Source organism: Trichoderma citrinoviride (assembly GCF_003025115.1).
Source record: "Trichoderma citrinoviride strain TUCIM 6016 unplaced genomic scaffold BBK36scaffold_2, whole genome shotgun sequence".
Taxonomy (NCBI): Eukaryota; Fungi; Ascomycota; class Sordariomycetes; order Hypocreales; family Hypocreaceae; genus Trichoderma; species Trichoderma citrinoviride.
Genome location: NW_020194710.1, coordinates 2086041 through 2151883, shown reverse-complemented (window position 1 = coordinate 2151883; position 65843 = coordinate 2086041). Strand labels below are relative to the sequence as shown.

At 54.6% G+C, this 65843-nt stretch overlaps 18 protein-coding genes and 1 non-coding gene across 19 annotated transcripts; 11 read left to right on the top strand and 8 right to left on the bottom strand.

Moving 5' to 3' along the window:
• Nucleotides 1-29: 29 nt before the first annotated feature.
• BBK36DRAFT_1138310 (Cys/Met metabolism PLP-dependent enzyme) lies at nucleotides 30-1277 on the top strand (the record flags this gene model as incomplete). Its single annotated transcript, XM_024893231.1, has 1 exon — nucleotides 30-1277. One exon carries the CDS (start codon nucleotides 30-32, stop codon nucleotides 1275-1277), a length of 1248 nt encoding a protein of 415 aa, XP_024753217.1.
• Nucleotides 1278-2650: 1373 nt separating this feature from the next.
• Nucleotides 2651-3252, bottom strand: BBK36DRAFT_43769 (hypothetical protein; the record flags this gene model as incomplete). The annotated part of the gene is made up of 3 exons (XM_024898074.1): nucleotides 2651-2842; nucleotides 2939-3015; nucleotides 3174-3252. Coding segments are annotated over 3 exons (348 nt in total), but the record flags the coding sequence as incomplete, so codon positions are not given.
• Nucleotides 3253-8187: 4935 nt separating this feature from the next.
• On the top strand, nucleotides 8188-9934 carry BBK36DRAFT_1188848 (hypothetical protein; the record flags this gene model as incomplete). The annotated part of the gene is made up of 2 exons (XM_024896599.1): nucleotides 8188-8480; nucleotides 8541-9934. Exons 1-2 carry the CDS (start codon nucleotides 8216-8218, stop codon nucleotides 9929-9931), a joined length of 1656 nt encoding a protein of 551 aa, XP_024753215.1. The 5' UTR covers nucleotides 8188-8215.
• Nucleotides 9935-11464: 1530 nt separating this feature from the next.
• BBK36DRAFT_1166113 (hypothetical protein) lies at nucleotides 11465-12107 on the top strand (the record flags this gene model as incomplete). Its single annotated transcript, XM_024894865.1, has 4 exons — nucleotides 11465-11548; nucleotides 11655-11740; nucleotides 11820-11888; nucleotides 11987-12107. The coding sequence occupies 4 exons, from the start codon at nucleotides 11465-11467 to the stop codon at nucleotides 12105-12107; spliced, it is 360 nt and encodes a 119-aa protein (XP_024753214.1).
• A 1936-nt stretch (nucleotides 12108-14043) lies between these two features.
• BBK36DRAFT_1110735 (hypothetical protein) lies at nucleotides 14044-14694 on the top strand (the record flags this gene model as incomplete). The annotated part of the gene is made up of 4 exons (XM_024889620.1): nucleotides 14044-14124; nucleotides 14210-14295; nucleotides 14401-14472; nucleotides 14568-14694. 4 exons carry the CDS (start codon nucleotides 14044-14046, stop codon nucleotides 14692-14694), a joined length of 366 nt encoding a protein of 121 aa, XP_024753213.1.
• A 313-nt stretch (nucleotides 14695-15007) lies between these two features.
• BBK36DRAFT_t27 lies at nucleotides 15008-15093 on the bottom strand. The gene has a single exon. It is a non-coding gene; the product is annotated as a tRNA-Val (tRNA).
• Nucleotides 15094-17874: 2781 nt separating this feature from the next.
• BBK36DRAFT_1188841 (hypothetical protein) lies at nucleotides 17875-18331 on the top strand (the record flags this gene model as incomplete). Its single annotated transcript, XM_024896598.1, has 2 exons — nucleotides 17875-17951; nucleotides 17974-18331. Coding segments are annotated over 2 exons (435 nt in total), but the record flags the coding sequence as incomplete, so codon positions are not given.
• A 238-nt stretch (nucleotides 18332-18569) lies between these two features.
• BBK36DRAFT_1138306 (hypothetical protein) lies at nucleotides 18570-19093 on the bottom strand (the record flags this gene model as incomplete). Its single annotated transcript, XM_024893230.1, has 3 exons — nucleotides 18570-18655; nucleotides 18830-18995; nucleotides 19028-19093. The coding sequence occupies 3 exons, from the start codon at nucleotides 19091-19093 to the stop codon at nucleotides 18570-18572; spliced, it is 318 nt and encodes a 105-aa protein (XP_024753211.1).
• Nucleotides 19094-22810: 3717 nt separating this feature from the next.
• On the top strand, nucleotides 22811-23632 carry BBK36DRAFT_1188829 (hypothetical protein; the record flags this gene model as incomplete). Its single annotated transcript, XM_024896597.1, has 1 exon — nucleotides 22811-23632. Exon 1 carries the CDS (start codon nucleotides 22850-22852, stop codon nucleotides 23630-23632), a length of 783 nt encoding a protein of 260 aa, XP_024753210.1. The 5' UTR covers nucleotides 22811-22849.
• Nucleotides 23633-25434: 1802 nt separating this feature from the next.
• On the top strand, nucleotides 25435-26770 carry BBK36DRAFT_1090330 (histone-fold-containing protein; the record flags this gene model as incomplete). The annotated part of the gene is made up of 4 exons (XM_024889015.1): nucleotides 25435-25473; nucleotides 25769-25902; nucleotides 26006-26124; nucleotides 26337-26770. Coding segments are annotated over 4 exons (726 nt in total), but the record flags the coding sequence as incomplete, so codon positions are not given.
• A 1314-nt stretch (nucleotides 26771-28084) lies between these two features.
• BBK36DRAFT_1132915 (hypothetical protein) lies at nucleotides 28085-30490 on the bottom strand (the record flags this gene model as incomplete). Its single annotated transcript, XM_024892050.1, has 3 exons — nucleotides 28085-29853; nucleotides 30074-30154; nucleotides 30427-30490. The coding sequence occupies 3 exons, from the start codon at nucleotides 30488-30490 to the stop codon at nucleotides 28085-28087; spliced, it is 1914 nt and encodes a 637-aa protein (XP_024753208.1).
• An 11607-nt stretch (nucleotides 30491-42097) lies between these two features.
• Nucleotides 42098-45136, top strand: BBK36DRAFT_1111564 (RNB-domain-containing protein; the record flags this gene model as incomplete). Its single annotated transcript, XM_024889715.1, has 2 exons — nucleotides 42098-42293; nucleotides 42372-45136. The coding sequence occupies 2 exons, from the start codon at nucleotides 42098-42100 to the stop codon at nucleotides 45134-45136; spliced, it is 2961 nt and encodes a 986-aa protein (XP_024753207.1).
• Nucleotides 45137-45533: 397 nt separating this feature from the next.
• BBK36DRAFT_1131765 (hypothetical protein) lies at nucleotides 45534-47473 on the bottom strand (the record flags this gene model as incomplete). Its single annotated transcript, XM_024892012.1, has 2 exons — nucleotides 47286-47473; nucleotides 45534-47188 (listed from the first exon to the last, which is right to left on the bottom strand). Exons 1-2 carry the CDS (start codon nucleotides 47311-47313, stop codon nucleotides 45534-45536), a joined length of 1683 nt encoding a protein of 560 aa, XP_024753206.1. The 5' UTR covers nucleotides 47314-47473.
• A 772-nt stretch (nucleotides 47474-48245) lies between these two features.
• On the top strand, nucleotides 48246-49746 carry BBK36DRAFT_1156440 (glutamate-1-semialdehyde aminotransferase; the record flags this gene model as incomplete). Its single annotated transcript, XM_024893926.1, has 3 exons — nucleotides 48246-48457; nucleotides 48565-49057; nucleotides 49135-49746. 3 exons carry the CDS (start codon nucleotides 48246-48248, stop codon nucleotides 49744-49746), a joined length of 1317 nt encoding a protein of 438 aa, XP_024753205.1.
• Nucleotides 49747-50069: 323 nt separating this feature from the next.
• On the top strand, nucleotides 50070-50764 carry BBK36DRAFT_1188808 (hypothetical protein; the record flags this gene model as incomplete). Its single annotated transcript, XM_024896596.1, has 1 exon — nucleotides 50070-50764. The coding sequence occupies one exon, from the start codon at nucleotides 50070-50072 to the stop codon at nucleotides 50760-50762; it is 693 nt and encodes a 230-aa protein (XP_024753204.1).
• Nucleotides 50765-51611: 847 nt separating this feature from the next.
• Nucleotides 51612-53738, bottom strand: BBK36DRAFT_1166105 (serine/threonine protein kinase; the record flags this gene model as incomplete). The annotated part of the gene is made up of 4 exons (XM_024894864.1): nucleotides 51612-51918; nucleotides 51984-52457; nucleotides 52513-53013; nucleotides 53140-53738. The coding sequence occupies 4 exons, from the start codon at nucleotides 53736-53738 to the stop codon at nucleotides 51612-51614; spliced, it is 1881 nt and encodes a 626-aa protein (XP_024753203.1).
• Nucleotides 53739-55858: 2120 nt separating this feature from the next.
• On the top strand, nucleotides 55859-57142 carry BBK36DRAFT_1111110 (hypothetical protein; the record flags this gene model as incomplete). The annotated part of the gene is made up of 1 exon (XM_024889669.1): nucleotides 55859-57142. The coding sequence occupies one exon, from the start codon at nucleotides 55859-55861 to the stop codon at nucleotides 57140-57142; it is 1284 nt and encodes a 427-aa protein (XP_024753202.1).
• A 314-nt stretch (nucleotides 57143-57456) lies between these two features.
• On the bottom strand, nucleotides 57457-58340 carry BBK36DRAFT_1110278 (hypothetical protein; the record flags this gene model as incomplete). The annotated part of the gene is made up of 3 exons (XM_024889566.1): nucleotides 57457-57516; nucleotides 57619-57959; nucleotides 58079-58340. 3 exons carry the CDS (start codon nucleotides 58338-58340, stop codon nucleotides 57457-57459), a joined length of 663 nt encoding a protein of 220 aa, XP_024753201.1.
• A 2214-nt stretch (nucleotides 58341-60554) lies between these two features.
• On the bottom strand, nucleotides 60555-61553 carry BBK36DRAFT_1109947 (hypothetical protein; the record flags this gene model as incomplete). The annotated part of the gene is made up of 1 exon (XM_024889530.1): nucleotides 60555-61553. One exon carries the CDS (start codon nucleotides 61551-61553, stop codon nucleotides 60555-60557), a length of 999 nt encoding a protein of 332 aa, XP_024753200.1.
• Nucleotides 61554-65843: the final 4290 nt, after the last annotated feature.

Genomic DNA, 65843 nt, shown 5'->3' with positions numbered 1-65843 from the left:
CCTTTTATACATAACAAAAACAAATCACAATGTCTCCCCCCGTGACCTCTGACCCCGTCACCACCCCCGTGCGGCCGCCGACGCCCGTCCACGCCTTCGGCACCCTCGCCGTGCACGCCGGCTCGCCCATCGATCCGGCCACGGGCGCCGTCATCGAGGCCATCTCGCTGTCGACGACGTTTGCCCAGTCCGCCGTGGGCAAGCCCGTCGGCGTCTACGAGTACTCGCGCTCGTCCAACCCCAACCGCGACAACTTCGAGACGGCCGTGGCGGCGCTGGAGCACGCGCGGTACGCCCTGGCCTTCTCCTCGGGCAGCGCCACGACGGCCAACATCCTGCAGTCGCTGGCGGCCGGCAGCCACGTCATCTCCGTGTCGGACGTCTACGGCGGCACGCACCGCTACTTCACGCAGGTGGCCAAGGCGCACGGCGTAAAGGTGACCTTCACGCCCGAGATCGAGGTGGACATTGCCGAGCACATCACGGACCAGACGCGCCTCATCTGGATCGAGACGCCCAGCAACCCGACGCTGCGCCTCGTCGACATCCGCGCCGTCGCCTCCGTCGCGCACAAGCACGGCATCCTCGTCGTCGTCGACAACACCTTCCTGTCGCCCTACGTCCAGAACCCGCTCGAGCTGGGCGCCGACATCGTCGTCCACTCCGTCACAAAGTACATCAACGGCCACTCGGACGTCGTCATGGGCGTCGCCGCCTTCAACAGCGACAACCTCAAGGCCCGCCTCAGCTTCCTCCAGAACGCCATCGGCGCCGTCCCCTCCGCCTTCGACTCCTGGCTCGCCCACCGCGGCCTCAAGACGCTGCACCTGCGCGCCCGCGAGGCCACCAAGAACGCCACCACCGTCGCCCACGCCCTCGAGGCCTCCCCGCACGTCATCGCCGTCAACTACCCCGGCCTCGACTCCCACCCCCACCGCCACATCGCCCTCAAGCAGCACCGCGACGGCATGGGCGGCGGCATGCTCTCCTTCCGCATCCAGGGCGGCCACGCCGCCGCCGAGCGCTTCTGCCAGGTCACAAAGATCTTCACCCTCGCCGAGTCCCTGGGCGGCGTCGAGTCCCTCTGCGAGGTCCCCAGCAGCATGACCCACGCCGGCATCCCCCGCGACCAGCGCGAGGCCGTCGGCGTCTTTGACGACCTCGTCCGCCTGAGCTGCGGTGTCGAGGACGCCGAGGACCTCAAGAACGACGTCCTCCAGGCTCTGGAGCTTGCCGTCGCCTTTACCAACGGCACCAACGGCGCCAACGGCCACTAAATCACTATCCTCCCCTCCCCTTTTGATTTTTTTTTTTTTTCTTCCCAATTTTCAATTCCTTATTCTTTCTTCCCTTTGTCGGTTTCTGGTCTTCGGACCAATGAGTCATGAGCGTTATCAAACCTTATAGACGGCGGAAAGCAGCATACACAAAATCAGGTTTTCACACCACAAACCTGCAAAAATTGGGTGCGCAGGGGGGTCAATGGAAAAAGCAGTCCTGAATTGACTTCTTTCATCATTGGGTTTTTACGGTTCCAGAATTTTGGTACTTGAAAGCTTAGGCATGAAACGGCGTATCAATATGATTCCCCGGAATATGCGGGTCATAGTATCTCTTATATGTGGTTTCACACACAAACTTGCATTTGTTATTGGGCGACGGAGATGTTACAGAGAACAGTGTACGTGTGGTGGTACGAGTTAAATGGATGAATGAGATTACGGCGTGAATGCCTATTATAGAAACCATTTGTTGTAACCTTGACTGATGTTTATCGATCAATGTCTGTGATATATTTCTACTTCGTCCACTCTTGGTACCGCATATTACACAAGTGGTAAACATCAGGACATCGCTCCAATGCATCTACACTTCACACAAGCTCGTTTTAGACTTTTTGCATTTGTCTATTGCTCAAGACAGTTTTCCTACTCCCCTTCGCCTCTGCCATGTGAATATGGAATACAAAAGCAAGCTCAATAAAAAACAAAGGCTCTTCCCCCCGGGTCGACACGACGACCATTGCTACGCCTTCCACAGATTAAATGCAAAGGTGACCGTAATGGCATGCATCAGAGTGCACTATCCACGGGGCGCACTCTTCGTAAAACAAGAATAAAGCGGTCGAGACAAACAAGGGGGAATGAAAAACAAAAACAAGAACGCGCAGCCATCATTAAGCCCTCGATCATATTCGTCGTCTCGGGTTTCGTTAAGGGGGGTGATATCAGGTTTCTGATGGGAAACAACCGAAAAAAAAAGTGTACTAGATAACAAATTGGGTTTACAGAGGAGCGAAGCTCCTCAACCAAGCATCGGCCCAGTGCCCTTTCTTCTTCCTCCACAGAGTGCATACCATTACCAGGGGACTGGGGTCGTCAGACCAAACAGCCAGCAGCTCGGATTCAAACACCTCTCAGCTCATCTAGAGCATGTAGGCCATGAGACCAGCAGCAGCGATGGCAAAGGCACCAGATCCGGCAGGACCCAGGGTAGCGGCAGCGAAACCGCTGGAGGTGGTCGACTGGGCGGCGCTGCTAGCGGACTGAGTCGCGGTGGTGGTGGCATGGTGAGTAGAGGCAGCCTTGGTGGTGGTGGTGGCGGCCGCGGTGCTCTGGTCTTCGGCGCTGCTAACCTCGGCGGCGGTAGGAGGGTTTTGAGTGGCGCACAGCTTCTGGATGTTATTCTTGCAAGCACTCTGGCCGTCCTGGTTGCCAGCGTTGGTTTGAATGCAGGTGGCGTAGAGCTGCTCGCAGATGAAGGTGGGCAGCGTCTGGGTGTAGTACTGGAGACCAGGAGCCGAGCTGTTGGAGGCGCACGTGCAGTCGTACTTGAGAGTAGCCTGTGACAAGACGAGCATGGATCAGCGCATGTTCCCTGTTCCGCCCATAAAAAAACCAGCAGATCGATCTGCGGCTACGATTGCGGACAAACCCACCTGGTCGCAATCGTTCTCATCGGCGTTGTTGTCGCAAAGGACCTGGCAAGTGTTGGTCTGGGCCTGGCACCAAACGGCTAGAGGCGAGAAAAAAATAAGGAAAATTAGCAAACCGCTTCTTAGGCCGAAATCGCAACAGTCAAAGCATAGACCTCTGCTCGAGAGCTTTCGCGCAATCGTGCACCAAAACACTCGGCGGCGAGAGGGAAAATCAGGAATCGAGAGTGTGTCTTACCTCGCTGCTGCTGGGCAACAGAGTTGGGATCAATAGTCATGTTAAGAGAGCTCTTGTAGGTCGGGACCTGGGCCGACACCAGAGCAGCGGCGACGGCAACGAAAACGGCGGAGGATCGCATCTTGAGAGTCGTTGTTTTGGCTGACGAAAGATTCACCAGGGGGTATCAAGTGTAGAGATAATAAAACAGAAGGGCACAGAGACCGCAGACGAGGCAAAACTCCAAGAACGGGGGGGAGGCTGGGAAACGCGAGGCGGGCGACGGGCGTCAGAGAAGACGGGCTATTATGCTGATGCTGAATGCAGATGCGGGTGATGGAGTTGTGAGAAGGAGAAGAAAAAGCGAAGCCCCGGTCGAGCAAGGTTTTTTTTGTCCTCGGTTTATTACTGGGTCAAAGGCGGGAAGGGAAGGAGGAGGAAAGAAGAGCCAAAGGCTTGCCAGCTGTCAGGACCGTCACCTAAATAAGAGAGCAGAGCGACGAGAAAGAGCAAGGGCGAGGCCGACGAACAGACCATGGGAAAGCGGCGACGCTTTTTGATTGCCCACTCCGGGACAGGCGTGTACATTACTGTAGGTACTCGGATGGGGCCAGCCCAAGTAACGTGGGTGGCAGTTCCGGCATGGCCTCTTCACTTTTGTATCTTCCAGTTTGTTTTGCTGCGCTCTTGCGCTGCCTTTCCTTGCTCTTGGGCTGGAAGTACCGCGGCCCGCATGCAGGTACCCCAAGTACCTCGAGAGACTTCAGGCACCTTGCATGTACCGCCAGGTCCAGCCCCGAGCTGTCTGATAGGCCGGGGCCCGCCAAGGCCAGACACGCCAGGGCACAGCCAATCACAGGGCCCAATGGCTGCCACCAACGCCGAGTTGTCCGTGTTGACTAACAACGGCGGCCAGGGATGGGGCTTGAGGTGCCTTTTGGGGCTGCCGGAAGAGGTGAGAGGAGGGCGGGGGGGCTTCTGTCGTGGTGGTGTGGGCGGATTCTCATGGGCAGAGGGTGAAAGGTACCTTTTGGAGGTGAGGGACGAGGACGAGACTTGGGCCGCTCTTCCGTTCGCTTAACGGATTCCTCTTGTGCATGAAACGAAAGTTACGGTCGACGAAGGATTACACTGCTACGAGGTACCTACCCTACCGTACTGAAGAGTACAACTACCCAGTGGCTTCGCGTGGCTGAAAGCCTCGCTTCGTGCCCGACAAAGACTGGCGCCAGACGCATCTTGATGTCATGGAAAAAGGCATCAACACGGGCAAACGCCCAGCTGCCTCGCCGTGCGCTGTTCCACGTGGGTTGAGTGCCGGTCTGGACTCTTTGCGCCTTGTCTGTGTCGGTGCCTGTCCTGATGCTGCGCTGCGATGCCCTTAGGTTGTGCTGCCCTTTTTATTTTCACGAGCGCGTTCTGGCGTTGCCATGGCGGCGACTCGACTCAGAGCCCGACCAGGCGAGACAGCAGCAGGAATACGGTAGGCACCTCGTAGGCACCTCGTAGCATCGTGAACCCACCACCCGCCAAAAGCACAATGTCGTAATCGAGGCGGTCGCTGTCACGGCCCTATTCCGTATCCAGGCTTGCGCGCCAAGATGCCGGGAGTCTTAGTCCGTGGTCTAGCACGTACTTGTAGGCCCTTTGTATCGTAGGTAGGTAGGTAGGTGCTGGCACTCGAGCTAGCGGGTTCATTTGTTCAGGGGGGACGATGTGATGATGGCACGATAAGGACGAAGCACTGCTTGGGAGGGGGTTGGGAATGGAAACTGACTGCCGTCCATTGACAACCCATTGCTCTCAACCCAGCCGTCCGTACTTTGGCGAGCAGAGCAGGTCACAAAAGCCATCACCTCAGCTAGGTATGTACGATAATGGCGATGCTGTGGTATGTGTGCAGTCCTGTGTGTGAGGCAACACGATGAAAAAGAAGGTTCGCTGTGGCACCCCCTCTCCGCCTCGTACAAGTGCCCGAAGAATAGTGCATGTGACCAGCGGACGGCCACAGAAGACGGTCTGCCCTTCTCTTGGTTCCGTCGGCTCCCTCCGACTCTGTTTGTTGCTCTTGGCAGAGACAGACCTGAGTCAACCATCTCCTGTAGGGTCGTCGTCATGGTCGTTGTCGCTACGGCCACTGCAAAGATCAGAAGGGGTGCATACGTTAGTACCTACAGGCACGAAGTACAATACTAGACACACGTTATCAAGGTGCTCACTCTTGCCCTCAACATCACCAGTGTGTCATCGTACACAGGGGGACGGTCATGCGGCAGCTTCATCGTGGACACCACAGAAGCGTTTCAGCACTGCTCCCTCAAACTTTCCGTCCATGCGACCCTCGCGCTCCTATACCGCGCTCTCTGCAAGAGTACAAATACCAGGACGCTCCCCCCCTCACCAGAAAAGGGCCACGCAACGTCGGCGCCGGCGCCTCCTGCGGCTCTCAATGCGGCATCATCACTTTAATTGCCATGCGCTGCTGACGCTCATTTCCTCTGCGATTCACTTCTTACCCTTCCCCAAAGATTAAGTACAAGTACTACTCTCATGGAGCCGGCTTGCCGCACAAGCGGATAGGAGGGACCAGATTGAAGAGACGGCTCCCTCCTCTCTCTCCCTCTCTTGCTGTGGCGGGAGCTTTCCACTGTGTTCCGTCCGCCAAAGGGAAGGAAAAAGAAAAAAAAAAAAAAAAGCTGGGTTGAGCTTCCGACAGAGGGGGGGGCTTCGCCAATCAGACACGCCAATTGCGCCCCGCAACTCGTGCCGATTTCCCCTGGGCCACGCTTGCAGAGACTTGGCGGTACCTGGCAGGGAGCAGAGGTACATCTGCACGGGCCCGAGGTACATGCCAGCCATCGTTTCGCACCTCCCCCGGTCACTTCTGAGTCTTCTGATGTCCCCGTCCCTTGGCTATTGTATCGTACCTTATGGACCTATCGCTGAAAAGGCCGATGAAACCTCCTCAATGCAGACAAGACACGACGCGGCCAGACACGACCAGCCGAAGAAGCACCTCGCAACAAATACCTTACCCTTTCGCATTCAGCCTGTATTCGAAAGCTGGACTCATGCTAGGAAGTACCCAGAAGGGAGGAGAGTGTGCACCATCTAGAAGGTGAGATCTCCCCCTAGCTCATCTACGAAGCACTCTTGTAGGAGGTAAGTAAGCAGCCATCTCTGCATCTGGATAGTATTGCAGTGGATTCCATCAGACGTCAATTTCCACCGTGTGGCTGAACTGAACATCCGTGGGTGTGCGCCTCAACACCATCCTCTGACCATCGTCGATCCATAGCTGCACGATTGCGTGATGTCTCTTTTCCGATCGATCATCTTTGGATTGCCATGTCCTCGAATTCGCATGCTGATACTATAGTACTACTACTATCTATTCCTTACACTGCCAGATATATGTATGGTGTTTTGCACTCGTGCTACGGCGCACCAATCTCATTCCCGAAGATCCAATATTTGCCCGACCTCCCGCTGGCTCCTGTTTGGCTGTCGAGAATCAAAAATTCGCAGCCGTCACCACTGTTTCGAGTCCACGCAGGCATCCCTCATTCCGGCATCGCAGAGCCGAACGAGCCCTTGGCCTCCCTTCTTTGCCACGGCTCCGACCTGGTGGGCTCTATGGAGCATTGATACCCGTCTCGAGACTGTAAAAATTTCGGTAATTTAACAAAGGTTGCCCTTTTCTCCCTTGTGGCCCTCGTCGTGTCTCTTCCTTTCTCGTCGTTATCGTCGGCGTGCTGCGTACGAGATCGGGCGCAGTCAGCTGGTCCAGGCCTCTCCTCCACTCTCCCTATTCTCGTCCGGACCAGAGGGGTCACGGGGTCAGATGTCAACGCCGACCTTGTTCCTGCGTCGAGGCTCTGCTCCCAGACAGTTGAATCTCTGAACGTTTGTCATCTGCTTTTAATTTCCGTCGTTCGCCTTCAGGTTGGGTACGAGATGGAGATTCTGTGATGCCATTCCAGGCTCTACTTGTATCCTGTGCTCCGTCATACAAGGCAGGCCTCCCGACTCCGTGTCTTGCTTACTTGAGAGACGATACCAACACCGGCCATCCCTTTCGACCCGTTGCCTCGGATAATAGTGCTGCCCCCCTAAACGGTGAGCGTTTGGCTGCCCCGGTGCGCCTAGACGAAGCCTCTCTCTGCTCCGTATCGTCTCCAAATCTCTCTCCGCCTGCAAGATGCCGCTAGTCTCGGCCGCCAGCCGCCACCGGATCCACCTTGTACAGACCCGCGGCCATTCCCGAGCTGCAGCTTAGAGGTATTGGGGATTCTGCTGACTCATCATGAGGTACGGCAAGTCTGAACAACCACCACCTGTGCGATGCCAAGTACCTTCAATTACTGTGATGCCATTGGCGTCCGAATCCTGACGTGCTTCTGGTCTCAATGAGTGAGATCTCGTGGCTCTATTGCGTTACGCTATCCATTGTACGGAGTAGGGGTCTCAGAGGTTGGTGCAAGGTTCAGCAGCCAGACCCTTTCTCGGCGCTATTGGAAGCAGTGCAACACTTTGGCTGATCCCCAACAATGAGAGCTCTTGACTCTACTGTTTCCTTTCGCCAGTGCAGGCAACCTCCGCTTTTGGGGGCTCTAACTGAACCTCGTCCGTGGAGTATTTCCAGTTGCGGCTGTCACTGGACCATTGCTGTGCATACTCGACCAGCGCGACCCCCCATATCACGCTCAACTCCAGGGTAGCTAAGATAGTATATCCCGGCACCACTTACGGAGTACAATACCCCAGTTGACAACCACCGATAAGATAGCAGACACCCCTTTGGATACTGTGTAGCGCCATCGACGCTAATAACCTCCCGACGTGCATCTCGTCATGTCATCGCCAACCAAGCACATGCAGCCTGTTTAATTACTACCAGATTGCCCAACTCCAGCTTCTTTCCCTGCCCCTTGCCCGCCGATATCGAACCCCGACACTCGCAAGCGCGCATCTCGTCGTCTCCTCGCCCTCTCCGTCCAGGCCCAGATGCATCCCGGCGCTCTGGCCTTGCCCTCCCCGCCTCCAGCCCACCAGCCGACGCGATGAATCGCCTGCCCACCGAGCTCATCGACGCCATCCTGCTGCACTGCGTCCACTCCGGCCCCAAGAATGCCGTCCTCGACCTCCGGCTCGTGTGCAAGGCCTTTGACCGGATCCTCAAGCCTTACGCATGCCGCACCCTGGAGCTCGAGTTCTCGCGCCTCAGCAAGACGAGTCGCCTTGGCCGGCCGCGGACGGATGCCCTGCAGACGGTGGGGTATCATTGCAAGAGCCTCTACATCGACCTGATGGTCCTTCGTGACGAGAGTAAGATGGGTGCAGGGAAACTGGATCGCGAGTGTAATTAGCTGACTAGCTCTCTGCCAGTGGAGGTCGACTTTCTGAACACAGTCTTTGCCCGCGTCCCCTGGATGATGGACTTCTGCCAGTCGCTCCAGAACCTCTACTGCATGGGCGAGATGTCCTTTACCGAGAAGGAGTACTACCAGGCCGTCGAGGCTCTCCTCTTCAACTGCCGGGATGTCGAGCGGCTGCGGCTGAGCCTGCCGTTCCAACTGGTGGGCCGACACTGCAACGCGGCCACCATCATCCTCGCCAACACCTTCAAGGCACTGGCTTCGCGCCCGGAGGAAGACTCGGCTTCGATGAAGGTCCTGGTGCTGGAAAACGTCACCGACATTGCCGTCTGCCACCTGTGGATGAACCCTAGCGATGTGATGAACATCATGGCCACTGTGGCAGTCCTCAAGCACCTCGTTATAGCCCTCCGTCGGCACGAGACCGATCCGCCGCGTGTGAGCATGTTTGGGTCGTGCTTTTGGAACATTATAGAGCACGCACAGCATCTCGAGACCTTGTGCATCATCGGAATGGAGCATGACGACAGGCCGCCCAGGGGATTGAAGCAGACCAGGTCCAACCAGATGCCCTTGGAGGAGTGGAGAGCACGTGTGCTGCCGCCGCCTCGGATCATGCTTGATAACCTGACGTGCCTGGAGCTGAAGCGAGTAGAGATCTCCCCAGAGGTTTTTAGACGATTCAGCGAGGAGTTCGGAGCCCTCATGGAGGAGCTGTACCTTAACGAGGTGTACCTGAAGACGGAGCAGTCCCGTGATTGGAACTACAACTCGAAGAAGGTTCTCTGGGTTGGCATCGCCAATCAGCGGCCTGAAGAGGACGATCACTGGATGGCCATGATGCTGCGCTGTACCATGCCCAATCTGCGCATCTGCCGAGCCTCGTTCCTTGCGTACGACCTCTACATCAGAGACGAAATCGTCACCAGCCCCGACTTTGACCTCATCGACCCCTGCGGCATAGCGCGTAGCCTGTCCCAGCGCTTTGTCGAAGTCGTCATGGGCATCCGCCAGCCTCCCACCCCAGCCGGCGATCCCGTCGAATACCTCCCCCAGGACTCCCGGGAGGACTACCTCCTTCAACGGCTCACTGATCGACCCGACTACGTGCAAATTGTCGACTACGATACCAATGCGTATCAGACTGCCGTGGAGAACACCACCTCGGGATGGCAGAAGAGCATCGACGGCGTGTTTACCAACTGCAATCCCAACACGCTCGATGAGCTGCACTACATTGCCGAGACGGCGTGCCAGGGCATGAATGAGATCCACCGACGTCGCAACGAGTGGACGGCGGGCAACAGCCTGGCCAACGAATACACGCACAATCTGCTGACGGCGGTGGATGACCCGTCCACCCAGCTAGAGTTCTTGACGGAAGAACAACTTTTCGATTGATTTATTGTAGTATCTTGATAATGTCACCATGGTAGGCCGGGCTTTGCTTCTGCAGGATATTGGCGTTTGGGAAAGGGCCAGGGATAGGGATGGATAGCGTCCGTTTGGGTTGTTCAACGCTGCTTCATGCCGAAGCGGGAATTGTACTTGTTGATAGATTGGATTGAAGAGCAGTATTGACTGCGAGATAATACATACGAACCGCTCGGTTTGAGGCTATTCCGCGTCCAAAGAAGTCTTCCAACGCGACTAAGGGTATCGTGGGGATACTGCCGGGGGGAGATGAGTTTTGACTTTTGGCTGAAGTGTGCAGCCGCCGTCCTGTCGTCTGGAGATATCATATATCCGACGATTTGATGTCAGTAAGCCTGGTGACTGATGCCCTCAATGCAGTATAGCTGCTGAGTTTATGTGAGACCGGAATGGCCGAGTATTTCGTCTGGGGATTTTGTGAGAGCCCGCTTGACTCTTGGAGAATTATAGGAATCAAAGTCGCCCCCTTTTTGCAAGATTGGGTTTATCCTGACTGATCAAGATGATGGTGAGCATGGCGACATTGTTTCCACGCGGACAATACTGGTACCTTTTTACTATTTTATTTATAGACTCAGAGGTCTGAAGGGAGTAGTAGTAGTAACAGTATACGCCATTGAACATGACTGAGCTTTAGGCTCGTTGGTCCAAGGTTAGATTGATGGGGAAAAAAGGGCGAGCATCGGCTTTACGAGAGCGAACAACTCCCGACTTCCGTTGGTTCACAGAATACATGGTAAACCATACAAGAAAAGCGCAAAAAAACACAAAAAAAAAGAGCAAAATTATGTATAAGACAGCTGCTAGTTAAGCAGGGCGGCTGCGCTCGTACGAGTTGTTATATTTCTCAACCGCTACGAATACTAGTATCACATGTCTCGGAAGTCGGATCGGCCTCTCCCTCCCCTTTGCTCACAGCTCAATACTACTAGTAGTAGTAGTAGTAGTAGTATTAATCTTAGCAACTTACCTACCAATGGGCATCGCACAGCAAAGCAGCGTCATGTGAAACACACAATTTGCGGAGAAAGGGAAAACCGGAACTTGACAAATAGCCAACTAGCAAAAGGACGATCCTTGCATTAGGTAGTTTAGCAATTCTTGGACGAAAGAAAAAAGCAGGCTTTCCTTGGGGGGAGAGGGGGAAGCAAGACCCGCGCCGCCTCCCCCCCGGAGACCCAGATATAAGGTAATAAAGGTGAGAAAAAAAGGTGAAAGGGCACGGTGTAGGTAGTTTCTGGATTATATAACTAAAACTACGTTGTATGTATAAGAAGGGGAGGAGAGGAAGGCTGATGCTATTGCTTTCCATTTCGTGGCGGGATCTTTGTTCCATATTCCTAGACAAAACATTTCCATTTCTTCCTTTTTTTTTTTCTGCTGTTGTTGCCCAGACGCCCTTTTCTACCCAAACGGTCTCTTGGAAAGGAATTAAAAAGAGTGTAACGTAATTCAATTTCGAAGAACTCTTGGTTTCGACTCTTTTGGTGGTCTGTAGCCATGCTTCTGTCCAACTTCCTGCCATACCTTTGGGTGACATGCGTCGCGGCTGCTCCCGTCGAAGACATTCCTGTGGCTCCTCTTGTCAGTCATTACCCTTCTTTTCCCCATTCCTCGCCATTCTATTATTTCATTGATGGATTCGATAATAAGCTCTGAAATCTTGTCTGCTAACGAAATATGAAAATAGGTGACCTTGTATCGTGAGTTTGGCTGGACAGGGCCTCAGTTCGACGTCCGCAGCTTGGACACTTGCGTCAAAGTCGTCAACCCTCTGTATGCAAACATCTGTCTTTCCTTACTCTGTCATGGGCCCCAAAGAAAGAGTAATTCCTGCTAACGAGTTTTGTTCAAGATATGGCCATGTTCTATCGGCAAAGCTGTGGCCGAACTCTCCCTCCTCTAGGCTCTGTACTCTCTACTCGTGAGTTTCCTAAACCCTCTCCCTAAAAGATGGCTGTTGTTATTGTCTGTTACTTCTTTCAGCTAACACCGGGTTTTCCCTCCGTTTTTTCTCTCCAGGTCTAACAACTGTGATACTGGCACGGCAATTCTGTATGTGACGACCTCGAATACCCCTGTCAACATCCGCCGCAACACCGACGTCCGGTCGGTTCTCTGCAAGGATATGCAGAAGCAATAATAAGTCAATTTTTGTACCAAAAAAAGGCTACCTTGTGTATTTCTACGTTTCAAGAAAGCAGTCATCAGATTTGCTGTTTTGCCAAAAGGATGGGAAAAAGAAAGGGGGGGAAAAGGAAGCGACATGTGTATCGGGATGTAACCCCCCCTTCCCCCCATCCTGGAATGACTGGGAGAGGCTTTTTACGAAAGGAAATGATAAGATGATGCTCATGAAATGCCAGCAGATTTTTGCTTGATTCAATGTTGACGTAGCTTGATGACATGGAAGGGATCTGCAGTGCTGGGATCTGGATGGAGTAATCGCCGTCGTCATCGATTCTGCGAGCTGTATGTACTGTATTACTTTACTGTATGGATGCGTGTTCTTTTAACAAACCGTTGCCGATACTGTATGGACAAGTCTTGACTCTGTCAATTATTTGGATATGGATCTGATGAGTTAATGGCATTGGAAATACTAGATCAAGAAAGAAGTAGTTGTAGAGGCACTGCGACGATAGTCCACCGCCTCCTGATGATCCCCCAGACATCATGTCTCGGGTACTCCCAGCCCGCTCCCCCAAGGCTCGCCGGATATTCCGTGATCATCTCCCGTAGAACGAAGTTCCATATGTAGCCGAAAGAGTCAAAGAGATTGCTGATCGAGAAGGAATCGAATTCTGGGACAAAGTTCCCTTCTTGGGAATGCTGAGTTGGCTGCAACATTCCTGAGTGATAGACATTGTCTCTTCTCTCCAAGGTCGTTTGTAACGTTGGGCCATATGGAGTGGTAGCGCTTTGCATGTACGAGCACTGGTAGTGGCCTGCCATGCACTTTTGCTTTTCACAACTCCGGCTCTGTCTTCGGTTTCTTTCCTAGCCCTGATGCTTATGAGATTGTTTTAGGCACCGTTGTATAGTGAGCGAGATGTGTCTGGAGATAGGTCCGGCGCTCGGTTCCTTGACGAGGGCTCGAGAGTAATCTAATTCAAGAACCGCATTCACAAACGCCCCTCGGCGCTTCGTTTGAACTGACCTGTAAAGTAGCAAATACAAGGCCATGTTGCATGTACTTGAAAGGAAGCGTAGACCCTGCCGTGTGTTTTGCATACTCCGTGTTATACTCGCGAGTTGCAAGTTCCATGGGGATGCGTCCATCTTTCTGACTTGGCCAACAACGCGTGTCCGGAGAAATACGAACAGCACCGTTTCACATAGTATATAGTTACTAATGGTGTTCTAGATCGCGGGCAGACCCGAGGATCTCGCAAATCTGACGAGACGACCTGCTTGTTGCAAGTGTCGCTGGAAGCCGACGGATCCTCCCGCATGAGACAGAAGGGGCAAATACTGGTCACATGCTGCAGCAGGTTTAACTGAATGTGATGTGTCTATGACTCTCAATAAGCTGCCATATCCGTCAGCAGCCTCAGGATATTGGAAGTAGTATTTCCTCAAGATTGTTTGATGGGCGAGGTGTATGGAACGCCATAACTATGAGGCCGTGGACTACGCCCATATTTACGAGACTAGACGGCAAAGAATCAAAAGGGCGCCCTCAGGGGACGCGGTGATGGACGCTTCAGTGTAAAGTATATATGACCGTCTACAGGGCCGAAAAGCCGGCCGCAGCTGGATAGTTGTAGAGCCAAGGCATTCCAGAAGAGAAGACACTGCAGGGAAAACAAATCAGACGACATGTCTCTGGCCGTTGGGCCAAACCTGCCAACCACTTTTTCTGTTTCTAAACTTGGAAGAGCAAAACTGTAAGTGTAAAGAGACGTCGAAAAGTCAGAGCAGATTCAAGGGCTTCACGTATATATATATATATATATATATATATCGCACACTGGTTGACTTGACGTTGTAGCTCCCCCGCCGAGTCCCTGATTTGCAATAATTTCCCGAACCAAAGAACTCCTGCACCTTGTATCATAACTTGTACAGCCGCCAAGATGCATTTCAACCAGCTACTCCCATGCCTCATCGCTTCTGCCTCTGTCGCAGTCGCCCAGCTCGTCCCCGTCGGCCCCATCGTGAGTCTTTTCCTCCTCTACGCTACAACTACTCAGCATATATATAAACGGAAATTCACTAACAGACTTGTCTTGTCATCAAAAGGCAACACTTTACTCTCAACCGAACTTTAAGGGAAACGCTTTCATCGCAGGCAGAGTCGACAAGTGTCTTCAACTTCCCGAGGGCATGTAAGTTGCTCCTCCCTCTTCTCACTCCGCGTCAACCACTTCAAAGCCGAAATAAGTCGTCTAAAGAGAACACGTGCTGATCAACTTCATTGAACGCATATACAGCGCCGGAAACGTGAGCTCAGTCCAGCTGCAGCAGTTCCCAAGCCCCTTTTACGTCTCCTGCACCCTTTACAAGTAAGTTCCCCCCCCTCTCTCAACGGTTATATATCTTCGTTTCGTCACCCATTTACTAATTCTTTTTTTCTCTTCTCTTTCTTCTCAACTTATAGCAGAGATAACTGCTACAATCCGTCGGGTTCGGCCATCTACTACGCCACTCCATTGTTCAATAACACCTACTTGCCCGATCACAACGTTCGATCGGTGTCTTGCTCGCTTAGCCGGCTTTTGCCTTAGATCGGGGGAATTTGGTCGTCGGCATCATGATGTATGATGTGTTGCAAGGGCGTGGGATGGGATGAAGGCACTGTAATGCCCTCTCTTCTAATAGGAAAATGAATGGAGATGTAAGGTAGTTCATGCAAAGATCTTGTGTGGTTGAAACTTGATACTTGGCTGCAGTGGAGGAGCTCTCAAGACCGCGCGGTCCTCTCATCTTCAGACTTGAACACCTCCCCTCAAAATCACGAAGCCACAACAATCGCAATCCATACGATATAGGTAGTTATACACACGCCAAGAGAATTACAGTGACAAAAAAAGAAAGTGGTGATTCCGCCCGGGCTCGAACCGGGGACCTTTTCGGTGGCGTTAAACGTGTTAACGAAATGTCATAACCAACTAGACCACGGAACCAATTCTTCTTGATGGTAACTCAATGCCTAAACCAAACCCATATACCGTTCTGGAGGTCTCGCTTGACGCCTGGAAGGAGATGGCATCGTGTAAGTCGCATTCATTGAGAGTGTTGTTACACGCTTCCTCCCACCAGCACCACTTCCAAGAAACAAGTGTATGTATCATCTCACCGGAGCAATGTCCACTTGTAGACTCTTCAAACGTTACCGTCTCTGGGCTGGCTGCCCTCCTTGATTTGAGCCCAGGTCACAAGCACAGCTTCTGACATTCAGCCAGATCCGACACGTCGGGACCGAGCTCACGGACACTCCTCACCTCCACGCCCTGGTGCTCTCCCTCTCTACACGCAATGCGTCATGTGCACACTTCCACATGAATCGTCCCCGCGAATCCTTTACATATCGTCAACACTCTTGGCACACAACTTCCTGGCTTCCGGGCTGTGCGTTTCGTCCTGGTCTGGCGATAGTAAGTAGCTCCCATAGACCTCGGGCTGGATGATACGACATAGAATTAACGTGTGTGAGTCTGGGAGGGAGGGGGGGTCAGCAGGATCCCTTGGAGGGGAACAAGCTGTGGTGTGTGCGCGAGCTGAGCTGCAAGCTGTGAAATGCCAACTCTTGCCCGGTCAACCCACCGATATGAACATATCCTCATCCATCCTTGGGCAGCGTCGTAGCTTTTGTTTGATGATCAACCCCGAATTTCACTTGGCCGTGAATGACATTCGTACCGAGCGATGGCTACTGTAGATAGACTGCAATGCTAGCGTAAAGTGTAACCGTCGACGACGGACAAGTAAAGGCTCGGATAGTTGGATGTCGCCGCGCAGAAGGATCATGGTGAGCTTCAAGTCGGCAAGGGCTAGCGTCGTGGGTGTGGCTTATCAATATGAAACGAGCATGAATCCTCTTCGAGGATTCTGAGTAGAGGCAGGAGATGACAATTATTCCGGTCTGTCGTCCTCACTCTCATCGCTTCAGTCGCTCTGTTGACGAAGAAGAAGGCATATGATTGATCAGAAAAGGATATTTTCTTTCATATGCCTTGGGATCTGAAGAATGACCTACGACAAAGACGCTACAGTTCCATGTTACAGGCTGTTATTTCCCAAGGCTTTGTACTCACGAACCGATGGCTGCTTCAACGAAGATGCTGCCACCCCTTCCAGAGTCAACAAAGAGCTGCTTCTTCCTGCGGAAGTCCCGGCCGGGCTGGCATATGAGTGCTTTGGTTAGCATCCCAGCAGTAGGTAGATACTTGCTCGTGCATATATCGACCAGAATCAACGTGGTATTAGACACAGACTTTGAGGGACCATCAACGCAGAACATCGTAATGTTACCCAAACTGCATACCCTTCTCTTCACATCAGAATGGAGAAACGATAAAAATAGACTTGAGAATCCCATAGCTTTGGCGCAACCGAGTATGCTGGGGCAAACGCACGTGGACTACCACTTCCGCGTCGTATGATAGAGCCGTCATTACCAACAAGGCTGATAGAAGCGGGAGAGTCACCCAAATAGTCTCCTTGGTATTCGTCCGTGCACCCGGCTAACGGCAGCCTTTGCTCTATGATGATGGTCGATACCGGCAAGCGCTTCGCATCATAGGATTCGACTGCATGGACAGCGGCCGCAAGCCTGCGTGGCGCATGGAGGCAGCGGACATGGGAATCGAGGTCCGCCAGAATCGATGTAGAATCAGAAAAGACAGCCGGCCAAATAGATCCAAATGCAATCAGTTCATCGAACGCATGGAAGGATGGCTCCTTCATCCACGGGGCCCACTCCGCATACAGGCACCTATGGTGTCGAGCTGCGGCGTTCTGAACTGCACAGAGACGGCTTCCACGTGCCGAGACCAAAGAACGCGACGCAGCGTCTCATTTTGAGCCTTAGCCGCTGCGTTACCATGTTGTTAGTCTTCGTGGGGAAGACCGGGCCAAAAATAGTCGGCCATGCATCATCCCCAGTGGTTCTATGAGCGTGAGACTGATGAATCCTCCGGGCATTTCGCGTGAGAAAACTGCTCAGGGAGAACGTAGAATGCAGTATAAAGTACTTTGTATAAATCGGTCGTGGTTATCACTGATCTTCGCAACCCTTGAGCTTACCATAGAGATGCGTCCACGTCACTGATCACTCCGAGAGTGTCGCAGGTATAGTATGGTGCGAAAGAGGAAGAAGCAGTTTGATTAAGCCAACAACCCGGGCGAGCGATCTCTTTCCGCCGTGCTCGTCGATCTCCAAGTGCCACACTGTGAGGGTTGGCTCAAAGGCATGATTGATAGATACGCTGGGCTGGCACTCATGCACACCACTTCTTTCAAACTCTCTTTCAGCTCACCAAGCCTAAGAAGCGGGATGGGCGGCGCGAGGGTTGCTCTGCCTTGGTCCCGCCGTTCAATGATATCATCTCATCCGTTTAACAGGCTGCGTTATTGAAGCAAGGGTCAGCTGAACGTTCCTTGCAGACAGCGCACACAAGGACAGGAGAAAAAGGTTTGGACGGTGCGAGCAGCAGACGCTTTGACACAGCCGAAAGACTAATGACAATCAAAGCAAGGGTGGGCATGAACAGGTGGAACAAGAAAGAAAGAAAGAAAGAAAGAAAGAAAGAAATCAGAATCTCGCTAGAATTGGCGGTGAGCGTCAGGGAAGAATGCAGAAGACGTTTCTGTCTCTGTTCTTCATGCGTGAGCTTACCAACCCATTCACATCCCTCTTCGCTGTCCCCTTTCTGGGTTGCTGTGCTCTCTTGCCTCTGCCTTGTCCGCACGTCATCGTCCGGCGCACTGGTCGTGACTCGGTAAAAGTCGAGACCTCTCCACACTTTCGCTCAAGTGCTTCGTGACCCTCAGATAGAGAAAAGACAAGACGGCTACCAAGAGGGTAAGTGGCCCGGTGAAACGAAACGCCAGCAGCAGCAGCTTGTGGCACATGATGGCATGGATCAAGGGTTCACAGCGAAGCTAGAAAAGGGTGCCTGGCCAGAGAGCAGTGGAGAAGCGGAGCCCTGGCTCGAAACAGCCTCGATCGTTCAAGCCACTTCGCGATGGACGGCCTCTCCCGTGATACGCCAGCTCCACGCGGAATGCGAGGCCAGAGTCGCAGCCAGTCCAGCCGGCAATCTCACTTTCCCTTCTCTTCGCTTCCAGTTGGTCGCGAAGATGCTTACCTGCAAAGCACGCGCATCTGCCGCCCCGAGCAGGCCGGTATCGTGTCACCTCACGGATTCCTTACCCACCCTTATCATAACCTGCTTGAGAAGACGGACAATTTCCCCAATCCTGACTGCGTGAGATAATACAGTATGGCGGGCATCTGGAGCACGTCGGCCGGACTCGAAGCCTTGCCAGTACGAAATTTTCGTAGACTATGCACTCGGCAACAGAACGGGCATGAATCTTCGCGTATGTACTCCATACTTCCTCCACGACGCTGGGGCTCCGGAGTCCTAGCCCAGCACTAGAGTGTGGTGATGAGCGCGCCGAACCTTTCCCAGCCGCAGCCATTGAGAGCTAAAGGGAAGAGGCTCTGGAGCTTCTCCTGAGCTGATCGACGGGAAAATCAGCCGTGGCGTTTGCAAGTGCTTCAGATTGCTTAGCGGGTGAACTAGGTCGTCGTTAGTCTGGAGTAGGAAAGTCCTTGGTGCGGAGCAGCTTCGAATTACGAGCATTATTGGATGCCAGCTCACTCGCTCATCGGCGGTTCTTTCGACCACTTACAAGCCAGACAACGCGCGCCAGCATGCCGGAGGAGCTTAGCCTTGGACGAAGGTCGCTGCCAGTAGTTGTATTGTGTCGTGGCTCCCGTCGATTGCTGCGGCACGGCGTGGGTGAACCAGTTGATGTTGATATTGCTTTGAGACGAGATTGGTGTGCTCTGCCAGGGCTGTTGCGCCAAAGCAGCATGGGATTCGGTACTTGGCACAGTTGGACTAACAGGCCGGGCGCAAGTACAAGCGCTACCTTCAGACCATTAGACGCCATTAAGCGTTCAGCCCGTGGTCATCTCGGCGCATTAGCAGTGCTAGCTTTCTTGACCCTGGGGAATGGGTAACGAAGCTTCTTCTTCAACGGCGGGACTCTTCTCCTCAACACAAATGCCAGGGGAAGGATAAGCGAGCGAGATGTACTCCGTACGGAGACTTTGTAGTTGTAGCTCGAGGACGAGCTGACGGGTGTCATTCGTTCTGAACATTTCTGTGGCCCTCGCCGGTATCCCGCCGGTGGTAATACTGAAGCAGTCAGAGCGTCGCAGTCGTATTCCGGTGAAGCACATATTGGATTGGGACGCTGCGAAAGCAATGAGCCAAGGCATCTTCCCAACACGACTTTCTGACCGACTCGTTCATCTCATGACGCAGAGAGGTCCCATCCGTCCCTGTCCGAATAGCAAAAGCAGGACTCATCCAACGACTTACATGATGCAATTACCTCCCGCTTGGTTCTCAACCAGCCAGTCCCAGCTGCGGGCGAGTCAGGCCTTTGAAGATTGCGAGCTCTTGCTTCATACCCTATTACTCATGGGCCCTTGCATATGCTTCCGGCTCTGCCGGCTTAGCAACTGTAGCTTGAGGCGAGCCGATGGAGAGGCGAGAGAGGATGCAGTCTGCAAACAGCAGTGCTTGCAGTGTCGCGTTGTGCTTCGGTACTTCTTAGCAAGGGCACGAATTCGCCAACTGGAATCGAACAGAGGCAGACTGTTGAGTCGGCTATTCATCTGTTCTATTAGTCAATTGGCGTACTGGTAAATCAAGTTAGCACTTGCTGTTTCTCTCCTCTCTGCCCACCCTTTCTGCTTCTTCTGGCTCACACCGCCGAAGAGGCAAATCCTAATTCCAGATGGAGACGGCAAGATGGGTCGATGCATGTCCGAGCTCACCTTGAGACCGACTTGAACGCTCGATTTGAGCGACCGCCGAGAATTACTAAGTGACCAAGCAAGTCCGAGCCGCCGTGTGTGGTTTGTTTTCGATAGCTCTGCAGGCGAGCTCGCAACTATCGGCGGCGAGGCGAGACAAGGTGGGCTTGATGCTCGTCAAATCTGCAGTGAGCAGGTGTTGGGTTGCAGCGCATAGTGCTAGTGATGCTGGTGCTAGTAGGCGCATGCATTGCCGTCACGCATCGCTGCATGCAAGGGGGGCAGAATTTGACCGAGACGAGTCGACACAGGGCTGGGCAGGCTGTGGGCGAGGCCGCGTAGAGGCTGACAAACGTTGTTGAATAGTGCAAATGGATGAAGCTGACGATGTCGATACCTTTGAGTTATTCAAGTTCAAGTTCCAAGTTGTTATCGCTGGGTTGGTAAAGTACCTGATAACAGGTACAAGCATCAGTCGAAGTTGGGAGGGAGGAATGTTCAACGTTCCTTCCGATGCTGCACATGACCATGATCGTTGCGCATCTATCTAGAGTTCGTATAGATAGGTAGGTACATCAGTCTCGATGTCGGCTGCGCCTGTGCAAACAGTCAAGTACTGCTCAAATGGTATTGCGATATCATCAAGACTCCAGCCGCGGTACTTGGTACTTCGTACATAATACTTCAACTCTTCATCCTGAGGTGTCAAGCGGACAAACCAAATCCTCATCACAGGTTTCACCTCGACGATTGGCATCCGTCGAAACTCGTCACAAACCTGCCATCCCGCATTGTCCGGCGGCCTGCTCCTTTTGGGGCTGGCCATCCGAGCCTTGGCTCAGATTTCCCTCAATCCTACTCTGTCCTCCACCAGAACAACTGCCGGCCCAATGCGAGATCCTGTGCCTGGTTCCTGGCCGCGCATCGCCGTGCCATTGCCATTGACGCCGCGCATACGATAGACGAACGTCGAGACGAGGCAGATCAAGGCGAATCGAGAAAGAGGACCGCGACCGGCCCTGCTGGAATGCGCCGTTCGTCGGGCCAAGCGGGATAGCTCTCGACCCAGGCAGCCAATCGAGCTGCAGAGCTGCAGAGCTGCTCCTCAGAGCCTTCCCGTGACTGCGTGGCAAGGCGACATCCAACGGACTGGCAACCCCTCGGGGCCGCTCTCGATCCGTCAATCCTCCAGATTCCCCCAACCAGGAGCCGCCGCCACGACGCCTCATCCCTCGCGCAGCCCTTTCGAGTCAGGACTGTGCCGTAGTGCCACTGACACGTCTGCTGCGAGATGCGCCACGTTTCCCTGCGCCATCGCCAGGGGTCGGCGGCCAAGGCGCAGAAAGTCGTTATTCGAGACCCCACGCGTCTGCCAGCCCCTGATCATCCCCCCCAAAGGCGGACCCCAAAACGGGCTCGGAGGACCATGGCACCTGATGGCGAGCGCCTCGTTCGCCAGAAGCTGCCGCTGCTGCTGTTAGAGGTAGAATGGCGGCGTCGACTAGCCCGGCTGGAATGACGAGAGTCGCCATGCGCCCACCTCTGTCCATCCACACCCATTTCCCACGAACCATTTGGCTCAATGGGTTGCGTCCATGGCGAGGTTGCGATGGTTCAATACGAGTAATAGCTCAGTGGCCTCGCCCAGGTTGCCAAGCTGTCTGCAGTTGGTCAACAGCTCAGCAGACTAGCAATTCTACAGTACCTCTCGCGCTGGCCACCATCTAACGGCCTTTTATCGCCGCCGTACGGCCCTCAACGTACTCGTATGTATCAAGATTGGAGCTCGAAGCACTCGCACGGTTACTGCATTTTCCATGCTTCGATGCGGAGTTATCCACCGGAACAATATCCAATGCTCAACCAAGTACGAAGCATGTACAGCAAGAATTCGCCGTGAAGACTTTGAGCTGTTTTGCATTGAACCAGGGTCGACGGGTGGATCGCAAGTGGGCTCGTTCCCACCCCCTGGACTCGCCTGCGCTCCTTGACACCATCCGCAGAAGGTGCAAGAGGTGTCATGGTCTCGAGTGGACGCACACTTGTACGGATTCCGTACATGCTCCGTACGGTATCTACAGAGAGTACTGTACTTTACCTCATACGAAGCCTTCCTGCCAGCATGAGCACCGTTACCGGTAGTAGATGCACGCTTGCGGCTCCATGATCTTGCACCTGGGCAATCGTATTAGTATCCCATCCACCCCCCTTCCTGCAATAGCCCCCCTCTTCCCCTCTGCTTCCTCTGCTTCTGGAGGAACCTGAGCTTGGGGTGTCGCTTTCAAGTATACTCTCTTTGTTAGGGCCTATCAGGGTTGGACAATGATTCTCGAGCCTTTGAGCGTGAGTCGATTATCCGCTGGCTTTGCGTACCTACATATCTCCGACCTTGTTTTGACCTCTTCCTCCGACGTTCTGGAAGAGCTGTAAACGCTGCAAAGAAAAAAGAGGAATCAAAGGGAAAGCTAATCAGTGGGCACCAGTTGCCGTTCGCTTCTTCTTCTGCTCTTTGACCCCCCTCCCGCCATTACAGGAAGGGAAGCCGATCGCTTTTTCCATTTATATCTGGTTTACCAGGCATTGCCTGCCGCTGTCGCCCGATAGTCGGCATTGCTCCTGTGCTGGCAAGAACAATCTCACCTGGACACCGTCAACCTCAAGCATCGAGTGGCCAATTCAAAACGTGATTGAGGAGAGGACATCCTGAGGCAACGGGGATATCCGCACGCTCGCTTTCCTGGAACCAAAACAAGAGGATCAGACATATTACATCGATTCGTCCGAATGGTCTTGTGATTCCGGCATGTCTATGCCTTGCCCTACTGGACCTTGACTTGGAAGCCTGCCTCCCAATCGCTGGAAGAACGACACGATCAGACAGCATGGCTTCGTCTTTGCCTCATTCAACCGTCACCATCATCTTGGCCACAGTCATTCCGGGCGTTTGTGTGATTCTTTTGGCTGCCTTCATCTACTACCGAGTCCAACGACGCAAAGCTCGATTTCGAAACCGGGGGATCACGCCGATTGATGATGAAGAAATTGAGTCGTGGAAGATTGACCGGAGACACACCGCTGGCAACGACGAGAAGCCATCACATCCTTCAGTCCATACTGAGTCAAAACGAGATCAACACGGCCACCATGCAAGCTCGTCCGTTGGTTCTGCCAAGTCACCCGCCGTCATTGTGTACCAGAACCGGGTTTCGGATGAGCAGCCTCCCTTTTCTCCCGTTCACGGCAAGTTGAGCATCGATGTCCCTGCGTCACCAGTCCTTGCTCGAGCGCCAAACTCTCGGCCAGGCCTCACGGACGAGACAGTCCGGGGTGATCAAGCCTACGTCAATATCAAGCGTGCTCCATCAGCACGTCTGTCCAAGACCAACCCTCCTCGCCATGCTCGGACCAAGAGCTCACGGAGCACGCGAAGCAGCTTTGGTTCGAACGTGAGGCGTGAACAATGGTACGGCCATTCTTCCGAGCAAAACTCTCCACGGCCATCCGCCGATACCTTCACCAAGTCAGGACCGCCGTCAGCCCGCAGGGCAACCATATCGACACCAGGAAGCCATGACACGCTCAGCTCTCGAGATGACTTCCCATTGACTGGTCTCTCGCCACGACCGGCGGTGCTCAGGGCAGAGATTGGACGCGCCATTGGCTGAATGGTCATGGCAAGTCACGGCCCATAGCTATTTGCTTCCATCACTCGGATGAGTGAAAGAATATACGTTTCGACAGTCAGGTGGAACACGGCAACGCTGACTGTCTACACACGCTTCTCGGGTGTACGAGATGTCGTCTGTGGATTACCACATTCACGGCGAACTACTTCTCACACACGTTTCTCTCCTTTTATTTGCTCTTCTTCACCATTGCGTACTTCTCTTCTACGATTTCACATACGCAGGTCTTATCACTCCTGCAGAGGATTCGTATGCCGGGCACCTTTGTTCGCTTCATTGGTAGGCGACGACGAATGCGGGCTGAGCCTTTTTTGTTAGTATGATTGATTTGAGTAATGGATGACGGATATACCCAATGTTTTTTTTTCTTTCTTTTCTTTCATTCAACCATTTGCGGGCGTCTGACGCTGCCGTGGAGGATTTCTTTACATTTCCCAGCAGCTGGAAATAGTAGTTGATGGAGGAGGCGGAGCGGTATGAAAGCATGGAACACATGTTATGGCAGGGAATTGAGTTGAAGCAGAAGGGGCCTTGGGGAGAGGTCAGACATATAAAAGAATGCTATAGCTAAATTGACCACGCCCTAAGCAAAGACATAGTAGCTCTCTTGTTTCAACTCTCTCAGAGTGAGAATATAGGCCAAATGAGTCTCTTTTGAAGACGTGACGATGCTTGATTTCCAACCGAGCATTACGTACAAGGTACCGAAGTGAGCAGCAGAAGCAGACGGGCGGCTGCGGTACGGGGTACATGCAGCTCAACCACTTAACGCGCCACGGCGGGGGGGCCACAAACGCGTCTAAGCGTAGCTGGCGCTGTCCTTTCTTTTTCCTCTTCCTTCAGCCTCGCGGCATCTCAGCTATCAGACTACCGTATCGTAACTCCCAGCATTGACATTGAGCGCGGGCAATAGCTTTTCTACATATTCTTCGTCACAGCGGAAACCCGAGACAGAGGAAAGCATCGGTACACACGAACGGACCGCGGTTCTTTCATCTCACTTCAACGCTCTTGGCCTTTCATCTGAGGAGAAAAGGAAAAAAAAAAAAAAAGACTTACGACGAGAGTCTACGCATCGAGAAACGAGAAGCTGCCTCTTGGGTGGATCTTCTTCCACCGAACGTTTGGACGGTCTTTCCCACTGAGACGCCCTCATTGTGAAGGCTGGCTGCTTCTGGCCTTTGTGTGCCTTGTGCTTGAGAGGGTGTTTGCGTGTCGGTTTCATTCCTCGAGGCCGATTGAGGAGCTGAATATACCTTTCAGTCGGGGACTTGGATCTGGACATTTCTTGGTGCCCCCTTCACCTCTGTCACCACAGCTTTTCAGCACTGCTCAATTCTCGTCGTCCACGCCCACTGGCAGAGAAATTGAGCGTACATCGGTCCTCGCTTATCCCTATTTCCTCCCACCGGATATTCCTCACATCGGAGCTCTCCGGCTCAAGACAACATTCAATCAAAGAGACGCATTTTCCCTTCCGCCTGCTTACCCTCATCTTTCATCCAACCCCCCTCGGCTCGTTTCTCTCTTTTCCAAAAAGCGCAAAACATCTCGTTCTTAGAGTCTGCACACATACGGCATTCAATCTCTCCTCTGGAAGCAAAAAGTTAGCAAAAACAGAAACAATGCCGCCTCGAAAGTCCGACGTCCGGCCATCCACCCCCGTGGCCGCCGCTGCTGAAGAAGCCTCTCCTTCTTCTTCTTCTGCTGCTGCAAAGGCTGCCCAGACGCAGGATCATAAGCTGGATAAGAAGGATCATAAGGACAACAAAGAAAAGGACAAGGATAAGGGGAAGACGGAGGATGCTGTGACCATAGAGGTGAGGTTCCATCCTTTTTTACCCCCCCCTCTCCTCTCAGCTATTTCGTTTTATTTTTTTTCTGCGTATGCATCTACCGCCGGGGTGTTCCTTAACGCTTCACCCCCCTGGGTATATATCGCACTCTGAGCCGGGAATTGTCTTTTGTTTCTTGAATAATCTGCTTGCTACCTTTGCCCTTTACGCGACGAACTTGCCGACATAACATGCTCCAACGAGACAAGAGCAGTAAAGACTCAGAGCAATCCAATATCAAGACTAAGGCTGACTTTGCTTTTTTCACTCTCTCTCCCAGGACCTGAATCTCCCCAAGTCCATCATCACAAGACTGGCAAAAGGCATCCTGCCCCCCAACACGCAGATCCAAGGCAACGCCATTCTGGCCCTGAGCAAGAGCGCCACCGTCTTCATCAGCTATCTAGCTTCACAGTAAGTAACAGTCTCCTTCCGCCTCACCTAAACCCCCCAAAACTCTCTCAGAGGTTTTGTGCCTTGATTGCTGACGATCTATTGTTTTCGTCCCCGCACACAGCGCCAATGAAAACACTGTTGCTGCTGGCAAAAAGACGATTTTGCCCGCGGACGTCTTCAAGGCATTAGATGACACTGAGTTTTCATTCTTGAAAGGGCCCCTCGAGGCTGAATTTGCCAGTATGTCCCCCCCTTCAATGTCCCGTTTTCCACAATGAGAAGCATCATCCATCCCCTTCATCTATCCTATTCACAAGGACAACAACAACAACAACAACAAGATGCTGTTGCAAGTCTTTTCCATCATCTGCTCTTTTACATTTCCCCCAAAATACATCACCCCCCCTTACTGGCAATACTTTCTCTCTCTAACACACTTTCCCCCCCACCAGAATTCAACGCCATCCAGACCGAAAAACGCACCTCGTACCGCCAAAAAGTCCGCGCCTCCAAGCACGGCGGCCCCGGCGGCGGCGACGACACCGACATGGCCGACACGACCATGGCCTCGGAAGATGCATCCGCCTCCTCCTCCCACGGCGGCGGCCCGCGCGCCAAAAAGGCCCGCGTCGACCATGAAGACGAAGACGACGAGGAGATAGACGCCATTGTCAATGACGATGACGACGTAGTAGATGACGACGACGACGACGAGGAAGAGGAAGAGGAAGAGGAGGGTGATGAAGAAGAAGAGACACAGGAGGACGAGGAGGACGAGGCCGGAGACGGCGGCGAGGGCAGTAGTGATGAGACGCAGGATGCGCTGGAGGAGAGGAGGAGTAGGGAGGAGCCTGATGAGGCGCTGGAGGGGGATGAGAGTGATTAAGTTTTTCTTTTTGGTTCGATGGGGATTTGTCTGGAATGCCAACGAGGGGGGTAATGTAAAGTGAGTATGATGTTGGGGAAGATGGAAGCCCCTTTTTCGTAATCTTGTTTTTTTGCCTTTCAGAATGATGAGATCTTTGTCGAGCCGAGATATACCTGATGCCTTATACAACACTGGATTAGTTTCAAGACGAGTCGAATTTCCTACATCTCTCTGGGTGATTATATCGAACCCAAAGTCGGCCAGGTAGAATCAAGACGGGGCGGGTCAAGTCTCAATATGGTAAATACAGAGTAAACAATAGGACCACTGCTTATTTCACCCATCAGACCGCATCACTTCAGCTGCAGGGCTGTCGCTACGCAACACACCATGCATGACAGCAAATATGCCATTCAGGCAGCATTCACAGCCCCATCAATCATTACACCCTTCACACTGTCAAAAGAAGAGACAAAACGTCCAGAACAAAGAAAAATATACTCAATTTCTCTCATCAAAGGGGAGTGTGCTCAAACAACTAAACCAAACCAAAGTGGTATCAACAGCGAACGCGAAACATTGCATTCCCTCCGTCCTGCCGAAACATCAAGATTAGACGTGAAAGAGATGCCAAGCTAGGAGTTGACCTCCCATCGTGAGACCGTTACAAACAAAATAGACACAGCATGGTAAAGAGAATCCCCCTTGTCCAGACAGGGAAGGAAAAGTTTCCACCGTCTGGACACGTACAAAACCGTTCGGCCGTTAAGAATAAGGAAATAAGAATGCGAGAGAAGAAAAGAAAGTCGTCGGATGCTTTGCCATGGCCATTGCAGAAATGGAATGGATAGAACCAGAGAAACGTGAGACGCGGGATTACTTGTGTAACCACTGGCCTGAGAAGAGAAGTGAAGTCAAAGTCAAGTCAAAAGAAGAAAACGAAGGATAACTTTGAAGAAACTCGGGCAAAGACACGACGAAACAATGAAATACATCCTACCGACCTCCCTCCGACTCCTTTATCCTGCCTGAGCCAGATGCCGCGCATCTTGCAAAACGAGCCGCTGACTCAAGAAAGCAAAAAGCCGCTCCAACCAACCTGTATGCTTGGGGTATCTGGAATACTGCAGGGGCTCGGTCCCAGAAACGAAGAGAAAAATGGAAGAAAGGGTAAAGGAAAAGCAGAATGAAATGGTCCTCCAAACAAGAGCGTGCCGAATAAGAAACAGGGCAAACGGGTTGTAAGCATAGCGCACACGACAGTCTCGTACTTGGCCAATAACGACCATACCCGAACCCATCTCAGGGACTGGGACTTCTCGAGCTGTGCCACTACTGCTGCTGCTGAGGAGCCCACCACTGCTGAGACTGCGGGTGTTGGCCCGACCAGGCTTGCGAGGCCGACTGCGCGCCGGGCGTGGTCTGAGGCATGTATTGACGCGGCGTTTGGTCCGCGCCATACATGCCCTGGCTGGTGCTGTACTGCATGCTGCCCATGCCGGGGAACTGCATGCCTTGCTGCATCTGGCTGGCGCCGGTCTGGCGGAGGTGAGAGGCCGGAGACTGCGAGGGATGCGGGGCCTGCGGCTGCGTGGTGTAGCTGCTGTAGCTGGTCTGCGGCGTCTGGGGGCTTTGAGACCACATGGCTTGGCTTGGCTGTTGGTAGCTGTAGCCACCCGTTCCGGCGTTGAGGGCGCCGGTGGAGCCTGTAGAGGGTGTTGGTTCGCGGATGCTCAGCTTGGTTGAAGAAGGCAAAAGTGTCATACCTCTGATGGGAGCTTGACCGAGCGCGCTCTGCGCATTGATGGACTGCGAGTAGGGAGCCGCCGTCATCATCATCTGCGGGCTCTGCGACGAAACAACGCCGGGCTGGGCGATGCCGGCGGCAGTGGTGTGAGGCGAGTTCGACGGCCGGCTGGTGGGAATAGCCGAGTCGGTCGAGCCGGCGACGGGCTGGGTGAGGGAGGACTGCGCGGGTTGCTCGTGTGGCCGGCGCCAGATCCCCTGGAGGTAGTTGTCGCGCATCTCGCGCTGCTGGTTCACGGAACGGTTGAAGTCGGCGGCGTGGTGGGCCTGCGAGTGAAGTTCCACCAGAGGAGAAGGCCTGGTCTGGTCTTGATAAGGGGGTCCGGTGATCTCCTGTCGGGGCCCGCCCTTGACGATGCCGCCGTAGTCCCTGGATCTGTTGTCACTGAGGTCTGGTCCGACTGTTAATGCCGGCATTCTCGTTGCGCTTCCGGGTGCTCCCATCATACCTTGAACGAGGTGAGGCTGAGGCGCACCGGGGTACGGTCCAGGCGTGTTGTTATACACAATCTCCGTATGCGGGTTGCCCATGAGGACGCTGTTCTGCGCTGCCTCGGCGGCTTCTCTGGCCTTGGCGGCTCCGGGTCGTTTCTCGCCAGCGGGATCGGCTTCGGTGAAGCCTTGCTTCCGGGCCTTTGTCTCCCAGTAATCGTCTCGGACTCGGCGGCCGTTTTCGATGACGCGGCTTCCAAACTGCCGGAACATGGACCGGGCGGTAACAATGGCGATCTGCCTCGAGCGGTAGGAAAAGGGCAGTATCTCCTGCTGGACGAGGTCATCCTTTTCGGCCTGGCTGGCAATTATCTTGTATAGCGACCTGTTCTTGTTAAACAGGAGGTACGAGTCTCGGTAGCCGAGCACTCGTGCGCATTCCGTGGCCAGCATGAACAGCTTGTCGCCGCGGTTTGGAACCAGGAACGTGCGACACCGGTATTGGCGGCCGCCAAGGAGCTGACCGTTTGGCATCACCTTCTTCTCACCAAACTCGTCTGTCTCACGCGGTATGTATTCATCGCCCGATGGGTTGAGCTGATCGGTGGTATGATCTCGCACCGTAGGGAGCGCCTTGAGCGTCGTCTTGGCCGGCGTCGGCTTGGGGGGCAGTTGCGCCGGCGGGGCAGGGTAGGCTGGCGTCGTCTGGGTCGGCATCGCAGTGCTCTGAGATTGAGGCGCTTGCGGCGGCGGGATGGCTTGAGGCACGGCTCCGCCAGGCGCTTGCCCAGGGGCCTCGGAAATGCTTCCTGCCGTTCGAGCCTTCATTGGTCTTATTCGCTTGTGCTGGAAATAGCGATTTCCTAGAATGCGACAAGATGATAGTCAGCGCGCGGTTCTCTCCCAACATGCATGTTGAAACCGTCTGGTCTGGTCGCTTCATTCCCGTCTCTCGCCATTCCAGAAAGGCCATATTCTTGCGCATCGTCGCACGGAGCAGGATGTAACGTGTAAAGGATATCCGGAGGCCCTGTGGAACGCGGCGCAAGACTCCGAGCTACACAAGATCTATCGCCGACATACCGTCATCGCCAGGCCGGTGGGAGTCGACGGGATCCGGGGACCGATTACGCTTGACACCCCGAGGCGGCGCGCCGAGTAAGTCTATGATGGTCGGCGAGTCAGCATTATGAAGGCGCGAGAGAATAGAGCTGCAAACGGCGCGTGAGGCATTGTGAACTAAGAATGAAGAGGGGGGAGGCGGCGCGCAGAGTAAAGACAGGCTGTGTTATGAAGTTTTTTTCCCGTAATTTTTTTTATAGAGGCGGCGCGTTGAAGTAAAGATCTGGTGGGGGAGGGGGCCGACATAAGAAGCCCAGATGGAGGGGCAGCGACGTCGACAAGAGAATATATGACATGAGGAATGAACAACTTACCAGAGTTGAGGGCAGCGGGATTGATTGTCGCACCGTCGGCGCCTGTTGGTTGTGCGGAGTACATGACAAGAAGATCCAAGCCAGCAGTTACGGCGGTGGCGGCAGCAGCGATGGCGGCGACGTGTCGTGAAATAGTTGGGCTGGCGACGTTCCAAGGATGGACGAGGTGCAGACGAACAGGCCTGACGTGCAGATTTGGTATCCAAGGGGGCGCGGAAGGGTGTGGCAGGCAGTGGCCGGAGGCGAACCGAAGGAAACCAGCCGGATGGACAAGACGGACGGACAGCAGAGACGGGAGCAGAGCAGCGTGGTGTAGTGTAGCGCGAGTGCGGCGCAACAGGACCAGCTTCAACGAGGTCCAGCTCTAGGGAATGAATGGCTCGAGACAGGACGAGGCAGACAATGAACGGCCGGCCATGGCTGCGCAGAGGAAACGGGAATGATGCACCTTTCTTTTCTTCTTTTGCGATTCTTGGGATCGGGGAGGGGTGGAGGGGGAGCCGGTGGGCTGGATGGGGGGGCAGGCAAAAGGGAAAGGGTCTCTTCTCTCTCGTCTTCTTCCTTTTCTTCTTCTCGGATCTTTGTTACCTTATTATTGTCTGATGGTCCAACAAGCAGGTGGACGAGGGGCGCGACGCGTGTGCGACAGTAACGATGACGATCGCACTAGGTGGCAGTGAGGAAACACGAGCGGCGACCGACTTTTGTCTGGCGGCGTGCGCGTCTCTGCGAGTCTGCAAAGAGGCAATCGGCGATGGTTGGAAGCAGCGCGACTCGACTCGACCGTGGTGGAGCAGCTCTACTACTCAGCTCAGCTTCGACCAGCAGTAGCGTAGCGTAGCTGTAGGTATGTAGGGCAGCGCAGCACAGCACGGCACGGCACAGCGAGGCACGACACGACGCAGTAAACAAACACGACCAGAAGCGCAGTCGTTGGAGAGCTGGGGGACCTGGTGCCGGATGTGGGCGCGATGTCTGGCGGGAGGTTGTGTGCAAAAGAAGAGGGAGGGTGGTTTAGGGTGGTTATGGTGGTGGTGGTGTTGGAGGTGGAGATTGGATGGCAGAGGGGACGGGAGCTTTGTAATGGCCGGGCCAGGACAGTGGCAGGTAGGTATGTCGTACGTTAGCACGCCCTGCGCACGCTAGAGGTCGCAGAGGCTTGCAGAAGCACTTGATTTGACGGGCGGGGGGAGGGGAGGTCTGAAGGGAGGGAGAAGAGAGAAAGGCTGGGCCGGGCCAAGGGTGCGCGCTGTAGGTATTTGTGGGTGCGCGCATCGGGCGCTGCAAACGGATGGCGGCGAATCATGGTTGGCTGCAAAGACGCAGCGGCTGGAGACTTTTGTCGCCTTTGCTGCTGTTGGAGGGGGCGTGTGCGAGACAAGGCGTGCGAGGATGGATGTTCGAAGCAAGGGAGAGAGGTTGAGACAAGGCAGCCTGGTTGTGTCGTGAAGTCGCACAGGTAGATGCCAGGTACTCGCAGGTACGGGGTACTGCAAGCGGATAGAGAGCGAGCCCTGGAGACGACCGGCCAGAAGCCACAGTGGACGACGCTACAGGGGCAGTCGAGGGCGACGGGTCCCGGAGTCGGGGGCTTGTGCGATCCATGGCTGAGGTGGATGGATGGATTCGAGCAGCGTGCATGGAGCACTCAAAGCACTCAAAGCACCTGCAGTGGGCACCAAGTCTCGTTCGTCTCCACTGCATGGACGGAGCAGGGTCAAACGCGGAATGACAGCACAGATGCAGCAGAACGGCTGAAAAGCGACATGGATCGCAACGCTGCCGATTCATCACGTACTTGGAGCCCAGTTAGCAGATTGGTGGCCGCGCTACAAAAGCATGTACGAGGATGGAGTCCGAGTCGTCTCGTGCACTTCACTTCCAAGTATTGCAGGCATCAGGATGCATCAGAACCTGCGGCAGAGATCATGCCACGGGGTTTGTGGGAGGGGAAGCCGACAGATGGACGATTCGAATCCCGGTTGTTTCTTGCAAGCAAGCCAGGGGAGCAGAGGCACGAGGACCTGCTGCAGCTCAGCCGTGTGCAGAGTCAGTATCATACCTGTACTTCCTACAATCACTGTTAGCATTCGCATCAACAGGCGCATCCCTGCAACTCCCCGTGTGAGTGCGAGTATTGAGCGGCGATACCGGTACCATGCAAGCATGCGACGACATGCCCGATATGAAGTGTGCAGCAACGTAGTCGTTACGCTCGCGTCCAGGTTTGACTTGTGTCCAGTGTATTCCAACAGTTACAATATGTCTGGTGTCCTGGAATGTTTAGACAATGATAATATCCGGGCTGATGATAGCAAGAGTCGCAGCCGCAGTGGACGTATAAGCTGATAAGACGCATCAAGATGGACAGGGAGCTTCAGCCCGCTCCAGCCCGCTCCTCGACTTGACGCATTACCCACCCCGTTGGTCTGCTGCCGTCACTTCTGGCGCGGTCAACGGCTGCCCTGTTCGTTCTCCGCAAGGCGTGCGGTGAATCCCCTTGCTGCCAGGTGCTGTATCCCATGTCTGCACGAATCCTCGACAGGCACTGGCTGGCCCAATATGCAAGCAATGCTCTCGAACCCGGGGCTCCAAAGGCACCCCTGCTGGCTCGCTGTGGCACTCGGCAACAGTGCCTTGTTGGGAACTGCAGCTTCCGTTGATTGATCCTTCAGGTCAGCCTGTCTGCCCGCTCTGGTCTGCTCGTGGCATCTGTTTAATCAAAGTGAGTTTGGCCCGGTGGTCTACCTGCCCGAATCGACTGCTGGCCTACGCCTTGATACGGCGAGCCGCCTCGTCGAAAGCAGTCACTAGCGAGCTCTCCAGCTCCGCGTCGCTTAGTTTAGTGATGCTTGCGCGCGTGAAGAGCTGCAGCAGCTCGGTCCCAAGAACGACCGCGTCAAGGACTAGGAGGGCTAGCAGCAAAAGGCTCGGCTGCGGGCTGAAGCCAACACCGGGGCGAGCGAGGTTTAGCTCGGAACGAGGGCGTCAGAAAGGGACCCATGGATGATGAAATGAGACAGAAGAAGAAGAGCGGTAGAATGTCGAGAAGCCAAAGGCTGCGACAAGCCCGACATCAGAAGTGGACGGCAGGCCCATGGTCCGGACTGAAGTTGCATCGCACTCGAGCCAGAGCAGAGGCTAAAGCCGCAGTTGAACGCTCCTCGCGCTAAGGCCACCCCGGGTGCGTCTGTGCGTCTCCGCGCATCGAAGTGATCAGTCATTCCTGGCTCGTGTTGGCTTGCGCCCGGCCTGACGTTTTTATGGAGCGCGCGGTTCTATTTTCGAAAGCTGATGGGCCGTGCTGGTCATATTCTGAGAAACTCCCATGGAGTCATCTGGTCATGCGTGATGAAAAAAACAAATAAAAGGTTAAAGACGAAGAATTCACAGAGTTTGCCTCAGACAGTATCCGTGGCGAATCAGGTAAGAAGTCGCCCTGATCGTTCATGCCGGAGGTGATTCACATCTGCAAGTAGCATCTTGTATCAGCTCGTCCATCCCGCGCATATCTTCTCCGTGAGACAGTCTCGGAGTACGACCCAGATACAACTACTGCCGGCGACCTCCCTATTGCAGTGAGAACTCGACTCCCGTCCTCTTGCATGATTTGGCCGTCACAGCACTGGCTGGCATGTCTGCGCCGCTAGCTGGGCCAACGACGTCATATCGGGGTTCTGGCTGGCAGCCCGTCGGAAGCAGCAGTCAGTTCCCTCTCGGCTGCTAGTCCACATGGGGCAATAAATTGAATGCAGCCTGGCCGCCCATTGGCTGCTGCGTGGCTCCTGCATGGGCGCTGTTTGCACTAACATCCGCATTGGCCATGCGGCCGGATAGAGTTGGCCTGGAGGTGGAGCCTCGCTTTTGGCTGAATGGAGGCACCAGCGGGAGACGCGCAGAGGGGCGGAGGGGAAACCAGAGAGGTACTCGCATGTATCGCGAGTGTCTGCTCTACAAGATCTTGCATGGCCTTCCTTGCCCTGCCCTGCCTTGCCTTGCCTTGCCTTGGTGTCTCCGACGACTCTGAAGCCTCCATGCCTTTTTCCCCGAGAGGCTCACGTCTTACTGTCTACTATTGAATGTCTCACCCCAAGTTGGACAAGAATAGACCTGGGTAGCAGCGTAATCTGCTTTGTGATACCTTGGTTCGGGCCTTGTACGTCGCCTCGGACAATGACTGGACCCTTTTCATGTGTGGACGGGATGCAAATCAGTACAGGGAATCTCGAGTAGTTTCAGAGAATATCTCCAGCAAACATGGCAGGCAAACGACTATGTATCTACATACTAGACTAAGGAGGTAGGCAAAAGGCAAATCCAGTCACAGGCACCGTAGCACAATCAACTCTATCCATACAAGGAACATGTCCGAAGGCATATGAGATTGTCTCCTCTGATTCGCTGCCTTGCTTAGGACGTGATCCGTCTAGTGCCTCACGTCGACATGATATTTGATACAAGCGTATACCTGGAATTACGAGCACGGCAAGGGCCTGCGTCTGCATTCTGCAAGTACGAGCATCCCACGGCCCTGCCAGTCTGCTCATAAAGGCTGATATATACGAGTAATAATCGGTACTACTTCGTACCTACACTGGATCCCTTGAGACGGGCTGAGCCGCTCGTCGTCATCGCTGACAAGGCGTGGCCGAATAAGCCGGAGTTATATCCTGATCACACGTCTCTCTGTACACACGCTGATGCGTTTGTCCAAAGTTGGTACGGAGGATTACTCGTTCTGGGTAATCGGATCCCGTGCTGGAGGACTTCGAAGTTCAGGCCTGCATCTCCAGGTGCCCTGGGATCAGGGTATACTGAGCAGTAGTACTACCTGTAAGTGAGATCTGACCCATCCAAGGGTTTTTGATAAAGGGAACTTGAAGTGTACATGGAGTACGAAGTAAATGCATGTATTGGCACCAGGCAATGCCACGAGCGCCTTCCTCAACCCGGAGCTCAAACTACAGGCTTTCTCTACGTTTTGATGCAAGTGCAGGCCATGACTTGCCAGAGCTGGCAGGCACCTCGGCCACTATCAAAGGAAGGCGTCTCCCCGAATACACACTCAGGGTGCTGGCAAGACGCCAAGGTGCCTTAATGAGCAAAAGTGAAACCTTCAAATCAAGACACTTACTGTTGTCGTGCCAGAGAATAATGGCCTCAGGAGAGAGAAATAGTGCCTTGCCAACAACGACTTTATCCGCACCGGGCTTCTAATAACCCCAATCACAGCGCCACCGTCCACAGACCAACCGCCAAGCCCCCGAAGCCCCTTTGCGCCCATGGTTTAGAGTTTGCCGCCGCGGAGACCGAAAATTTCCTCAACAGGGCAGCAGGAGAGAGGCTTGCTCGTGCCGAAATAAAGATACACATGGTGCTCCGATATGGCGTCGAAACAGAGTTGGTGCTCCTCCAGATCAACAGGAGTGGCCCCACCACAAATGCCTCAAGAGAACCATCAAAGAACGCCCAGCCATTCGCCATTCTGCGTTCCTGATCTGGCGCCGACCTCCTTCAGCCCCTGCGGTCCGGTCACCCCTCCCTCCTTCAGCTGCTTCCGCCCTGTGCAGCAGTCCAATCGCAGCAGCATACTAGTCAAAGCCGAGAAGTATTGCGAGCGGTGGCTGATGGGGAGGTTCACTCACAGCACGTTGCGACAATCTCGGGCGACGCCCTCTAGTTCAGCCAGAGGTGGGAATACGCCACAAGGTACTGGATGGGCCGCAAGACGCATGTCGAGATTCATCTCCCGATCCGAGTCACACGAAGCGGCGCTTGCCAGGCTGGGCCAATCCTGAAAGCTAAACCATCTCTGCCACCATCACCGCCTACCACCACCTGCTCGTGTATGAATGGCAATAAGACGCCATTGTCGGTAATACTGTACTACCTGCGCGACAATGCCTACGAGCTACAGCTTTGGCGTTGACTTTACGCAACATGGCCAGGCAGACCACGCTAAGAATCGCGCCTCTCTACCACTGGCCCCAGGCGTTCACAAGGTGATCACGTACATGGGGACCAGACCAGGGTCGTGGCTGCAAGGGTGGCGGCCTTTGCGTGGGTACGTCTGCTCTGAGTGTGTGGTGCGGGAACGATGCGATCGCGCTGACCCCAGACAAGCCAAAAAAGCCCTCCAAGGGCCGTCTCACAGCGCGACCAACAGCATCGGAAATGTTCGTCCCCCACTACCAGCACCCCCTGATGGCTGGCATTCCTTGGGTTACCTGGTACTCTCAGCACCTACCTCAGCATTTACCACCCTTCCCACGACGCACGAAGCACGCAGTCCCTGGGAAAAGCAGTCTTCTAGGCTTGCATCGAGTACCCGCAACCCGGTATCCGCAACGCTATACCATACCTACTAGGACTAGTATCGCTGCTCTACAGTATACATGCTCTCCTGCCCTGTTCGACTCCAAGTCTGGCGAGATCAACGGCCGCTTAGATTCTGCCCCTCGCACAGGTCTGTGGGCGCCACCATGTGCAGCTAAGATGCTACTCATGACCATCAACCGCTGCCGCGATCATTGCAGACGGTCTCGGCAACCTGTCTGATAACTTGAAATTGGACGCCTAGATTCCTCTTTTTCGCGGATGATATGCTCCGTTTTCGCACATATTACTCCGCCGCTGGCCTAAAGACGATATCTGCGGAGCTGTGGAGCAGGAGTCGTCTGCTGATAGTACGAGTCGTAGTATCGACTAATCCACCGCTCGAAGCATTCTCCACCTATCCGCGGATAGCGTCAGTGACGACAACTCCTACATGCTTACGAAGTACAGCTGCTGCTTCGACGAGTTCGACACTGGCCTTGCTGCCGACTTGGACGGGGGTAAACCACTTCGTACACGCCTGATGTGCGAAGTAGTGATGTCAGGAAGGCATATTACCGAGTTTGAGGCAGTAGCTGGGCTTTTGGTCTGGCCGAGCGCTAGGCACTTTCACTGGTCCTTACATGCATATACATGGCCAGCTTCTTTTGCAACAGATCAGGGCCCCATTCCATCGCCCCCACCATCAGCATCTTCCCGCCGGCTCTAGCGCTGCTCCAACGGCCACTACCATCTCACACTACATAGTATTGTGCGAAGCAACACTTCTTGCATCAAAGCTGCCGCGGGAGGTATCTTGCGGTATGCTGGCTGTGGGGATATTGACGCTTGACGTACGAGTACGTACGTCAGTGAGGATTGGGACCATCGACAGTCTGCATGTTCTCCCCGTTGTCCGAGAAAAAGTCGCTGTTTCTGGCCCATGGTATTAGGGCACTTATACCGGGATCACCTTCAACATGAATGCGTACGAAGTAGTACCCAGAGCGTCAAATCCGTCGACGAACTCCGCTCCCACTGTTGACCCGCACGGAACGAGACTGCACGCGCAAAGCGGTGACGAGCCTGTACTAGTATCTGGCTTCTCTGTGTATCAAGGTTCCAATCCCACGGGAGAAGTGTAGCTTTCTGTTGGATGGATGCTACTGCGATCTTGGTTGCCGCTGGAGGAGGGATGCCTTGCTTCATGCCCCATGCGCTAGGTTGTTCATGCGTCATACTGCTCGTGGTCCCTACCTTACCCACGAAAATGGGCTCAGTCTACTCCTTATCAAAGGGGCCTATCTGGCTTTCAGGGTCTCTTCGCGATGCGCCGCTTATACAGTAGTGTCGCCCTCCAAGTGTGGCATCCCGCTCGATCCCTCTCCGCAGATATTATAAGCCGTCCACTATATCGTCAACAGCAATCCAAGTCTATCGAGTCATGCCAAGCTGCATATCAACACCTCCCAACTCCTTCGAGGCGCGAGCATCTTACATTTACGTGCGACGTACAGACTAGTAGCCGGGCTCGAATCTTTACCCGGTGCGGTTACGCCCAGCATGCACAGTCGTGGGACAAGGAAAAGGTCGTGCAATGCAGCCAAGGATGTCGGGATATGCCACCCCACAATCACCAAAGGATATCATGGCCTGAATCTCACGAGCACATGTCACGCCTCTGTTCCTCGCAACTGTGGCACCAAGACTACACTAGCCTGAGATGTGTCGTACCTCCCCCCCTCCGATGTGAATGGTGGCTCGTGGGCTTTCGTACTTCGTGGCCACCATCAACATTCCTTTCTCAGAAAGCCAGGGGTAACACTACGGATCTAAAGTGACGCACAACACCAGGACAAATCCCAATCTGCGATTGCCGGTGCCTCCAGATCGTTACCTCAATGAAGCCCTGAAGGGGATAGAGAGCGGTCTGGCGTCGGAGCTTTTTGATCTTATTGGCATTCTTATCCGCCCCCGCCTCTGCTAGCATTGTCTGCGAAGCAGAGCTCGTCCTCGTCGTTGTACCAGCCCTGCCGCTGCCCATAGCATGGACGGCTGATGCCTGTTGACGGCAACATGTCCAGAAGACGTCTCCGGCGAGCCCCTGCTCGGCAACTTGCCGCAACTGTTATCCGTCTTCTCGATGCGCCACCGTATTATCGACTACCTTCATTCAGTAGAAGTGTTATGGAAAGCATGCAAAATTGAACCCCAGAGGACATATCGAGCATCATGTGAGAACTCAAATTTGCGAAAGTCTGCAAGGCAGACGAGCCGGGGTGTGGCAGCTGTGGAATCCTGCTTTCGCATCCTGTTGACAGGCCTCTTGAGGAGAACAGAATGTTTTCAAGCACCGGCATACTTTCTGCCTTGCAATGCGATGCACGAATACGCTGCCACTTTGGATATTCCAGGCTGCCGACCATTGCCCCTCCCCCCGCTCCGTCCCCCCTGTGGATCGTGAATACTTGGATTTACACACGACTGCAGATCCTGTTCATGCTATTACTGCAGCCGCTTCACTTGGGACCAAAACAGATGAGCATCCCTCAAGGCCAAGGCAGTTGAAGACACCGTAGAATGGGGTGACTTGCACGGTATATGCTCCGTAGTCTGTACGAGTGACTACCATTACGTCTGTGGTTTGAAACCTGGCTATGCTCCATTCCCCCGCTGGCGAATCGTGTTGAAGCCCGGCTTCTGACCTGCTCGTGAAGCTGCGGGCCTGAACAATCCTTGCTGCTTCAAGCGTCGAATGCATCTTTCATAATACTACCCTATCTTCTCACGAGACTCTTGACATGAAGAAATAGCGCTGATTGAGTCCACCTCCAACAGCGTCAAGCCATGTGACGGCGGGTCAACAGGACGATTGCCAAGGCTAGGATGCATATCTGGGGGCATCAAAGGTTACCTAATGTAAGTCCTTGGGGCAGGCTTTCGTCTCTCAACGCCCGAGAGGGGGGTGTGTCGTTGGTCTTTGCGACAGGACGAAGCTTCTTGTTCTTCTGCCTTCTCGAACAGTGGCCATCATAGCCCCTGCTGTTGGCTGTGAGGTCGGCTGGCATGCAGTTCGAGGCGGTTCTCCTCAAGCAAAGCAGAGCAGAAAAACTCCGCTACCTTGGCCCATGCTGAGCAATACGGAAGTGCTACCAGTGGGATTATGTATATGCTGCCCCCCACCATAAGACGATCAAGTTCGTACAGCTTTTGGTCGACAGGCTCACAGCGCTTCCACCGCAGCATTAACGGGGAAACAGCCCGAAAAAGCCGAGCTGTTGGGCTCAAAGGCCCAAACTCGCGAGCCCATCATCACGTCGGAGTTCTCGACGGGAGAAGAAGAAAGGGCTCTTTGACACGGACGCCGGCATGCCTTTAATATAATGATTTGGGCCCTCAGACGTGTAAACACGATATCTATCCTGTTGCCCGCTCATATTCGTTTGCCAGGAGACCAGACCGGAGTTGGTTGCACGTTTCTGGTCTCAGCAGCGCAGGCCCTGATTATTGCATCTCGGCGCACAACAGGCCGATGTCGCGATATGCTTCTGATGCCTCTACAACGGCGATGTATAGGCCAGCAACGTTTCTTTGAAACCTCATAGATCCACAGAAGAGCATTTTATCGCGCCGAATGGATCAGTCGAGAACGTCGGCGGGTGTTGCGCTGCGGTCTTGGATGATGAAAGCGTGCATGAGAAAGATGGTCATCTGGCTCTGCTAGTCAAAGTCAAAGACACACACATACTCCTTGCCCCATCTTATGGGGGTACGAGGCGAGGCGAAGGCCTCTTGCTTGCTGTTCAGCTGGCCTGGGATTTACCGCCAGTAACCATTGATTCTACCTTTGTTCAGACCTTCATGATACGATGATGACGACTGCGAGGATAACCATTACCGGAAGCAACAACGAGCTTGAAGGACACGTTGTAACCAGCACGCACCCCAGCACTGCTCCATGAGATGAGGGGATGGGGACACATACGAACCTAATAATTCAGCGCCCACTCCTTTTCTGTCAAGGATATGGCACGTCATGCTCCCCAGCTCATGTCGTACATCCAGAGCTGGAGGTATGCTGAGTGCCTGTACCCGCCATACCCAGCGAGCGGTGGAGATCTGTCTGGGTAGGATTGGCCAGACGGAAATTACCACAGACGCTGCTGCCATTATCAGCATGAACACGCCATGAGACGGGGCAAACGACCGGCGCACGGCTGCAGAGCCTCGAAATGGTGCATACCTGCAGTCATGGCAACAGCGTAGCCATGAGTCGTCCGCCTTGGAGCCATGACAATGTCATGTCCCACGAGCATGGAGTCCCCGTTTCCACAGCGGCGAATAAGGTCCCCATCTCGGGGCATCCAGAGTCATACAAATAAACAGCCCATATTCCAAGACGGTCCAGTCTTCCGAGTGTGGGTGTGCTTCCGAGGGGGGCACAGGGGAGCGAAGTCATCGAAAGGACTACATGGATCCTCCTGCAACAGGGTACGACCGCTGGTCAGTAAGAACACAGCATCCGGTAACATCGGGAACAAGGCCATGTGCCGAGTTGCGAGAGGAAGATGCTTCCCCCGCGTCTTCTGCTTGGTTGAGTCGGTCATGGTAAGTGGCGGTATAGACGTATGGTGGGCGAATGACTTGATTGGGGTTGGAGTTGCATTTGCGACGATCCTTGGCCCTCGTTCCCTGGATCAATGGTTGGCAGACGAAGGTCTCCTATTAGATGGTTAGATGGGTGTGTATGATGTCGCAGGTGGGAGGATCTCACAGGAGGGGATGAATCCATCCTGAGATTTCAGGTTGCTCTTGGTTCGAGTCCTCGGCATCTTCAGGTAGCGACAGGGCTGAATGTGGTGTACTTCATGTTCCGTAAGACGAAAAAGTCTCCCTTCAAGGCTGGAAGAAAGCATCTTCTCGAGCGAAGGGGTTGTATCTGGAGACCAATTCTCATGTCAGATGCGATCTTGGTGTCATTCTCGAGGCTCAGTGACCATATAGAGAGTCACGTGACTCGGTGTACAGAGTTACATCACGTGATACTAACCTCGCTCGAACTGGCTTCTGACAGACGGGCTGGAAACTGTCGAGTCAAGAGGAATATTTTGCTAATAGAGCTATATGTGAAGCACAATCTCGAAAGTACATGTATTATAGTAGCTTCTGTGGTGTCCCTTGATTGTTCTTGATAGAGGAATTCGATTCGAGGCTGGTTTGCGCGCTGTTGCTCTACGTATCGATAAGGCACCCCACTATCAAGCTGCAGATTCAAGGCGCCTAGCATCTCATTTTACATCAGCATTTTTCCGAGCAGGTGTGAGAACTTCACGCCGAACAAACAAGGAAACCCATCATGACGAGCCTCAAGAGAGCGCAGGGCTCAGACCAGCTGGCCCAGAACATCTCCAACAAGGTCTATGTCCGGTCGACGCGCAGCGGAAAGGTGCAGAAGATTGTCCGGGAGGTCTATCTGAGGACGGACATTCCATGCTCATCCAACCTGTGCAGGGCCTGCTTGAGCCAGGCACCCCGGAATGCGGTCAATCAAGGTGAGAAAAGCTTTGCTCATTATCATTTGCTTTGAGCTCTAGAGGTGAATGAGTGAGACTGACGGACTTTGATGGTAGCCTTACCGTTTGTTCTGTCGGCGAGACCGGCTGGGACAAAGTCGTACCCCCAGGGTCACTACTTGGTTCCCGATACCAACGCGCTGCTCAACGCCATGGACCTATTTGAGCAGAGCTCGTCATTCTACGACGTGATTATCTTGCAGACTGTCCTGGAGGAGCTCAAGAACCGCTCATTGCCGCTCTACAACCGCCTTGTCGGGCTGACAAAGAGCGAGGACAAGAGATTCTATGTCTTTTTCAACGAGTTCCGGCTGGAGACGTACGTCAACCGCGAAGCCGGCGAGACAGTCAACGACAGGAACGACCGCGCCGTGAGACAGGCTGTCAAGTGGTACGGGGAGCATCTTGCGCAGACCAAGGCGGCGCGAGTCCCGGCGGTGGTCATGCTGAGCGACGACCGGGAGAACCTCAGGAAAGCCCGGGAGCAGGGCCTGCACGCGTCTTCGCTCAGGGACTATGTTGGCGAGCTGGAAGACGGCGATAGGCTGCTGGACATGATTGCCGAGTCACAGCTTCAGGCACAGGGTGGCTTGAACAAGCCGACTTCTCAGCCCCTGTATCCGGAATACTACACTTCTTCGAGGATGATGACGGGGGTCAAGGCGGGCTTGCTGCATCAGGGCATCTTCAACGTGTCGCCGTACAACTATCTCGAGGGATCGATCAAGGTGCCTGCTTTCCCGAAGCCTTTGCTTATCCTGGGTCGCGAGAACATCAACCGGTCCATTGATGGCGACGTCGTCGTTGTCGAGCTGCTGCCGCAGGATCAATGGAAGTCACCGTCAACAAAGATCATCGAAGAAGAAGCCATCACGAAGGATGAAAACGCGGACACAGAGGAGCGCCAGGACTTCATTTCGGATAAAGAACGCAAGGCACTTCAGGAGGAGGTGAAGAGGACGCAAAGAGCCTCAGGAGAGAACCAACTACAGCCAACAGCCAAGGTTGTGGGCGTGGTGAAGCGTAACTGGCGGCAGTACGTCGGCCACATCGATCCGTCAACGGCCAGCAAGGCTCCGTCACAAGGCCGGAGACTCGACAGCGTCTTCCTCATCCCGATGGACAAGAAGATCCCCAAGATCCGTCTTCGTACCCGTCAAGTGTCCGAGCTTTTGGGCAAGAGACTCCTGGTTACTGTTGATTCTTGGGACAGAGACTCAAGACATCCCGTGGGGCATCTGGTTCGCTCACTGGGAGAGCTCGAGACGAAGGCGGCGGAGACGGAGGCGCTGCTCCTGGAATGGGATGTCCAGTACCGGCCCTTCCCCAAGACGGTGCTCGACTGCCTTCCCAAAGAGGGTCACGACTGGAGGGTGCCTGAGAGCAAAGAGGATCCTGGCTGGAGAGACCGAGAAGACCTTCGCGATCTTCTCATCTGCAGTATTGATCCTCCAGGTTGTCAAGATATCGACGATGCGCTTCACGCCAGGCTGCTGCCAAACGGCAACTACGAGGTCGGCGTCCACATTGCGGACGTATCACACTTCGTCAAGCCCGCCAACGCAATGGACACGGAGGCAAGCATTCGTGGTACCACCGTATACCTGGTTGACAAGCGCATAGATATGCTTCCGATGCTGCTGGGCACCGATCTCTGCTCTCTCAAGCCTTACGTCGAGCGCTTTGCGTTCACGGTCATCTGGGAGCTTGATGAGAATGCCGACATTGTGAACGTGCGCTTCACAAAGTCGGTGATCAAGTCCCGCGAGGCATTCAGCTACGAACAAGCACAGCTCCGCATCGACGACGCGTCGCAGCAGGACGACCTCACAAAGGGCATGCGGATGCTGCTCATGCTCTCAAAGAAGCTCAAGAAGAAGCGAATGGACGCCGGCGCTTTGAGCCTCTCTTCTCCCGAGATCAAGGTGCACATGGAGTCTGAGTCCTCGGACCCCATCGACGTCAAGACGAAGGAACTTCTCGACACCAACTCTCTGGTCGAAGAGTTCATGCTGTTCGCCAACGTCAGCGTCGCCGCCAAGATCTACGAGGCGTTCCCCCAGACGGCCATCCTGCGTCGCCACGCCGCCCCTCCCAAGACCAACTTTGACGAGCTGAGCGACCAGCTGCGCATCAAGCGCGGCCTGGAGCTGCGCACCGACTCCAGCAAGGCGCTGGCCGACTCCCTGGACAAGTGCGTTGACCCCAAGGAGCCCTTCTTCAACACGCTGGTGCGCATCATGGCCACGCGCTGCATGATGAGCGCAGAGTACTTCTGCTCCGGGACGCAGGCGTATCCCGAGTTCCGCCACTACGGTCTCGCCTCTGAGATTTACACGCACTTCACCTCTCCCATCCGTCGCTACGCAGATCTCCTCGCCCACAGACAGCTCGCCGCCGCCATCGGCTACGAAGCCGTCCACCCCTCCGTCCGCAGCCGGGGCCGCCTGGAGGCCGTCTGCAAGAACATCAACGTGCGCCACCGCAACGCGCAAATGGCCGGCCGCGCGAGCATAGCCTACTACGTCGGGCAGGCCCTCAAGGGCAAGGTCGCCGAGGAGGAGGCCTTTGTGATGAAGATCTTCAGCAACGGCTTCGTGGTGCTGGTGCCGCGGTTCGGCATCGAGGGGCTGATTCGGCTGCGCGACCTGGCCGACCCGGAGCCGGAGAGCGAGTACGACGCGGAGACGTACACGCTCACGACCAAGGGCGAGAGGAGCGTCAGGGTCGAGCTTTTCCAAAAGGTGGTCGTTAGGGTGCACGATGATAAGGATGAGAGGACGGGGAAGAGGGGTGTGAAGATGGAGCTGGTGAGTGCGTAAAGGGGGCTTTAGGGGGGTAGGGGGAGTGGTTATCAATTTTAATGGGAACGCAGTTTTGGGACCTTGTCGTGAGTTTTTATATAGACAACTACTTAGTGTGATATTGAAGAAGACGGATGAAACTCTGTAACTCAAGGGGCTTCTCTCTTTTGAAAAGGCAACCTACATTTTTTATATGTGTCAACATATCTAATGCGTACATTCGGCCCATAAAAGTTCGTTCTACTTCTTTCTTTTTTGCCAAACCAAAGCCTACAACGCCAAACTCGTTATATGAGGGAGAAAAAAAGAAAAATCAAGATGCCCAAGTTGTAAGGAAATGACCATTTGCCATGTCAAGAGCCAAAAAAACAGAAAGAGAGAAACCGCGCAATCATGCATGATAGGGGGCTCCCTCTCACTGCTCCATGGCATCCCCTCCCTCATTACCAGCAGCCGAGGGATTGTCATCACCCCACAGGCCATCAAGCTTAAACTCGGCCGCCCACTCAGTCACAATCTGCTTCTGGTCGGGCATGACATCCTCCTCGCCGGCGTTCTTGATGGCGGCCGGCTTGTTACCAGCAGCGGCGGCGGCGGTGCCGTCGACGGGCAGGACGGGGGCCTCGACCCAGCCCTGGATGCGGCCGTCGCGCCAGTCGGTGACGACGGTCATGGCGGCGGCGGCGATGTTGGGGACGCCGCCGCGGCCGAGCCTGCCGCGCTTGCGGGCGACCTGGACGAGGAAGTCGGTGGTGATGTCGCCGTCGGCGGCGCTGGGCAGCAGGGCGGGGATGTCGTAGACGTCGGTGAGCTTCTGCAGCAGGTCGGGGGTGGCGGAGAGGCGGCGCAGGAGGAGGCTGACGGCGGGGACGGGGTCGTCAATCTGCTTGGGGGGCACGGCGTTGAGGAGGACGAGGTGGGCGTGGGCCTCGGTGGCGTTCTTGATGGCGACGAGGCCGCCGGACTGGAGGGACGAGCTGGAGGGGAAGACGACGCCGGGGGAGTCGAGCAGCGTCAGCTTGCTGTCGATCTTGACCTTGCGGATGCTCGTCGTGACGCCGGCCTCGGCGCCCGCCGGGCAGGCCTTGGAGGCGCTGCCGCCCTTGCCCGCCATGCGGCTGAGCAGGGCGTTGATGACGGAGCTCTTGCCGACGTTGGGGTAGCCGATGACGCCGACGGAGACGGCGCGCTTGAGGTTGCGGCTGGCGGCGTAGCTCTTGAGCGCCTTGAAGAGCGCGGCCGAGGTGCTCTGCACCGTCAGGTCGCGGTGGCTGAAGACGTGCGCGTTGGCCGCGGCGTGCGACGCCCGCACCGGCAGCGTCGGGAAGTACCGGCGCAGGTAGACGAGCCAGTCGCGCAGCACCTTGGGCGGGACCAGGTCGACCTTGTTGAGGATCAGGATGAGGCGCTTGCCGCCCGAGGCCGCCGCCATGACGCTGCGCTCGACCTCGCGCGAGCGGGTGCCCTCGGGGTCGCGCGCGTCCAGCACGTACAGCACCACGTCGGCCTCGTCGACGACCTGCTTGAAGACCTTGTCGAACGTCTTGCGCGACGACGCCTGGCCGGCGGAAACCCGGCCGCCGTCATCCGAGGCGTCGCTGTCGCTGTCCTCGTCCTCGTCGTCCTCCATGTCGTCGTCGCTGGCGGCAAGAGACTTGTCGTACTTTGCCGCCGCGGCGCGGGCGCTGGCAATGAGGGCCGCCATGGGGTTCGACTCGTCAATGTCCTCGTCCATGTCGCCGTCCTCGTCCATCTGGTCCATGGCGTCGTCCTCGTCGTTGTCCATGGCGTCCTCGTTCTCCTCCTTGGCCTCGGCGCCGCCCGTCTTGGCGGCCTTTGCCATTTCCCTCCTCCGCTGGGCCTCCTCGGCCTTCTTGGCGCGCTTCTGCTCAATCTCCTCCAGCACCCGCTCCTTGTAGGGGAACAGGTTGGGGATGCCCGGGTCCTTCTTCAGCTTGGAGCGCCATTCCGGGTTCTTCTTGGCCAGCTTGCGGTCTTTTCGCTGCTTGGCGGCCGAGGCCTTTTGGATCTTGTTGCGGAGGCGGGTTGTCGTCCGCTTGGACTTTGGTTCTGCGCAAGGGGGGTTCTGGTTAGCACGACGTTCGAAGGATTGGTGGCTATACTTGGAGCCATTCCTGGGACCGAGAGCGATTGGGATTGGACATACTCTTTGGCTTGTTGATACTGCCTGCCATTGTGAACTGTTGCTGTCGATATTCAATGAAAATGACAGCGATGGTTTGTCTTTGATGGACGGCGGCGCTCCTCCAGCTGGTGTTGCCGTGCTAAGAAAAAAAAATTAAGTGGGATATCGATTCTGCCGGCGTGCCTGCACACCGCCTTCCTATCAGCCCCACATGTCTTTCTGCGATAGAGCGACTCAGCGGATATCGCATGAATACTACTGCCAGGTACTAGACTACTAGGTAATACCTGGGACAAAGAAACCGGTTTACAAGAGTAGGTAAATCAGAAGCAATTGGTCGAGGTACGAAACTGGCAACTTTGAAACATGCATCTCCTGCCATAGGGGATGTTGTCTTACGCAATAATGTGTCAAGACGTGTCCCTTAGTCGTTGAGGTAACAGCAGACAAAGAGCGATTCGGTACCACGAGTTCATCTCCAAGTCCTTAGTAAACGAGCCCAGCGGTTCCGAGTGCCCAATTAGACTAGGCAGATATTCGTCGTCGGTTTCCCTTTTCTGTTTCCTCGACTTTGACACTTCGCTGCATAACAGCAAGCTGCTTCCGATGTCGGTGTGATGTGTGATGTCGACTCAACTAGCCCATCCACCATGTCCAATCTATTACAGCTTTGAGGCCGTGCATTATTGATACATGGCCGGTTTTGATGTCATGTCCGATGTATGGATGATATGCCCGACGATTTTGACACCAATATATAATGGTAAATCGTACCCCCATCGAAGCTGAAAGCCGCAGGAGTACAGCAGTAGCAGTATATATCACGTAGCACCGTCTCGTACAAGTCCGCGTGGTGTTGATCATCGTCCCCCCGCCCTCTCATCCATGCCGCATGGCTTTACACAAACCTCCACGACAGATCTCATCTTTTCTTATCCTCTCCCACAATAACATCCTCTCCCACAATAACAAAGACTTACAATGACAGAAGCCTTGTCTCGCAGCATCTCCACTGCCCACTCCGCGGCCAAGGCGCTCTACGTAGCCCGCAACGCCAGGTCCCAGGCCATCCACGAGCACGCCACCAAGTCCCTCCCCGGCGGCAATACACGGACGGTGCTGTACACGGATCCCTTTCCCATCTGCATGAAGTCTGCCAGGGGCTATCAAGTCACTTCCGAGGACAATAAAACGTACGTTTTTGGACTCAACATGGTTATACCACATGTTCTTCTCGACGTTGTATGTACTTTTGTATGCTGACACGTATATCGAACTTGTTGGTCTTGCTCGCTTGCAGCTACGCAGACTTCACCGGCGAATTCACAGCAGCGCTCTACGGCCACTCCAACCCCGTCATCCTCGAGGCCATCAACAATGTCCTCCAGAACGTGGGCATGAACGTCGGGGCAACGACGGCCCAGGAGCAACTCTTCGCCCAGGAGCTGTGCGAGCGCTTCGGGCTGGAGCGAGTTCGCTTCACCAACTCGGGCACCGAGGCCAATCTCCACGCCTTGGCCGCTGCCAGGCTCTTCACCAACAAAATAAAGGTGGTGGTGTTCGACAGAGGCTACCATGGGGGAGTCTTGGGCTTCAAAGAAGGGAAGCCGGCGCCGAACAACGTCGACCCTAATGACTGGATTGTCGTCAAGTATAACGATCTTGACGCTGCCACAAGGGCCGTTGAGGGCGAGGGCGTGGCCGCCGTCTTGGTCGAGGGCATGCAAGGAAACGGCGGTTGCATCGTCTCAACCGAGGAGTTCCTGACTGGCATCCAAAACGCAGCTGCAAAAGTGAGCAGAACAATCCAGCCACGATAATATACAATGACTATTGCACAGCTCGGTCTCACACAATCACATGTTAAAAGGCCGGCGTCGTCTTCATCCTCGACGAGGTCATGACTTCCAGAATCTCAGGCGCCGGCTTCGCAGGCCTCCGCGGCCTCAAGCCGGATCTCAAGACCTTTGGCAAGTATCTCGGCGGCGGCCTCGCTTTCGGCGCCCTTGGCGGAAGGGCCGACATCATGGCCGCCTTTGACCCGAGACTGTCCACGTCCATCTCGCACTCGGGCACCTTCAACAACAACACGCTCGTGACGCACGCCGGCTACGCGGGCCTGAAGCACATCTACACCCCCGAAGCGGCGGACAAGTTTACCGAGAGGGGATCGCAGTTCCTGTCCAGGCTTCAGGAGGCTGTCAAGGGGACAAGGATCGCCTGGACGGGACTCGGTTCCGTCATGTGCTCCCACTTTGTTGAAGGAGATGTCGAGGTAAAGGTTTTGGCGAGCGCAGATGATATTGAAGAGAATCAACTGCTTAAAGATCTCTTTTGGTTCGAGATGCTGGAGCAGGGTTTCTGGGTCACGCGGCGAGGCTTCATTGCGCTGGTTTTGGAGACGCCGCAGTCGGAGCTGGACAGGTTCGTGGACGCTGTGCAGGCATTTGTGGCAAAGTACAGAGACGTTTTGGTGCTTTGAGACGAAGTTGGTCAGTTGGAACTCATGAAGGATTGCTCATCTTCTTTGACGATGTGAATTCCAAGTTCAAGTTAAGATGACGGAAGCCTGGTGGAAACTTAAGGTACCACCTACCTACAGTAGCAATGACCGCAAGTACACGCTGATTGGTCAGCCTCACCAAGTGATCCAATGCACCCTTCAGCCTCGTCCATCCTTGTATCTTTTCGCCATCTCACTTCCTCGTCCTTCTACCAACCATCCCACACGCCTCTCCAACCCTCTACAACCTCCCACAAATTCATCACAACAACAACCACAACCAACAGATTCCCCCCATCGCAATGGACTACCAAAACCGCGCGGGCTCCAAATTCGGCGGCGGCGGCGTTGCCTCCCGCGAGCGCCTCCGCAAGCTCGCCCTCGAGACCATCGACCTCGACAAGGACCCCTACTTCTTCAAGAACCACGTCGGCTCCTTCGAGTGCCGCCTCTGCCTCACCGTCCACCAAAACGACGGCTCCTACCTCGCCCACACCCAGGGCAAGAAACACCAGACCAACCTCGCCCGCCGCGCCGCCCGCGAGCAGCGCGAGGGCAAGCAGAACATTGACCCGGCCACGGGCCTGCCCGCCAGCGTCGCCGCCGGCCTCGTCGCCCGCCGCAACGTCGTCAAGATCGGCCGCCCCGGCTACAAGATCACAAAGATCCGCGACCCCGTCACGCGCCAGCAGGGCCTGCTCTTCCAGCTGCAGTACCCGGACGCCACGCCCGACCTCGCGCCCAAGTGGCAGGTCATGAACGCCTTTACGCAGCGCGCCGAGGAGCCGGACAAGAATTTCCAGTACCTCGTCGTCGCCGCCGAGCCCTACGAGAGCGTCGGCTTCAAGATCCCCGCCCGCGAGCTGGATAAGCGCGAGGATAAGCAGTTTAGCTTCTGGGACCCGGATTCCAAGGAGTATTGGATCCAGGTCATGTTTATGACGGAGCGGGAGGAGCGGTTCAATGCCGCGCCTGGCTTGACGGCGAGGAGATGATTCTCTTTTGTCAAGGGCAGAGAAAGACGGTGAAGGCATACGCAAGCATGCGATTCGAGAGACACCTTCCTTTGATGGGTATAAAAGGAGGGTTCTCAATATCCCCCATTCGACAATCAGGGCGGGCTCATCAGCAATCGCGGCGCACGCGATGAAAATAAACAAATTTGGCAGACAATCACATCACACAACACATGGGGTAAGCGGCTGTCCGTCTGAGAAGCAGCGCTCATGTTGACTGACTTGCAACTATATAGCTGTCATCTCCAAAGGCAAACCCAGCCTCAGAATGAGATGATAGAACACACACAGAAATAGTGTAAATTGGGACAATTTGGCATTGGCGCAACAAGGCTAGGAACATCGGATTTAGAATACCATCACACATGTATATACCGATTAATGGGAAGTTTGGGAAGAACAAGTCTCTTTCTTGATGCTCAAATCATATACTACTATAATGCCAAAGAAGGCTTCTTTCGCATCTGATATATCCATAGCTCTCGAAACTAATTCCATGCATGTGAGGAAGAAAAAGAAAAGATATAGTATCTTTCAGCAATATGAAGAGAGGACGCGATGTCAGCACAGTTCTTTTTTCCTCCCTCCCCCAATGCCAAACATAATAAAACGCATTTCAATAAACGACGACGTCTTGATTGTATCAACTTTGGCTCTTGATGCAGATTGCTCCCTTCGTGTTTTGGTCAGCCGATTAAGCATGGACCCCCTCGCAAACTCGTCATCGTCTCATGCCACTCTAGTCGCAGCTCTAATTCGCTTCGAATTCAAAACCTCTAGTGCATTGATTGATGCCCTGCCTTCATCTCCCGGAACAGAGAAAACTTTTTATCGGAAGTTGTTATCGAACCGCTTGAAAGTGTAGCCAATGAAGGGCAGGCTCATCTCGGGCGACTCCTCGGGAGCCTGGCCGTTGCGGTTCTGGATGGCCTGGGCCTTGAGCAGAGTCGCGTTGTCCGTCTGGTCAATTTCGTCGGTCGGGAAGTAGGTCGTGTCAATGTTGGACGTCAACCGGGGCTCGAAGGGAGCGCGGATGCGGCGCAGGCTGTCAAAGTCGACGCCCCGGAAGAATGCGTGGCTCTTGATCTCATGAGCACCACCGCGTCCAAGTCGGTTCTCGGTATTGCAGACCATGCTGTCACGGGAGTTAGCGACTCATTGCTTTCAGGAAGCAAAAAGGGAAAGAAAAGCCAAACTCACCTTCGAATCAAGTTCTCTGCCTCTGCACCCAGCGTAATGTCATCAGGGAAATACAAGGTTTGTCTCCAGTTGACAATCTTGCGGTAGGTGTCGTGGCTGTCTTCGGCACAGAACGGCGGCCAGCCCACCAAGCACTCAAACATGATGGTACCCAGCGACCACCAATCGCAGTCAAAGGTGTAGCCGTGGCCTGTGAAGATTTCGGGTGCAATGTAGTCTGGTGTACCGACGGTGGAGTAAGCCATCAGCCGTCGAGATCGTCTCCAGTCGTTAATCTGAGATCGGTTGCTGACTGTGAGGTTAATCTGATCAATGGCAACGGAGGTCCGGTCACGCGGACGGTTTGAGCGGCCCTGCAGCAGCTGCTGGTAGTAGTTGTTGTCGTGCAGACGGTGGAAGCCCGTGGAGAGACCAAAGTCGGTCAGCTTGACGTGGCCGCCACGGTCCAGCAGGATGTTGTCAGGCTTGATATCGCTGTTTGCAAAAGTCAGTCGGACGAGCGGCTTTGAGGCTGTAATCGGAAACCTACCGGTGAATAAAGCCAAGTTTGTGGACAGCCTCAATGGCTAAGACAATCTCAGCAATGTAGAACCGCGTGATATCCTCCGAGAAGATTTCGTATTTGATGAGCATGGTCATCAAGTCTCCACCCGGCAAAAACTCCATGAGCATGTAGAGGAAGTATGCGTCCTGGAAGGTAGTGTAGAGCTTGACGACCCAGGGGCTGTCGGACTCGGCCAGGATATCACGTTCTGAGCGGACGTGGGCCAGCTGGTCCTTCTTGAACATTTCAGTCTTGATCAGAGACTTCATGGCGTACACCTTGCCGTCGCCCTTCTTCTGCACCAGCTTGACCTCACCAAAGGCACCCTTTCCGATGATCTTGACGGTGTTGTAGTTTTCGGGCTTGTCCTTGGTACGCAAGAAGCGCAGGTATTGGCCTTCTTTCCGGCCAGCGGTCGACCACAGCTGCTCCCTCCTAGTTGCGCTCTGGCCGGGGTCCTGCAGCTTCTGTTCCAGCTCATTCTGTCTGTTGTCGTGTTGGCAACGCGTCAGCGAATGGATCATTGATGGAGTAGTTGTCAAGATGGGTAATTCTGGGTTTCAAGGAAAACTTTAAGGGTGCGTGCTGTATACACACGAGTGTCATCCGTACCTTTGATTGCGCTCGCGGGCTCGCTTCACGCTGTCCTTGAAGAAGTCTGCGGCCAGCTGAGAGCACTTCTTCTGGTTGCTGTTGGCATTGGTGCCGTATTTATCAGGGTTCCTCTCTGGGATGGGCTGGAACTCGGGCGACGAAACGGCGCCCTGGGACGGCATAGGAGGCGCGTAGTTGCCGTAGCTGGCCTGCTGCCCCGAGCCGCCAGCAGTGCGCGGACGTCCAGACGACGGGCCTCGCGCAGCGTATTGACCTCCCCTCGCGGCACCGCCGCCTAGGTTCTGGTGGGAGAACTGGTGCGCGAGGCCCGTGTTTGGGTCGTTGGTGCCAGCCTGCGGGGGGTAGGCGGCGTTGGGATAGTCGCTGGTGACGGCCTGGCCAGGATACTGCTGCTGAGCATACTGGTTCTGCGCAAAGTAGCCCTGGGGAGGGTAGCCGGCGCCGTAGGGCTGCTGCTGCTGCTGTGACTGCATGCTGCCAGACTGAGGGCCCGAGAAGACGGGCTGGGGGAAGGTCGAGGGCGTCGTGGGAAAGGCTCGATCGTTGGCGGCCGGCCGTGAGTTGTCGAAGTTGAGATGCAGACGACTGGAATCCATATCCGGCGATAAGGCAATCAAATCAAATCAAACCAAACCAGATCAAATCCCACGTCGTCAGGATCAAGGGCTGGGCAGCTGTATGCGAGCCTGACGGACTGGCCTGAGGGGTCGGCGGAAAGGGGGAGAGGCGCGCTGGAGACGCTGCAGAGGCCGCTGCCTGAGTGGCCAATTCGCGGCGAAGAGGCGGGCTGGCCCAGTTTTCGGGGGAGCAGAAGGCAAGGGTCTGGCGCGCTGATTGGGGTGCTGCTGTGCCGTGCCGTGCAGTCTTGCAGCTCGAAAACAACAAGCACAAGCTCCTTTTGACGATGGATCAAATGGGGTTTTGGGCTTGAGGGTCTACTAGGGGAAATGGGGGGGGCGGTCAACCAAGACAACGGGGCGGGGTGGTGCATGGCGGTACTAGCGCGGTACTTGTTCGACGCGGTGCAGCTGCGTAGAGTTGCGCCGCAGACAACAGCCGCTCCAAGTACCTTGCAAGTCCCAGGGGCTGCTGCAGGTGGGCACACCTGCTCGGTGGCCGCTGATAAATTTGGCCGCTACCTTAATTACATGGAACTACCTTGGCTCGAGGGACCTCATGATACCTTTTCCAGTTGAGGTCTGCCGGCACTTTGCTTGCTGGTATCGAGTCAACAAAGCGAAGGAGAAGGCGCTGTCTTTGCTGCATGGCATACAATTGCTTTGTTCCAGTCGGAAAGGGACCGATGGGCGTGAACAAGGCTTGCGGCCACTGAATCACGGCAAGGTGACCGCCCGCATAAACTGCCTGCGCAACTGTAACACATGCAATTCCCGACTTCATGCTGCCTCTGCCGCCATTCGCTCGTGAATTGTGAATTGCAAATGTGACTTGGCCTTGTTCCATGTTTCCTTTCTTTTTTTTTACGTTTCCTGGACTTGTCTCTCTTTATCCGTTTCGCCACCTCTGTCCCAGCACTTCACGTTCTCTACTAGCCCTTTGCCGTTTCCCTTCAGGGGTCCAGCCTTGAATCCCGTCTTGTACGGAATATATTAGCCCTCCAGCCGATCCAAGCCTACCCAACTAGTATTACCAGGAGCACAAACCAGCCTTATCCCCTTGGATCCCTGGCGTGTCTCCCAGGTCCTAGTAGTATAGCCTGCTTCGCTAGCAGTTGACCAGATCTCAGGTTGACCTGCAACGCTGCCAGCATGTGTAACCAGCCATGTGCTTGTGAGAGATGGAAAACCCTACAGGAACGGAATTCCCAAGACATCAAGGCCCTGTGCTACCGGCCGAGTGCCGCGATGCATTGTATGAGACTAAACGTAAGTGTAAAGTAAGTACAATACGCGTAATGCTCCCAGACCGTTTTCTGCTCTGCTCAAGGGGTCGCCTTACTGCTACAAACCCGCGTTCGAATAGTATTACTTAGTACTTAGCCGGAGCTGGCCGGCCAGCCAGAAGCAGGAATAGTATTGCAATTTGATTTCGAAAGGTATTACATCACATATCTTCTTTACATCAGCTTGCTATTGCTGTTTAATGAACAAATGATATCTGGTTCATTTCGTTTGACACTTGCCAGGCACCACTCTTGATCCAGGTGCTTTCAGTCCCATCATGCTCTGGCCTAGCAATCACAGGGATAGCATGTGAGCAAAGGCAGACCCCTGCTCAAGACAAGAACAGCATCCATCAAGTCAACAACTTGTGCTGCAGAGGCGAAGTGATCCAATGTTTGCCTTGAATGCACAATGTGAGTTTGTGTCCAGCGCTTCTTCGTTTACCGTGAAAAGGTCCATAGCCAAGGCTGGCCATCATCGTGTCGGCGGCATGGAGGGCCACCCTTATCGCGTCCCGCATCCTTATCGCATCCGATTTTTCTCCAACCTCATGACAGCATCAACCCATTAGAGCTTGCAGGACATGATACCTGATAGCTCGCGCCCATCCAACAGACAAGCCATGCAAAGACTAACATAACACCTCCGAAGTAATCGTCTCTCTTCGCCAATTCAATATTCTTGTCTAATTGAGACGCACCACCAAAGGCCGCATCACCATGGCCGACCCCAATCCTCCTCCCACCCCGCCGGCCTCGGGCTCCGCCAACACCACCCCAACGCCTCCTCGCCCGCGCAACCCCGTCTTCAAGATGATGGGCCTCCCGGCGCTCCCTCGCAAGCTCCCCTCCCGCAACTGGCTCATCTTCTGGACCCTGTCCTCCTCCTTCGCCGCCGCCATCATCTACGACAAGCGCGAGAAGAACCGCGCGACGGCCAAGTGGCGCCGGGCCGTTGCGCCGCTCGCCAAAGAGCCGCTCCCCAACGCGAGCCAGCTGCCCCGCAAGCTCACCGTCTATCTAGAGGCTCCTCCCGGAGACGGTCTGCGCACCGCCCAGGATCACTTCATCGAGTACGTCAAGCCGATCCTGGCGGCCTCGGGCCTCGACTGGGAGTTCGTCCAGGGCCGGCAGCAGGGCGACGTGCGAGCGGCCGTGGCCGAGAAGATTAGGAGATCTAGGAAGGCCCATGAGCGGCCCGGCGAAGAGCTGCCTCAGACAGACGACGCCATCATAGAACAGCAGAGGAAGAAGATTGGGCTGCCAGAATACGAAGGCATCAAGGGCGACATCGTCATCGGTCGACATACGTGGAAAGAGTACGTCCGGGGCCTGCACGAGGGATGGCTAGGCCCTCTCGATCCACCACCTTTGCCAGTCATCGAAACGCCTCAAGAGAAGCCCGAACCCGAAAGCACATCGACCGAAGGAGGCGGCAGCGAGATAAAGCCCGAGGAGAAGAAGAAGCCTGAAGAAGAGAAGAAGGACGAAGCGCCCAAGCGACCGCCACAGCCTCGGCCACACAACTCCCCCGACGACTACCCGTCCGCTACGCTGCCAGCCAGCATTCCCGCCGAGTTCTCGCCCTCGGCCCCTGTGCCCTTCCCTCACCGTCTCGGCTTCCGTCACACATTCGTCCGTCTGGGCCGCTTCCTGACACGCCGCCACCTGGCAGACGACATCGGCCGCGAGGTCGCCGCCGTCTGCTTCGCCGCGGCCCGCGAATGGCGCGAGGTCGACGGCCAGTACGAGCAGCAGCTCGTTCTGAAGCAGGAGGAAAGCGACTGGCCCAAGTTCGTCTGGAAGGAGGACGAGCCCGAACCCGCCGAAGACGCGGAAAAGGCCAACAAGGCCGCCGAGCCGCCCAAGGAGCGGATTTGGGCCTCGCCCGTGGTGGTCGACTCGCGCATCGCCGAGAGGATGCGGCGCTTCGAGATCCGGCCCGAGGACGAGGCGCGCGCGAGGGAGATTGTCGTCCCGGAGGCGGAGATTGAGGGATGGATGAAGCGCAACTTGAGGAGTTTGTACCACTGGGGTGCCAGCTCGTTTGCGAGCAAGCCCAAGGGTCCTAATGTGGGGAACTTGGATGATGACTGAAAAATTGACGTGTTAAAAAGAAAGGTTGAAGAGTGGGATTGAGGCATGATGGGGGTTGTGGAATCTTGTGATTTTTTTTGTATCAACAAGCATGTGCTGTACGACTATGTATGAGTGAAGTGTATATGGATTGAATATCAAGCTTGAACAGGGAAGCCCCACGAAAAAAAGGATGGATGAAGAAATGGGTCATGATAGAGGGCGTACATTCACGTTATTCAAGCTTTGCAGCTGTATTAATACCACAAACTTGCAGTCTCCTCTTACAACTCGAGCCGCGTCCACTCTCATCATCCAGCTCTCTCATTCATATGTCAGTCCTCTTCTTCGTCACTCTCCGAATCGTAACTTACGAGCCCCAAGCTCGGCTTCTTCTCTTGCTTTGGAGCCTCCGCTTTCTTCTCATCACGTTCACTATTCTTCTTCTCCTCGTCCTTCTTCACAACACTCCTCCTCACATCACCACCAGCCTTCACCCCATCCTTCTCATCACCACCACCGACAACAACCTTCTTCTTCACCCCCAAAACCTCCCTCTCATGCCTCTTCCTCTTCCTCCCCCCAACAACCCACTCCTCCTCCTCCTCCTTCCCTCCTCCACCACCATCCTCCCCATCGCCGCCGCCACCACCACTACTAGTACTCTTCTGCCTCTCTCGAAACGCCTTCAGCCCCTCTTCCACCTCTCTCCTCTTCCGCTCCTCCTCCGCCTTTTCCTTGGCCCTCACTTCATCCAGAAACTCAATCTCATCGTCATCCAGCGCACGGAACTGGTTCTTGAGCTTGTTCTGTTCTTCAAACGCCGCCTGTTTCGCCGCTACATTTTTCTCACAAACAAAACCCATGCAGTTAGCACATCACCCCCAACGATCCCCATCTCTGGGAAAAAAGCAGATAAACAACAAGGAGGGAGAAAAGAAGAAAAGAAAAACGAACCTTTATTCGCCTGCAAGACATCATACAAGCTCTGCTGCTGCCCACCCTCCCCCGCCAGCTCCGCCCGAGCCCGCTCCCTCTTCCTCCTCTCCTCCTCGAGCTCCCGCTGCACCGCCTCCCACTCCACGCTCTTCTTCGCCAGCGGCTCTCTTTCTACAGAGGCAGCGGCAGCATTGGGAGCAGCAGCAGCAGCAGCGGGCGTGGCTTTTGAGTCGTTGTTGTCCGCGCTAATGGTCCCGCCGGAAACGAATCGGCCAGACATGATGATAACCGCCCCTCCTCACACAGACTTTCAAATTGAGAAGTTGCGGGAGATTTGGGTTCGGTGTAAGTGAGCTTTCTGCGCAAGAGATTCGGGGCTCGGTTTTATAAAGTGACTTGTCGTGTTATATAAGGTAGTAAGGTAGGTAGCTTTCGTTGAATATGAAACTTGTGCAATTGGAGTAGACTCGGCTTGCTGAACGAGCGGCTCACACGATGAGATGCGACGCGACGCGCAGAACTATCGGAATTGGAAGCGTCTCAGCGAAAGACGATGGATCACAAGGGAGGCGATTAATGTGTTATATGAATCTCGTGCATGGAGCCAATTGGGCAGTGGGAGTAGATGCATAGAAAGCTCAAAGTCAAGCTAACAAGGGACCGAGTTGGAAGCTGAAGAGAGTTGAAAGACAGACCACTGATCACAAGTTCCGAAAATCAGCCGAATCGCCTCCTTGGCTCACGACAAGAGTTTAAGTGGCAGTCACGCACACAAAGAGTATTATGAGAAAAGGCAGTCTCATTAAATATACAAGTGAAGGTCAGCCAGGGCTGCTCATCAGTTTAATTGTACTATAATGCCACGATAGGGATGCCATCGGAATCGCCAGAGGCGGCGCCACCCTCAGGGCTGAAGCCTTCTCATAGACCTTCAGATTGCTGCCCATCTCATGACAGAGCCTCGAATGATGAAAACCCCCAACCATCGTCCCCCACAGACGACAAACCGTCTTCGCCCACCGAGACCAACTGATCCGATCACACATCCTGATCACACCCGTCGCTCTCTCGCTCATCTGCCCACCCACCCACCAATCAAGAAGATTATTCCACAATAGGGATATGGAATCGATCATAAGGATACAGAATTTGTCCGCATTCGTGCGACTGAAAGAAAGGAAAACTCATTAATCGAACAAAAAAAATCCCCTCGCCACCGAAACCAGTTCTTCCTTCTCTACCAAACCAATCCATTGGAAAAAGGCGTCTTAAACATCTCATAAAAGAAGAAAACGTCCGAGAATGCATACATGATGCTCGACCAACCTCGGCGCGAAGCCGACTGACAACGATTGGGAGGTATGGCCGCGGAACGGTTGAAGAAGAGAAATCGGTATGATGAAATGCGCCGCAGAAGGAAGAATAAAAAAGTATAGCCGGTCCAATCTTCCGTTTTACCCGCTGAAGACAATGCATGAAAAGCGCCCTTGTAGAAATAACCATTTTTCATAGACACCGGATCCCACCACAATCAAACAAGTATAGTGTCATATGTACTGTCCCCAAACTTTTGTTGCTTTTGTTGCGTCGTGCGAACCCATGTCGCTGAAGCCAGCGCGGAGAATTTGGTATTCCAACCAATCCGCAAGCACAGGGCGTAGCCAGCCAAGTCACTTTGACGACATGGTTCCGACCTTTGTTTTTGTATGTTTTTTGGTTTCAAGCTTCTGCCCAAAACTGCGGTTGCTTTCGGAGGTGAGGAGCCCCCGGCTGTCGGCAGTGCTAAGACTGATTTCCAGATCTATCGAGGTACCAATGAAGGGTACCAATGCCAGGTCTATATGTGCAGCGCCCGCAAACGCAAGAGATCCCATCGAGCATGGTATCAAGGAGGAAAAAGAGAGAAAGATGTGCTAAAAGAGTGGATAATGTTCGCCTCCGGGGTTGAAACTGTGAACGAGATGCGACCTCCACCCATTTGGGCCCGCTGTCGATGACCGAGAGAGAGAAGCAGCAGGGTTCGCTGTCCGTGGCGGAGGCAGCAGACTCGTCGTCGTACCGAGGAACATTGTGTAATGATATGTAAGGTGTCAACCCTGCGCCGTACCAAACCATTATAAACATGTACCGTAAAAAATTGAAAAAAACAAAGAAGCCGTGTATAATGAAAGCCACCAGTGACCACAGTGCCTGTGCCATGTAAATGGAGGAAACCCACAGGGCACGCTGGTATCGATGGTGGTCGCGTCATGATGGCATCGTAGAAATGGCTGAAGAAAGACGTGCTGAAACTGAATGCGCGTGTAGGACTTTTTTTCGTGCCGGGGGTATCTGAAAAACACGCGTCTTCTTGAACAGAGAAGATGGCGAAAACTCGTAGCCATAAGAAACTCGAAATCCGCACCGTTTTTTTCCGAGACCGAACAGAGAAAGAAAAGGGGGGCTTCTATTGAAGCCCAGTTGAACGAGGAAGAAAGGAAAATCGTTGCAAACATTAACCCATGACAGGCTGACCGTATCCATGGGACATGAAGTAAGGTGTCTGTTTCATGGGCTCGACACAACCCGAGCAGCTGCATTCAGCAACGCCGTGCTCCCACCCGCTGTGGTGGTTGTAGGGGTAGTGAGAAGAGTACGGCGTCTGGCGGTTGGGGTAGAACGTATTGTGAGCCGGAGGCTGGGGGTACCGGCTGCTGTACTGAGCAGCGGCCTGAGCGAACCACTCATTGTAGCGAGCATTGCTGGAGGCAGCCGACACGGCGTACTCGGGAGTGCCGTAGCCAGAATCCGGAGGAGTAAGAGGCGCGTTCCATGGGTTGTTGGCCCACGTATTCTCGCGAGAGCGGTAGGTGTGCTGCTGGGTCTTCATGGCCTGGTAGCGCTCGAACTCTGCGATCTGAGCCTGGATGTAGCGGAAGTGAGGCGAGCAGCGGTTGCTGTTGTACCTCGCCAGGTCAGTGTCGATGGCGGGAACCAGAGCAGCCAGACGCTCCCGGCTTGCCTGGGTGGCACGTCGCTTCTTCATCTGCTGCCACTCACGCCAGTTGTCAAGCCAGGCCTGGTAGTCCTTGCTGTGATCAAGGTTGACGTAGAGCCGCCAGTTCATCGCTTGAAGCCAGTCATACTCCAGGGTGTTGAGCTCCGAAACGGGAATACCGCTGACCTCAGACCATGATCGGTTCTGAAAGGTGTTGTCGTCCAAGAACTTGCTGCCGAGGAGAAGCGAAACGGTGAGGAATCGCCAGACTTGACCCTCGGAGGCCTTGTACGGGCCTTGGCTCTTCATCGAGTTGATCCTCTTGGCGAGGTAGTTCATCCCGAGGAGAATGGTCGTACTAGGCAGTCTCGTGGATGTGAGGATCTGCGACACGAACTTGCGGAACGGCGAAGTGACGCTGGCCTCCGGAGTGACGACACGGGTTGCCATCTCGGCGACATACTCAGCCATCATGTCGACCTCGTAATCGAGGACGGCACAGACGCCTCCGGGCATGATGACGGTGGTGGGAGAGGTCCGACGAAGATCGAGCTGATCTTTGTCGGGTGAGGATTTCTTGTCAGAGACGAAAACAGCTCGCGACTGGGCACGGCTGTCTTTTGAAAGAGTCTCGGGACAAGAAAATGAAGGACGATGAGGCGGCGCGCGAAAAGGTGATGTCGATGTGGCTCTACTAAGACGCAAAAGCCATGTACGTTGGATGTCGTTTGGCCGTGAGATACGACGATGAAAAAAGCTGGAAGAGCGTGATTTGAAAACGGGGGAAAGAAATCGTGACGGAAGGATATCGCAAAGGAAGGGTCGGTCAAAGTAAATGGCCGTCCAAGGTGCAGGAAGCTGGCTCAACGTCGAGTCGAAACGTCGTCGTGATCAAACGCAAGCGAGAAGCGAGACGGAGGAAGAGAGGGAGAAAAAAGATGCAAAGGCGGATGGATGGAGAAAAGCTTTTCTGTACGTGTATGTTAGTACACAAGTCGAGATAGTCAGACAGTGACAGAAAGGAAATGACATCGCCGCGCAGGCCGGTGGTAGGAAAAGCGTTGCAGATCAGACGACACAAAATCATGTAAGAGAGGAAATCGGACCAAAGGAGCAAGGCATTACACATCGACCAAGTTTCGCCACTGGAAAGCTGACGATGCCAAATCGAAAGAATCATTGATTCTTCGTCTGACGCAGTGCCGAGCAGCGACCGATCGATGGTATTGGGTATTTTATGGTAATAGTAGGCAGAGGAGCGAGAAAGCAAGCCAAAACAGAGTCTCGTCCGGCTGGCGTCGCGGCGAGATAACGCGGTGTGTGCGAGGCATGATTGCTGCGCGAAAAGAACCGGTGATGCAAGTGGAAGAGCGGCTACTAACCTCTATGCGATAGAGAGGTCCCGAAAGGAGCTTTTCAAAACCCTCCAGAGATGTGAACGTCGAACGGATGTAGACGTGACCGGTTTGGGGGAGCGGCCACTGCAGACAAGCCGTGGGAACACAGAGAAGTTACCTGCACAGCAGCGAGCTGGAGGCAAACAAAAGGGAGGAAGCTCACGCGAAGAACCTGAATCCAGACGTCGACGAACGATGACGAGTTCGCGACGAGGCTTGTCGAGAATCGGCGGATTCGGAATTCGGTGGAGGGAAGGGGAGGGAAAAGGGTTGAAGAAGAAAGATGAAAAGAAGAGGTTGAGGTGTGGGAGCGCAGAGACAGAAAGCAGAAACAGGAGCGCGGGCTGGAGATGATGAAGGCTACGGGCGGCACAGGCGTCGTTAGGGCATGGCCTGGCAGCCATGGGTGGCATGGGCAAGGCATGGGCGGTGGGACAGCGAGCGCGAGTGGACGGTGGGCAGTGGACAGTGGGCAGGACAGTGGGCAGTGGGCAGTGGGTAAGGTAGCGGTAGCAGAGCAGCCGGCGCTAGGTGGTAGGTGGTAGCCACTACTGGGCGCTGGCCATGTGCTAGGCGGCGTGGTGGGAGTGGCAGGTGGCAGGAACATGGAACCTGCTGGGCCGGGCTGGCAATGGCTGGTACCGGCGCGGGTACTGCTCCAAGGGCTCGTACCAAGGCGGTATTTAGTGGGCTCCGCGCCATGCACCCGCCTGGGACCAGCGGCTTTTTTGGCCTCTGGCTGCCGAGTCCTTTTCTGCCGTCTTGTCTGCCAGTCCGCCCAACGTGCTTTACCGCATCGTGTACCAGCTCGTGGCAGATATCTGCTATACTAGGTTTCTCTCTGAGGAGGTATTACCAGGCAAAATTTGGCGTGTTCTCGGATGACACTCCGATAGAAGTACTGAATGTACATGTACGTCCCGAATGCCTATACCTGGCTAATACGAGTCACTTCGATTATTACGCATTGCGTCGTGTCGTTCTTTTTCCTTTTCTTTTTTTATTTCTTTATTTTTTCTCCGTCTCTCTTTTGCCCCGGAGCAGGTGGGGCCCTGACAGAGCCACTGACGGGACAACTAGGACTCTAGCGGAATGGGGTCGCAGTTTGGACCGCGACTGCCACAAGAGGACGAGCAGGTACCCCGGGGCGCAGAAGTGGCTGGGACGGTACTTGCCCGGCGGACCCCTTCTCCACACCCAGGCTTCGAATGGGGGATGGGGCGGTTCTGGATAATTTTGCAAACAAGGGGGGCGCCAGAGAAAATTGAGCGCCGCCTGATTGGACACGGGCAGCTCCGCATATACATCAGCGTGCCTCGCCTCCTCGCCCAGGTCACTCGCGCGTACCGCCAGTGCGAGCCATGCGCCCAAGGGCACCGGTAAGAAGGACGTGTGAGAGTACAAGTGACTTCATATGAGACACCGTGGACGTTCATTCCGCGCATTTGTAGGACGGCGCACGCCCATTACCTGCCCTGTAGTACGAAGTACCAGCAGAGGTACTCCAGACCCGTGCCGGTACCGCAGACAGATGGCTGGGGAGGCTTGGGGTTCGTGTTGCATGCACTGGGAGGACTTTTGGTACCTGGAGCTCAACAACCTGAACCCCCGACTCACGGCTCTTTTCAGGTTCTTCTGTGGTGAGAGTGGACTGCTTCCGGCGCACGAGGGGCGTCAACGCAGTTCATGTTCCATTGCCACCAGACGCTGGCTGGTCGTGCCTGCCTGTCCGGGACGGCTGGAGCTCGACTTGGTTCTTGTTGGAAGCTGCGAATGACTGAACCTGCGCAACGGTGGCACGATGATTTTTCGAAATTTTCTCTCTTCGCTCTGCTAGCTTCCATTTTCTCGCGTTTTTCTTTTTTTACCTCTCTCTTCTTTTCTGCCCCTTTTCACCACCAAAGCTAGGCACTAACACACAGCCCCATCAGACGAGACGCGTTCACTTGGTCCAGTCATCAATCCTGTGACAAGAGCTGGAGCCGCTGTTTGAGCTTGACCTCCGGCTGTTCGTGTATTGCCCGGGTGAGACTCGACCAGAAAGCCCGTGCAAGCTCTGGTGACTGCAAATTGGCAGATGCTTGCTCACTCACTCGCCCTTGTAGGGTCGGAATGACGACTCACATGCAGGCATCGTTGGCGACTGGTCGTCTGATGGGATGTGACGCAAAGCAAAATTGAAGGGGTGGCCAGAACGGGCGACCCAAGGCGTGCCTCCAACGGGGCCTCTCCAGCACCCTCTCCAACAAGCCGTCGTCACTCACTGCACAATCTTGTCAAAAGGGAATGGGCCGGGTCCACCAATTCGCCAAGTCCCTGGCACGGGGCCATGTCCGTTCTCGAACGAGGTGTATTATCTGCGAGTCACGGAGCGAACCCTGCTAGGCGCCATGCTTCTCTTCTCGAGCTGCTACCAAATCACACCAAGCAGTCGCATCGCGCTTTGCCGGAGCAGCGTTGTTCCCTGCACAGGCGCTGTGGCATTGGTAATAGCGCCAGCAAATGTTCATCTGGTTCAGGTCCAAAGACCCTGCATTCTCAAGTGGGAATCGGCGCCGGCGCGGCGTCTTTGTTGTGTGAGAAGTTCCTTTCTGGTGTGGTTCCGTCCATCTCGTCGACACTGGAGTGCCTTTTTCGTGGCGGTGCTGCTTGCTGAGGCAGTCCAAGCCCTGATCGACACCTCGGATTCCTTGAGTGGCCCGAAACAGTGATTCTGGCAGTAGTATCAGACGGTTGCTGCTTGCTCTTCCTCTACAAGGGCGCTCGGGTACGTGTACAAGACACAATATTGCCTGGAGAAACTGGTTGTTCCGGAATTGGTCCATGGCGTTGCTGACCGTGTAGCCAGAACAGAGCAAGGCCATCAATGCATAGCGAAGGCTCCCAGCATCTCTGAGTGGCCCAGCCAAAGCATTCACCGGCAACCGCTTGATTGTTTGGTCCCATCCCTTGCTTGGATCAATCAGCGGCGCATTAGCAAGGGGGTTTGTGCATCTGCTAAACTAGCAATACAGTGCCTGCTCGCAAAAGTCTTCATCCTACCCGTACGCCGGGCTAGCGCATCATGAGAAAAGAAAAAAGAAAAGAAAAAAAATTCTCCGCCACGGTTTTTGGCGATGGAGAATGCGGAGAGAAATCCCTCAGATGCCCCCCAAAAACGACAAGTCTACTTCCTACGATGTACGAGGCCACAGGCCGATGCGCTCGTCTCGTATGTGCAGTACTCACGCCTCTTACCGCCCTGGGCGAGCACCCTTGCTTGTTTACCAGGCAAGCCAGGCACACAATCGACTTACATACACATCCGAGTACGAGCACAGGTAGGCAGCGCTTTTGCAGGATTGCAGACAACTCTCGTCGCCTATCAACATTCTGATATGGTGGGCCATCTGCAGCCAGATAGCCAGTG